Source organism: Benincasa hispida, chromosome 5 (genome assembly GCF_009727055.1).
Source record: "Benincasa hispida cultivar B227 chromosome 5, ASM972705v1, whole genome shotgun sequence".
NCBI classification, from domain to species: domain Eukaryota; kingdom Viridiplantae; phylum Streptophyta; class Magnoliopsida; order Cucurbitales; family Cucurbitaceae; genus Benincasa; species Benincasa hispida.
Window position 1 is genome coordinate 1182247 of NC_052353.1, and position 72089 is coordinate 1254335.

General features: G+C 32.3%; 3 protein-coding genes and 2 non-coding genes across 8 annotated transcripts; 4 read left to right on the forward strand and 1 right to left on the reverse strand.

Moving 5' to 3' along the window:
• The first annotated feature begins 5382 nt into the window (after positions 1-5382).
• Positions 5383-7798, forward strand: LOC120078098 (U-box domain-containing protein 9). The gene is made up of 2 exons (XM_039032313.1): positions 5383-5986; positions 6476-7798. The coding sequence occupies exons 1-2, from the start codon at positions 5699-5701 to the stop codon at positions 7568-7570; spliced, it is 1383 nt and encodes a 460-aa protein (XP_038888241.1). The 5' UTR covers positions 5383-5698; the 3' UTR covers positions 7571-7798.
• Positions 7799-13929: 6131 nt separating this feature from the next.
• LOC120077115 (E3 ubiquitin-protein ligase CHIP) lies at positions 13930-20982 on the reverse strand. Of its 4 annotated transcripts, none has more exons than XM_039031010.1 (8): positions 20635-20982; positions 20402-20406; positions 20192-20255; positions 18826-18897; positions 15653-15786; positions 14668-14821; positions 14451-14561; positions 13930-14372 (listed from the first exon to the last, which is right to left on the reverse strand). In XM_039031010.1, exons 1-8 carry the CDS (start codon positions 20749-20751, stop codon positions 14247-14249), a joined length of 783 nt encoding a protein of 260 aa, XP_038886938.1. In that variant the 5' UTR covers positions 20752-20982; the 3' UTR covers positions 13930-14246. The 4 variants fall into 4 exon arrangements, with proteins under 4 accessions (XP_038886938.1, XP_038886939.1, XP_038886937.1 ...); XM_039031011.1 differs by having other exon boundaries at positions 20398-20406; XM_039031009.1 differs by having other exon boundaries at positions 20402-20469; positions 20635-20981.
• A 4119-nt stretch (positions 20983-25101) lies between these two features.
• TRNAE-CUC lies at positions 25102-25174 on the forward strand. The gene has a single exon. It is a non-coding gene; the product is annotated as a tRNA-Glu (tRNA).
• A 1772-nt stretch (positions 25175-26946) lies between these two features.
• TRNAE-CUC lies at positions 26947-27019 on the forward strand. Its single transcript has one exon. It is a non-coding gene; the product is annotated as a tRNA-Glu (tRNA).
• A 23404-nt stretch (positions 27020-50423) lies between these two features.
• Positions 50424-55828, forward strand: LOC120078372 (ER lumen protein-retaining receptor 1). The gene is made up of 6 exons (XM_039032639.1): positions 50424-50948; positions 52020-52219; positions 53239-53379; positions 53491-53571; positions 54140-54267; positions 55589-55828. The coding sequence occupies exons 1-6, from the start codon at positions 50639-50641 to the stop codon at positions 55620-55622; spliced, it is 894 nt and encodes a 297-aa protein (XP_038888567.1). The 5' UTR covers positions 50424-50638; the 3' UTR covers positions 55623-55828.
• The last annotated feature ends 16261 nt before the right edge of the window (positions 55829-72089 follow it).

Here is a 72089-nt window from a genome sequence, read left to right on the forward strand (position 1 = left end):
CGTTCTTTTGTCATGTGTGGGATGGAAGAAACAACCCTTTGACCATGAGGTCAATTGTATGCTAGTTTGGTTAAGAAATTTTTTTATATAAGTTAGTCACGAAAAAAGATCTTGGGAATATAGTTACAACTTAGGTCATGTTTACTACTTCGTAATCAAAATTGTAGCAATTGGAATGATTTTTTTTTTCATTTTTCATAATTCAAATAATATTGTTAACTAGTTTTATGCGAATGTAATTAAATGGACCCCACTTTTTATATTAGGGTTGATAGGTTACGTTTACGGGGAAGTAAACATGGGAAGTGAACATGGCTTAAAGTTCATAAATATAATTGTAATTTTCACTCATAATGTGTATCACTCTTTTTTATATATACATGTATTAATAAAGGATTTGATTCGAAGTTAAGGTTGACACTTTTCTGTTGTTTATTTGTCTATGGAGTAAATGTCTATGAACGAATATTTGAAATCATATCTAATACATTAGTCCTCGTTTGATAAATATTTGATTTTTATTTTTCTTTTCAATAATTAAATTTAGAAACAATATTTCCACCTATAAGTTTCCATATATTGTCATTTATTTTTTACTCATGTTTTAAAACAAAATTTTGAAAACTAAAAGAAAATAGTTTTAAAAAACTTGTTTTGAATTTTAGAATTTAACCATAAATTCAAATAATTTCTTTAAATAAATAAAAACCAGAATAGATAAATGGAAAGAAAACATGTTTAAATTTTAAAAATTAAAAATTAAAAAATGAGATCGTTATTGAATGGAAATTTTTAGATTTGATGATGATTTTTTTTAATGCAAGGTCTATATTTTGATTTACTCAACTCTTGGAAAACGTTATTCTTACTAAAAGCATTTTGAATAAAATTATATGGCAATAAAGGATTTGATGGTTTGAAACCCTATAAAATGGGTTAAGACAACACAATTAAAAGTTGAAAGACCAAGAAATAAAAAGTTGAAAGTTGAACCAATAACAAAACTATGGGTAAAAAGTTAAAATCATTATTTTTCATTTGTCTCGTTTGACCTTTATTTATTAATATTTTAAAATTTCTATTTTTAAATTTTCGATCTATTTTTTATTTGATTTTTAAGTTTTAAAGTATTACGTTTACAGTAGTTTTGAGTTTAATTTTATTTTACTTCATAAATTTTAAAATGTTACAATGTTATCTTTAGGATATGAGTTGTATTTCAATTTAGTTCCAAGTTTCAAGATTGACACTTATAACTTTGAATTTTTCACTAAACACCCACTTTGAGTTTAACATTAATGTAAATTAATTAATTTAAAATGATTAAAAAGTGAAGTTTTAAACTTCATTTTAATGGTGATTAAAAAATAATTAAACTTAATTAACTATATATATATTTTTAATTCTTTTAAATTAATTAGTTGACATTAATCTTAAAGACTATAAATGAGTATTTAGTGAAAGATCAAGGCTAATAAATGTAAATCTTGATACCTAGGAACTAAATTGAACTCAAGAACTAAAAGTGTAAGATTTTAAAATTTAGAAACTAAATGAAAACTAGCTCGAAAACCTCCTTACCCAAAAAAAGTTATTTTCCCTTAAATCTAGGTCACATTTACAAATCTGTAATAAAAATTAGTATAACTGTAATGAAATTTCATTAATAAATCAATCACGATGGGCCAGAATGTCAAACGTAATTGGATTGCTTAGAAGTATGAATATATCACATTTACTGATATCATGAGTAAATGTGACAGATCCATACTTCTCCTACTGTAACAGTACACTAATAGTAACGGTAACGATAACGTAATTTCGAAACACAAATAGATTGATCACTCTCCGTTTATCTATCAATTTGTGTTTTTTTTTTTTTGTTATAAATTGGGTTGTGGGTCCCATATCAACACAAATACGGAACACATAGTAAATAACAACAAGCATAATTGATTGAATTCGCTTTTTAGATCATCATTCATTGATTTTTTTTCCCCTATATAAACACGACTTTAATGTTTAAAATACGAGTCAATACAAGTTTGAGGATTTGATATATATATATATTTTTTAAAAGCTAGAAACTAAAACCGAAAATAGGGAAAATTACTTAAATTGAATATAAAAGTTGAACCTTTTGCATTTGGGTCAAAGATATTTTTTTCAGTTTATTCATTTAATTTACATGTTTTAATTAATACGGTAATTATGATTCTGTTTAGAAAAAAACGGAATTATTATTTCGTTGCCTTTTATATTTAAGTCACTATTTTAGAGCGTTATATATATATATATATATAAGAAAAATGAACGGTAATAATTTCAGTTGTAAACTTAATAAAAATATTTTAAATATAACAAAATATAATTATTTATAGGTAATAAATAACAAAAGATATTGATAGATGTTTAATAATCTTTATCACTTACAGACAATAATATTTTGTTATATTTAAAAATAAGTTGACGTGTTTTATTACATTTGAAAATTGTCCTTCAATAAATCTTATTCTCACAAAATTTATTAAATGATAATAATAATTTTCATACATCTTTGAAACATAATAATAATTTTCATGCATTAAAATATAATATATAAATATGATGCCAAAATTTACCATAGAAATACTAATAGATAACCAAAAATAAATTAATAGAGACTAAAATTGGACCAATAAAATTATATGAATTAAAATTGAACAACTATTAAAATATAAGAACCCAAATAGTATTTTATAAGAAAATTATTATTTAAAACTTTTATGGCCTATTTAGAATCTCATGATTTCGATTCATAATGAATTTTAATTGAATTTCATTGTTTGGTAATGCATAAAATGGAATGATTTAAAAATCTAAAGTGATTTCAAATCCCATTTTATTTTTTTAAAAAAAACTTTTCTGAATAAAATGTTCGGATTTTGCAAGACTTCATAGGATTTTAAATTAAATTACTTAGGTCCCGTTTGGTTTTTTGTTTTTTGTTTTTAAAAATTAAGTCTATTTCATCCACATTTCTTATAATGATTTGCATATTTCTTAAGTACAATGGTTGAATTCTTAGCTAAATTCAAAAAATAAAAACAACTTTTTGAAAGCTACTCTTTTTAGTTCTCAAAATTTTGTCTTGATTTTTTAAACCATTGGTAAAAAGTAAATAATAAAGGAAGAAATTTAGAGGTAGAGGTGTGTCCATAAACTTAATTTTTAAAAACAAAAACAAAAAATAAAATGGTTATTAAACGAGGCTTAATAAGCTTATCAAATTCTAATTCTCAATCAACACATCATAATTAAAAGTCTATATTAGTAAATTATTAACTTTCTTTTCTTTTCTGATTACTATCTAAATACAAAATTTTAAATATATTTATTTAAAAAACATTCGTTTCTAATAAAATAATTAATTTAAAATCATTTCTCGACTTTCAAATCACAAGATTTAAAATCATTTTTACACTTTCTTAAATCCAACGATAGAGTTGTTGAAAAGAAAGTCATATATAGAATTAATAAATTAATTAATTATTCAATTTCAAATTCATTCTCGAAAATTAAACATTAAATAGACGTTACGCGTGTAAAATTCTTGCCTCTTAATTAGAGAATTCAATGAACATTAATGCAAAGAAAATTCTATGTATAAAAATTAAGGAAATTAAATGTTTAGAAAAAGGAAGGGTTTTTTTTTTCTCTTCAAATTTAGTATTTAATTAATGAGCCAGCTAAATTCCACGTCCCTTTCTTTCCATATTTTATTATCACGCGGTTAAAATAATTATTCCATTCCCATTTTGATCCATGAAATTGAATATTGTTTTATTTTAATATTTATTTCAAAATAAGCATTAAAAAATAACAATATTGTTAAAATGAATTTTCTAAAAAAAATAGTTTTCATTTTAATACGAATTTTAGGAAGACTCTTTTAAATCCAAAAAAGAAAAAAAAATAGAAATGAAGATTTGAACGTTGGAGTCTTCAATATTTAAAAAAATGAGTAGAAAATTAAAATAAATCTCTTTTAAACAAATAAAATAGGTTTAAAAACGCTTCCAGTCCTAAACTTTCAAGAAATTAAAATTTTAACATTTGAACTTTAATTTTATAATAATTTAATCCACATATTTACAATTTATAATGATATAGTTTCTATCGTGAGAAATACTTTAGTTAAGTTTCTTACATATATCAATCGATAAATTAATAATTAATCAAATTTGTTTAGAAATATAAAGATTACGTCATTACATAATAAAAAAAATTGATTGAGATTTATCATGATAAAAACTAAACTCATTAATTTTGATTAAAAATTCTTATATAATAATGTTCAAAAAAAATTAAATTATTACAAACGGGAGAGTACATGAACCAAATCATTATCATTACAAACTAAAATTCATGTACTAATTGCCAATTTTACGAAAGTTTATTAAGTATTTTTTTAATCAAGCAATTAAACTAAATATATTAAAAGTTAAAATACTATTTTGATATTTGTACTTTTGAGTTTATTCAATTTTAGTCTCTTTATTAATGATCTAACTTGAGTTCCCACACTTTCAATAAATCTAAAGTTTACTTTTTAAGTTATTTTTTATCGAAATTGTCTTGATCATAATATAAATTTCATGTGAGAAAATTCAAATGTTACAACAAAAATGTTAGTAGATAACAAAAGGTTTTTTTTTTTTTTTTTTTTTTTTTTAAAAAAAAATCAACAATAGTAACTAAATTTAAAATTTATTGACCGTACATAACAAAAAGATCATCATTTAAAAATATATAGATTGACTAAGGCCACGTTTACTAAATCGTAATAAAAATTGGTGTAATTGGAATGAGATTTCATGAATTGTATTAGGCTCAAATCGCAAAGATAATTAGATTGTTTTTTATTGCGTTTACCTATAATTATAAATATGTCACATTTTACTGTTATCGTTACTATTTGACTCTACCGGTAATGGTAGAGGTAAATGTATTAATAAATGTGGCAGATTCATAATCTTCATATTGTTACAGTAATAACATTTGTAATGATAACAACAAATGTAGTGGGTCCCACTTAATTTTCAACCACAATCACTTGAAGTGGGTCGTATAACTTATTACGTGACACAGTAAACAACAACAAAAATAATCAATTGAGGTTGATTTTTACATTATCATTTATTGATTACTTTTCACCTGAAGTAAACGTGGCCTAGAATCGAATAAACTCCAGAGTATTAAGAGGGTAAAAGGTTGAAGGTGAAAATAATATAGTTTTTTTTTTTAAATGAGAAAAATAATATTAGGGGGAAAAAAGACAAAAAAAAATAATAAAAAGGATAATTGGATTAAAAGAAGCCTTGAGAAAATTAGAGAGAGGAAAGAGAGAGAATTATGTGGTAGCTGTAGATTTTATCAGTTTTTAAAGTTGGAAGAAATTCATTCTTTGAGAATGGAAGGAGCTCAACAAAAACTGATGCTCTCTCTGCTTTTAATGGCGGATTGAGAAACACAAACCCCAATTTCTTCAAACTTATGAGATGGGGGATTAACTTTTTTCCTTTCAAACATGAGATGAGATGACAAGTTTCATATTTAATCTTCATCATCTTCATCTTCATCATTTGTAGCAGTGTTTTTCTGTTCTTCAACTCTCATCAATCACTTCTTCTTCTTCCTCTTCTTGCTTTTCCCTTCCATGGCGAAAACAGGCGTGTTTGATTCTGATCCTACAGTTATGGGGAAAGCCACGGAGTTGAAGAGGGAGTTACAGAGACTTATCGTTGCTATTATTGATGACGATAATTACTCCACCGACACCATTGATAACGCTAAAGAAATTCTTTCTGCACTTAAGGAGTTGAAACTCAGGAAGAGATCGCGTTCTTCTTCTAATCTTTTCGAGAATCTCATTTGTCCTGAAGAATTTCGTTGTCCGCTTTCTAGAGAACTCATGAGAGATCCTGTCATTGTGTCTACTGGCGAGGTCTGTGATTTTTTTTCTTCTTTTTCCCTCTTCTCTTCTAGGTTTTGAAATTAATTCCTAATTCGCGGTTCTAGCTTCTATGTTCTTGAGAACACGAGTGTGAAATTTATTCTTCTTCTTCAATTTTCAGCGCTCTCAAGAAGATTTTCAGGTTTCTGTGGTTTTTAGATTAGAATTTTAAATTTAACTTGCTGTATGTTCATTGACATTGCATCTTTTTTATTTCATTTAGAATTTAGAGGGCGAACGATACAAACCCTTAGGATCTTCGGTTACTGTGTATTCATGTTGTTGACTGTGAATAATATGAATGGTCAACTGGAATTATGTAGAATACAGGAGGAGGAGGAGGAGGAGGAGGAGGAGGAGTTCTTATAGATCTTTTGTTATATGTATGGTTTTGGGGGATTGGATCTTGTTGCCCATTTTGAATCCTTTGTTTTCATTAGGTTTTCTAGTTCTTATTGTTTTGTTTGATCTTATTTACAGACATATGACAAACCCTTCATTCAGAAATGGCTGAAATCAGGGAACAGGACTTGCCCCAGAACTCAGCAAGTTCTTTCACACACCAACCTCACTCCCAATCACTTGATTCGTGAAATGATATCTCAGTGGTGTACAAGTCGGGGAATTGAGTTGCAAGACCGTGTCCGTGTTCATTATCTTGATGATGATGTGATAACAGAGGCTGATCGTGATCGTTTTCTCACGTTAATAGAGAAAATGTCTATGACAATATCTGAACAGAAAGCAGCTGCTAAGGAGCTTCGAATGTTGACGAAGCGAATGCCCTCATTTCGAGCACTTTTTGGTGAGTCCCTTGATGCCATATCTTTGTTGCTTAGTCCACTTTGTGGAGATAAGTCGCAAAGTAGTAGTATTCACACGGATCTGCAAGAAGATGTAATCACAACACTCTTGAATTTGTCGATCCATGACAACAACAAGAAGCTTGTTATCGAAACACCCAATGTAATACCTCTTCTAATGGAAGCGTTAGGATCAGGAACCATGGAAACAAGGAGCAATGCAGCTGCAGCCCTATTTACACTGTCTGCTCTCGACTCAAACAAAGCAATCATTGGGAAAGCTGGTGCGTTGAAACCACTTATCAAGCTTTTAGACGAGGGGCATCCTTTATCAATTAAAGATGCTGCTTCAGCAATATTCAATCTTTGTATAATTCATGAAAACAAAGCAAGAGCTGTGCGAGATGGTGCAGTCCGAGTGCTTCTGAAAAAGATCATGAACCAGATGCATGTTGATGAGTTGTTGGCTATTCTTGCAATGCTATCGTCCCATCAAAAAGCTATCGAAGAAATTGGTGAACTTGGAGCCGTCCCTTTCTTACTCAGAATTATCAGGGAAAGTTCTTGTTCACGTAACAAGGAAAATTGCATTGTGATCATCCATGCAATCTGCTTATACGATCGAACCAAATGGAAGGATATGAGGGAGGAAGAGAAATGCTATCGAACTATCTCCGAACTTGCTCAGAATGGAACTTCTAGGGCCAAGAGAAAGGCCAGTGGCATACTTGAAAGACTAAACAGGGTAGTTAATATGACCCACACTGCCTAATGAAATTCCTCGGCATTAAAAACTTGTAGATTCTGCGTCTAAATCCGGCACTCTCGTCTTTGCTAAGACTCGGTCATCTGTTTGGGTAATCTTCAATCATCTTTTTTCTTTTTGTATATTCTCTTATCCTGTGGAGTCTAATGTCGATTTCACTGCCAAGTTCATCAGTTAGTCAATGTGAATAAATGTGAAGTGAGTTCTGTTGATATTAGTTTTTCTTTTTCTTTTTGTTTCTGTTTTAGTTTTACTTATTCTTATCACTACTGCACTTTGAAAATGCTAGTTTTTCCCCTCTCTGTTTCATTGAACTGATAACTGATAAGTTTAAGAGCCTGTTCAAAAGGAAGTGAGCAAATTTGATTGGAGAGAATAAAAGTAGAGAGAGGATATGATTGTTTCATTGCATATGTTCCGAAGTGGTACCAAATGGATCTTAACATTGGACAAGAAAGAGTCAGTGAAAGGTAACAGGAAAAGTAATGTGCATCATTTTGAATGGTGTATGTGATATCTCTAGTAATGTGGTCCCTTTGAAGATGAAGGGAATAGGAATATTGGATGCCTTACACCTTTTTGTGAAGATATAGTTCACTCTTTTAACCTCCCCTTTTGTTTATATTTCTTCATTCTACTCCACCTTCCCATTTTCATCAGCAAGGAAATTTATTCCATACAAATATGGTCTAAAAATGTGGATACAAGTAGTAACAGGTACTAAGTACTAATCTCTCTCCTAATGAGTGATAAAAGGTTCAATCTCCTCCTCACTAAAGAGTATTCGAAACAATTTCTATGGATTGAATCCATGACCTCTTAGTCTTTTATCAAGGTCGTACCTCTTATTTACCACTAGGCTAATCTATGTTCCATAAAGTCCCCAATTTTTCCATGGGCGAGTTGTTTTTGCCTTTATTATTATTATTAGTATTATCAGTATTATTATTATTATTATTATTATTATTATTATTATTATTATTATTATGTTTGAGTTTTTATAATTTGGTTTTGTTTTTGGCTTTTGGCTTCATAATTTGGTGCAATTGAGGCCAAAATGAAACTTGTTATGACTGCATATAGGTTAGTTCAGTGAAATACTTGAGGCTATTAAAATTTTTAGTTTTCAGTTGTAGCTCTCTCACTCTCTTTGTTTGTTTGTTTCTTTTTGGGAAAATAGTTGTTTTCTTTAAAATATTAAGAGAAATAGTAACATCAAATCAAAGCAGGTTGCTTTCCAGTCCCTTTTTTTTCTGTATTTTATGGGAGAGAAAAATCCCTTCCTGTCCCTGCTAGCTGGATATTTGGATTCTTTTACAAAATATTTTTTATATATAGCTTTCATTTTAACATTTATAATATAATTATAATTAAAACCAATGAAGAAACTTTTTTTTTTTTTACCACAGCAAATATGGAGGTTTGAATCATATCAATTATCGTTGAATTAGCTCATTTTGATCGGTATCTTTGCGATTACGACAATTAATTAGATTTTGGCCCAAACTTTTAAATATTTCATGAGAATACTAATTTTCTTCTTCAATTACTTTTGATGTACCTTAAAAAATTTTTAGGTGAAATTCAATCATTCTTTTTATTTGCATATTGTCCCTCCTTAAGCCTAACGTATTAAATCCAATGGGTCCTTGTTAGGTATTAAAAAATTATTGGGCATTTAAGATTTTATCACGTTTATATTACATCAATTTCATATAACATGGGGTCCAATATGAGATGATATATCTCCACATCTTATATCATCTCAGTGTTTAAGGTCCATTATCCTATCTAATCGATTATAAATGGTTGTGGGTCCATTTTCGGAACATGTTTCGTATCTCATCGTCATTTTCCTTTCGTGTATCGTATATCATCTTAGTGCTTGAACATATTCGATCATACTCGATGAGAACTCCCCACATCCTAAATCATCTTAGCGTCCTAAAGAGTCCATTTATATCATTCATTTTGGTGAACTTGAGAGATAAAAAGGAAAAGAAAAAGAAAAGAAAAAGTTACATTTAAGTAATGAGCCATTGAGTTATTGATAATTGGAGGATTATTTATTCATTCTTCAAGAACTTTATAGTTATAATACATTTTGAATGATGTAAACATGAGTATAACTCAACGAATACAAAATATTAAACTCAATTAGCATAAAATATTAGGTAAATTGTATAAACCATCCCTGAAGTATGATGATAATTGCAATTTCACTTTCAAACTTTTAATTGTTAAATGTGAGCCATTAAACTTATACAAATGTGTTGGACCATCAAACGTGCATGAATGTAGAAATTGGAACTTCAAACATCTAATGATAAAATTGAATCCTATGCAATTGTTAATATTGGATTTCTAAACTTGCAAATTTGTAGAAATCATTTCACCTTTAAACATTTAAAATTAAATTACTTCATTTACAATTGGACAATTTACTTTATTCAATCCAAAGTTTAAAAATAAATGTATAAGGTCCAAATTTCTACAAGTTTGCAAGTTCGTGAGTCCAACCAACTTCAATAATTATATAAGTTTGAGGGTTCAATTTTTATCATTAAATATTTGGTGGTTGAATTTTGCACATCTATGTAAATTTGAGGACTCAATTTTAACGCTTGTAAAAATTTAAGAGCTCACCTTTTACAATAAAAACTTTGAGTGTGTATTTGTAACTACCATTCTACTTCATGAGTGATTTTTGCAATTTGTCCTAAAATATTATGTATCTTAAGTTTTACCAACTAGTGTTTTATAATGTATTTCAATTTTCTTCTTCTTATAAAACATTAGGAAGAGAGAAGCATAAATTCAATAGCTATGGTTAACCATTGAAAAACAAATGATAGAATTTGAAGTTTCTGTATAGTGGAGATTTGAAAGTGTTTGAAATAAGTGAGGTTGTGAGGTCTGGAGAGTTATGAAGTCTTGTGTCCCATAGTGTAAAGAGTTAATAAAACATAAAATTGATGTTTTCTTAATTGTGGGGCCTAAGAACTTTTTAGAATAAACAAGAAGTGAAGCACACAATTCCGCTCATCCTAATCCCAACTCCTTAAGTCGAACACCTAATGGTTATGATTAGAAAATTTAGGTATAAGTTTGAGGAGAAAGAAATCCAAAGAAGAGAAGAGGGGTCTACCATGTGGCATATAATGCAAAGTATGGGGTTTGGCCAATGGGAGCAATATCCAAAGAGCATAGCATTATGTTGATATATTAATCCATCTCAATAGACAACAATGGGGACACCTCTTTCTCTCTTCTGTTTCTCTATTCTCACTCTCTCAAAAGAAGAAAAAAAATCAAGTTCTCTTTTCTTTTCCTTTTTTTTTTTTAAAAAAAAAAAAAACAAAATTAAGCAAAATCAATGTTATGACCATATAAACAAAATCGACAAGCAAATAATAGAGAAGAAGAAGAACGATACATAAATTTACGTGGTTCATCAACATTGTGTTTCCTTACGTCCACGAGCAAAGGAGAAAGAATTTTATATATCTTAAAAAGTTACAAAGTACAGAATATATAAATACCTAGAGTTAAGAAAGTCACAAATAGAAACATAATCTCAATATAAATTAGTTTCCAGGGGCGGTTATATATGACACTTCTCTTAAATCAATAGGTCGAAAAGAAAGGTCTAAAATGAAAACTCCGAACGTAATCTCAATATAACACCCTTAAATTTTCACCAGAGAATTTCGCCCTTAAATCCTATACTTGATCATTCGGAGTATCAGATAACAAATTTAAAGCATCTCAAGAAATCAAAATTGAAATGAATTTTTAAGTATTAAAAAATGTTACCTTCTTGTTAGATAGACTAAAGTTGAAATCATGCATAAGAATTACAAATTTAAAATCGTTTGTTTGAAAAACGATTTTTGGTAATAATATTGATTTGGGGAGAAAAAAGATATTTAAATTTAATCATTGTCGTACAATTGTTTGTCTAATCAATGTGCGGTTGGTGCTAGAAGATACAACTTTCTATTGGTTTTTCTTGTCTACAATAATGTTTCATTTTAATCAAAATTTTATATGCAATGTCTATTCATATGGACAAAGTTTGGATGAACTGTTACATCATTAAAAAAAAAACATCAAATGTGACCCTAAACTCTTCGCACGTTGTATCTATTTAGATTATAAATGGGCTTGGCTCAATATAATTGGACATAACCTTTCTCCTTAGACGTTGGGGGTTCAATCCCGTTCCCCACAATTGTCCTACTAAAAAAAATATCATAGGTTTTAAATTTCATTAATTTTGACCTTAGAAGCACATCAATGATGCAGTTTTAACCCTTACTAAAATAAAATTTTGCACAAGTATAAGTTCTTCCGACACATGAATTAACTATTGAATATCATTCCCAAAATCCATAAATTTCAAAGAAAAACAAAAACTATGATGTTTTTCTATGAAAGAATTTAGGAAAATATTAATTTACAGTTCTAAATTTTGGGATTGTATCAATTTAAACTCAAAACTAATTATATCAATTTACACCCCCTTTCCGTCTTTAGACTTAGTTTAAAAAGTATCATGCAAACATGTAATTTTTTTTATTATTAAACTTCTAAATTGTTAAAAGTGAATCAATTTAGATCATTTATTAAGATTACATTTGAAAATCGTCCATGCATTCAATTTGTACACGTGTAGACTTCTTTAAATGTCGGATTAATAAATTGGACAATTATAATTGATGCATGGACAATTTTTTTTTTAATTAAATTCTAAATTGATTTGATATAAAAGTTTAGGGGTATAACTGATAAAATGTTAAAACTCACATGATGTTTATCCAAACATAACACGATGAAATGTATAAATCTATACACTTATAAAAGTTCAAGATTTAAATTGAAAAAAATATAAGTTCAAGGTTTAGATTGATACATCCCTAATTTCTAAGGATGTAAATTGATATTTCTCCAAAAATTTATTATTTTCAAATTCGATAATTCATTAAATACATAAGAGAATTTCTTGTTTTTTTAATACTTGGAGTAATAACTTATTGGAGGGTTAAAATTACAAACACTTTTTAAAGCATAAGGTTAAAATGGACAAAATTGAAAATTTAAAGTCCAAACATGATAAATTTAGGGCTAAAATTGATTATTACTTTTTTTTTTTTTTTTGTATCACTATTTATCTTTGAATTTTTTTTTCCTTGAAGAAATGGGCACAACTAGAATTATTGTGATCTTAAAAAATAAAAAATAAATAGAAAATTTGTGGAAAACAAAAATGTGGGTTTGTTTTTATTATTATCATTATTTTGGCTTGGCTGTGAGCTTGAATAGAAATGAAAAACCATGTGATATGCAGTCCAATAATTTTGGCCAACAATAATCAATAGTGTTGGTCCATAGAACCATCACAAGACTTTGAGAGATTCAAAAGTCGAATAATCAGGTATATAACAATAATTACACTATCATTTGAAAAAATAGCAAAAAGTAAGATAGTTTTGAATTATAGCAAAACACATGAATGTCACATAAGTCCAATCTTCTTAATCCTAAAATACCCTCATCGTCTATTTTAATTGCAGTGTGATTAATTCGACATCTTTATTAATGAAATTATAATTAATTGCTCAAGTATAGATAATAGAACAAATTAATCATATTACTATACTATTTGCCTCCTATTATAATAATAATAATAATCTTTTATTATTATAAAGTCTTCCATAATATGATATTTTCAAAATTTAAAGATGATTTAAGTCAAAACCTTGACAAAATGTAACGGTTCAAATGTCCTTAATAACAAACGTGAAAATAACTCTGAGAGTTTAGTAATACTTCCTTTTAAAGTTGAAATTCAAATTTGCAACTATACGTTAATTGCACTTGAGAATAATACTTCTTTGTGCTCGATTAGGAACCTGTTAATTGTCTCATTAACACATGAAAGATGCATTAACTTAGAGACCTAACTCGACCGATTAAGGCATACAACCTCGATCAAGAAGTACTGAAAGTCTCCCTGCATGTTGAACTAAAAAAATGGGGTTAAAATAGTATTTATCCTTGTACTTGAGAATTTGTTTAATTTTAATCTTTATATTTTCAAATGTCTTGTTTAGTCCCTATACTCTCAATAAATCCTAGATTCAGTCCCTCAAAATTAATTAAATAATAATAATAAATTTCATGTAAAGAAATATTTTTCAAAATTTATAGTGAAAATACTAATAGATAATAAAAAAAACTTTGAAAAAATTAACAAATAGCCTAGTAGTGGGGGCTGAAAAAATACAAGGAATAAAATTGAAAAACTCCCATTATAGAGGGACCAAAATGGTATTTAAAAAAAGTGAATAGAAAGGAAGAAATACCTGCTGAACAGAGTCCTCAATAACTAAACCATAATCAAAGGTTTAAGTAATAACTGTACAGGAAGATTAACAAGTTCATAGTAACAATCTGCACAAGACCAAATCAGAAGACAGGACCTCACATACTTAATTGACAGTACAGCCTCAGAATGTCATGGAAAGCATGATATATGACAAACCGTAATCGACGATCCATATACAAGAATCGAGGAGATAATCACGACATTAGCGACATGGGATTGAGGTATTTCCATTCGTTCACGACAGGCATAACCATCAACTTGATTGAGTTCCCATTCAAAATACAAGTTTCCTTAAACTGTATTATAAGCCCATCCATGCTTATCTAGAAATGATTGTACTGCTTCCTTGATGGCTAAGTTTGGTACTAGCTGGGACTCGTCAAGCAGCTCCCGTGTTATGGGATCAAAGTTACCAACCTAGATAAGGGAGAAAGTAGTCAGAATTGTAGCTACAAGACATGTAGAAGAAGAATAGCAATGCAGGAAAATGTCAACCTTATGAAAATGGTCAAGAATCACTGCTCTCTCATACGTAACCCCACTCGGAGTAATAACAGGGTCGCGAAGAATATCAAGTGTGATTTTACAACAAAGATAATCAGGTACCTGAAAACAATAAATTAGTACCTCCACATGGTTTAAATTGCAAATGTTAGGCCTAAAAGTTTCTAACGACGAAAAAAACTAAAAAAGTAGTAACCAACATGCTTACCTCTGACGGCGCATCTGCCTCGGCAACTTTTTCAAACACACTTCTTAGCGATTTTAATTGATTCCGATGAGCAATTTCGGCTTCATCTACGAACCCTTCTAGTTCAGACTGGTCAAGAAAGTATTTTTGTTCAAGGGCAGCCTCACAAGCTTCTCTGAGAAACAGTACATGTAGATTGACCAAAATCAAAAAAGGAAACGGAATTGGTGATGAAACCCCATCTTTTTTAATGTCTAATCATTATAATTGACATTTTCAGAATTTCAGGTGGGGAAAAGAAAACTTATTTCAAGGTTTGCAGAAATGTGCTGATCATTGATTTGAATAGTGTACATACGTGCATCCAGCTATGGTGTTAGTGGGTTGAGTTGAAACACTTTTTAGTCCCAACACCTAATTGTTCAGGGTTGTAAGTTTCTTCAACCTAAACAACCCCTATTAAATAATGAACCCAATCCAACTATGAAACATTTTGGTTGGTTGGTTCGGGTTACTCAGGTCATTTATTTAAATTTTTGTTTTAAAAATAAGTAAAAGGTTAATTTGTAGAACTTTTATTTAATTATTTTCATATACTGAATTAAGATTAACAAGTCAATTTCAATTTATATTATGAAAATTTTCTTTCCAAAGTGCTAAAAAATTGTTTTTATGAGTTGGAGAATAAATGATCCAAAAAAATCATAAATTAAAATAAAATTGAAATAAACATATGCATATATAATCGTATCGTAAATAAAAGACATACTTTTAAAAATTAATAATAAATTCAAGTTGGTCCGAGTTGGTTTGAATTATTTTAGATGAACCCATGAATCAATCCAACCCATACAATTTTCATTTATTTTAACCCAATCTAACCCAAATCGTACAAGTTAAATTAGGTAGATCGGGGTTTTTCACGTTATCGACTATTTTGAACACCTCTACATCCAACTCTGAAAAGCGAAAACAAAAAGCCTGAACTCAGGGAAAAACAACTTACTTCAATGTCTGCAATTCCCATGAACGTTCGGTAGACGCTTGTTCCCACTCCCTGTATTTTGCTTTAGCAAGTTCCTGCCATATCTCCTCTACTATATAACTCTTCGGATTTGCACCCCTACCAAGATCCAAAGCCTATAAAAAAATAGGTCGAATTAAATCTGCGTTAGCATAATAAACACGTCATCTCTTCATCATCATCACTGTTTTATTAACAAACCAATTTATGGTTTTATAACAAAGTTATAAGACTATATGCTCACTGCCAAGATGCAATATGCATCCGACTGAAAGTCTATATATTGTAACATTTAAAACCGATGCCTTCTTAAATTCTAGAAACTAGAAAGAACTAATTTAACCAAAGCATTCTCAGAAGAAATATCATTCTGAACTTATGACTAGTTCTTATACTTCCCCTCGAATATATATTCATTTTCATTACAACAATGAGAGGTGGTTTGTAAATTCTAGTAAAAAAGATAACTAAATAAATATGTCAACATCCCAGTCAGAATGCTTTATATTTATTAGTGGAATTAGTTGTGAGTACCAGAGTTGCAAAATTCTTTCTTTCAAATTTGATTGGCTCTGTTTCCTAATGATGCGTAGTTACTTTTATTTATTTTACATTCTTGAAAATTTTAATTTAACTGAAACATTCTCAAAAGAAATGAGTGAAGACCACAATAGTTCTGATCAGACTTCTGTATACGAATTAGTGGTATTAAAGGTATGATTGGGGAAATAACCGATTACTTACTCTTCCGAACTTGATTGTCTGTATTTTCTACTAATGCAGTAGTTAATGGGTATTCATTAAACTTCAGGTCTTTGGAAAAAGTTCTGATTGTGTTACCACTGTGATGGTAAGACTTGTGATAGGACACAAAGTGACAGCCTGACATGACATGCCACTCAGCCAACCTAAATTTTACTTTTAAGGTTTTTCAGCGGTCAGACCCCCAGATTTATATCGATAAGAATTAAGATATTCAATTCAACTCACCAACAGTAACGCGACAACTATCATCCATTCTATTACACATTGCTCTGCCTACCTCCTCTAGCTCAAGCTCTCACCCTAGTGGTTTGTGGGGAAGTTCAATGATAGGTCAACTAATTCTATTAATTAATTATTCCCTCTAATCTAACTTTGCCCACGTTGATTGCTCCTCCATTTACAATCTCTTCCTTCTCTCAATCATGAAGCATCGTCATCTGCAGCACCCTCACCTTAGATTCTTACATCTACCTTGCAATCATAAACTCTGCATCACATTCACATCCAATACAAAAACTCGGGTACTCGTCTCCTTCTGGGGTTGAGGACGAAGGGAGCCCCTGAACCATTGGGAAATTTTATCTTCTAGGCTGACCCCCCATAGGATGCAACATCCTACTGAGGCCACTGACGATTTTCAATACGAACTCTATTGGCTCGCAAAGCATTCAATATTTCAAACTATGGTACTAGAAAACAATAATTTTTTTGTAGTACAACAAGTTTTAGGCATACTGCATATAGTTAAAACTGAACAAGTTTTAAATGTTTCAAATTGACCTAATGATGCATCAGACCCTTGCTTCTCCTATTAGAACGAACACAGTGCATCGCTCCTCCATTCAAAGTCATTGCGACAAATTTCTACTAGATTTGAATGATTAATTAATAAGCAATTCTAAGATCAGATATTCAGAACCCAAAAATCTCAATTTTTTTCCCCTTAATTGTTAAGTTAAATATTTTCCAGAGATGTGTCAAAGCTGTGTCCAAAATTGGAAAAAGAAAATATCTTTTGAGATGCACTTTTTAGCATGTCAGACATGGGCCCAAAGCGTGTCCAGACGTATTTGTGTCTGGTATGTGTCCAACAAGGACACTTTGTCAAAAACAAAATGCCTGTGCTTCATAGTTCATAAGAGTAATCTATCAGAATCCTTTTGTTTTTGACAAAGTGTTGGTGCATAGCCATTTCCACCACCACCACAACCTCCACTTGGAACTGCTAGGGAACTTTTCGAAGTACTTCCCATTGATGATTATCCACATTGTATCCGTCATAATTTCAACATTCCTCACTAATGATCGACTTATCTATTCCCCCATTAGCGTCAAGGATCATTTCTTACATGGAGGGCTCAAATTATACTTTGATTTTTCTTGTTTCTAGCCATTCTTCAGAATCATATTTCTCTTATTTCTTCATGTTCAAAGTCCTCAAAGCATTATTATTGTCGTGTGGAAATATCTAAATACAAGCAAAATGGGAGTAGAGACTCCCTACCATCTCATCAATCACTCTTAAACAAAAAATGCACGTCTGGCTAGTGGCAGTTGCTTTCACATAACAACGACCCCATTTCATTGAACTACTTGCTATAACCATCTCTTCCACCCCGTTACTACAACAAACTATAAGAGACTCCCACTTTTTCCTTGCGGTATTAATGCCTAGTTCCCCCTCCTCTCCTCATGAAAGTTGCATATATCATAGTAGATAATCCAATTCCTAAGGGGGGGAAATTGTCTTTTTCTTTGCTTTTTTTAGTAGAAATTTTTGTCTTCGCCACCAAAAGATTCACATCTTCCTACACACAGTTGGCTAAAAGAAAAGCTGACATAGTAGGAATAGGAATAATATTTTCACATTGACTAAGTTGCATGAGCACTATTTTATTTGTAATGATATGAGCCTCTCAACATGTGCGTCAACTTTTCAAATAGCATTTTCAGAAAAGTTTAGTCAAGGGAAAAAATATACAAACTTCTAAAGTGTACAAGTTTATGATTTGATTGATTTCAAAAATATACATAGCAAAGGGTAATCAAGTGCATGAGCCAAGGGTAGAGTCAAAAGTTTCCGTAGGGAAGGAAAAATTTTTTACATCTAAACTACTTTTTATCTGTAGTCTCTCAATTCTGAAAATTCAGGAGGAAAATAAGAGAGAATATGATTTTTTTTATTTAATTCTTGAATCTAAGACAATTCAAGTGGGGCAATTTCCCCCGCCTTCACATTGCCCTATTGAGGCTGTAAATGCAAGAATTATTTTTGCAATTCACTGTTTTTCAATTGAATCTCCAATCCAATTATATACCAGATGACATTGATTCTTTTCTACCCAAAGAGAAGGGGAAAAAGAGGGAACAATACAAAAATGAACAGTTACCTTCTCTAAATGCTTGATTCCTTCCGGATATTCTTTGTTTTGTATTAATGCTAATCCTAACATGTAATGTGCCTGCACATCAAAAATTGCCAACAAATTAATATTGAAAAAGAGAGAAGGGAGGATTATATATCAAGAATCCAAGATAAGAAAAATGCATAAGAAACTGAAAATAACATGGAGGCAGGGGGAGCTGAATTGAAATCATGCACAATATAACTAGGGAAGCCTACAATACAACAGAAGTGACCCATGGGGGGAGGGGGGATCAAGCTTTTATTGAGATAGATGAAAGAATATGTAAGGGCATACAAAAAACAAACCCAACAAAAAGAGGTGACCCAGCAAACTTACAAAACTTCAAAACTTAACTACGATCATAATTACAAAATAACCTAGTGACCATCTGACCGATGCCCACAAGGAGGCATTAAAACTCACCACCCCCCAAATCTCCTCATGGGACCTATCCAACTCTCTAAAAAAATTTATTGTTTCTCTCGAGCCAAGCTCCCCACAAAATATCAAAGAAAGTAATGTGCCACAAAACTTTAACCTTTTCTCTAAAAGGAAAACTCAGGAGCACCTTCTCAATGTAAGAAGTGCTTATTCAGGAGCACCTCCTTAAAATTACTGATGGTGTCAACTTTTAATGAAAGAAGCACTTCCAAAATCAGATAAAACTTCCAACTTCCAGCCATAAAGCATTGTGACAGCGAATTCTTTTAAACTTTAAGACATTCTATTCATATTGATGGAATATTTTTATATCCACTATTACCCTTATTTGCATCTACTACTTGCTATCTGCATCGTGGATACTTCTTTTGGATTGGAGCTCCATTTATAAAATTAATTCTAAGTTTGGCTCTATATGCTGCTCTATCTTTCTCTTACATCTTGTGTATTCTTTTTAGTGTATCACACACACACATATATAATGAGCACATAAACTTTAGTTTGGTTAATGTGCAATAAAGACTTGACACTCCTACACTTGTTGGACACATGAAAGACGCTACGCTTCAAATTTGTTTTTATATATATAAAGGAAGCAACGCAAACACTTTAGTTTGAGTAACGCACAATAGAGACTCAACACTCCAACACTCGTTCGACATTCAGAATTGTCCATACAAAAAATGTTGGTTATCAACAAATTGTATAAATGTGAATATAAAAATGACATATACTTAAATGAAATGTACATTGATAAACACGTCCGTGCCCTAGATTTAGGAAAATTAGGTCTCATCATATTCATGTCATGTTGTGTTAGTTTCTTTATCAGCATATCAGCACTTCCTTATTGGACTCTAAGAAACAACTAAATTTCCAATGTTTATAGAATACAGCAAAGCAATACCTTGACAGAACTGCTATCAAGCTGAATAGCCCTCCGACAGTCCTCCTCCACCTTCTTCCAATCACTATACACCATTGAAAAAGAACTTATCACAACGATAAATTTTCTCCTCTCCACCATAAGGAATGAAAAGGGGCAAGAACTAAAGAGAAATAATGTAAAAACAACAACAACGAATGGAAAGGAATAAGGATAGGTGCCCGTACATACTTCCGCTTGCGATGACACAAAGCACGGTTCGTCAAATAAACAGGAACATTCGGGCATAGTGTAATCGCCTTAAAATCCAAACACCAAGAATATAAAAAAACTAAACAAGTAAAACTAAAGAACCCCAGAATCAAATAACTCGATCTCGATACAATCCCAAACATTCTATCAACAAATTCTGACGAAACCCAAACAGAAACCAGAAAAAAACGATTCGAGAGATGGAGCGAAACCTCGGTATAAGCTTCAATGGCAGCTCCAATTCGACCCTTTTGAAAATAGTGGTTGCCATCTTTTCTGAGAAGTTCGGCCTGTTTTGCAGCGCCAGACAAGGCCACTCCTGGCCCCATTACCAATCAAGGAAATCAAAGCGACGATGCTGAATGTAACTATGGGGTTTTTCTTTGATTCAGCAAATCTAGAAACAGAGAGAATTTTGCAGAAATGGGATTTTAGAGTGATTGATTAAGAAGAAGAAGAAGAAGAAGAAGAAGAAGAAGCGTTTTCTTGAGAAGAGAGGAGAGGGTTAAGGTTCAGGACATTTCCAGGCAAAAAGATGTGTTGACACCAAATTTCACATCTCCTCCTTTATTTATTTTATTTTATTGAGAAAATTTTCTTTATTTATTTTATATGGATAACATAAAATCACTTTTCTTTATGTATCGGCCTATTTTTCTCCATTAAAAATCCATATTTGAAGGTAAGGTTTTGAGTCTGATTTATAATACAAAACTCATTATATTTTCATCATAATCCAATACTCTTTTCCACCGTTTTTATGTTTTACGATTCTATTTCCATTCCATCCTTGGTATATATCATGCATTTCAATACTCTTCTAATTTTCAGTAATTTTGATTACATCCTAGCTTCCCAAATATCTCTTCCAAATCTTTGTACAGTTAAAAAAACATATAGGCAAAATTGCAAATTTTCAATTGAGTCCTTAAACTTATATCAGTGTTAATATTGGACCCTCAAATTTACTATAGTTATAGAATTTGGACCCTCAAATGATAAAATTTAAACTCTCGAACTTATACAAATGTTAGAATTACTACAATTATGTAAGTTTGAGAGTTTAATTTTAACACTTTATAAGTTTGAGGACTTAATTTTTACAATTGAGACGGTGTTTGGGACGTTGAATTAGTTATTATAGTCTGAAAGTTATAATGATATGTGTTTGAGATACATATTATTTTAGTTTATGTTATAATAGTTTATGTTTGATGTACATACTATTTTAGTTTAGGTAGGAAATAATAAGTATCATAACAAAGATGAAAAGAGATAATTAGTAGAAAATAGTAAACACTGTAACAAAAAGATTTGTTTGAGAAAATTAATACTATAGCTAATTGTATGAAATAATAGTTGGAAATACCAACTATTATAATTAGAACCTCAAACATAGAGTAGGCTATAATAGCTCACTTCATCTAGTTAAATTGATGCCCCAAACACCTTTAAAAGATCGAGCATACAATTACAATTATCATCATACTTTGAGGGCGATTTTTGCAATTTGCCTACAAAAATTTTTTCCTCTGTAAATTGTAGTTGGTAATGATTTTCTGTTTGGTAACCAGTTTTTTTTTTTTTTAAAAAAAAAAAAAATGAAGCTTATTTTTCTCTCAATTTCTTATAATGATTTGCATATTTCTTAATAACAATGGTTGAATTCTTAGTCAAATTTAAAAAACAAAAGCAAGCTTTAAAAAACTACTTTTTTTAGTTTTCAAAATTTGACTTGGTTTTTAAAATTAGTGATAAAAAGTAGATAACAAATAAAAAAATTTGATTTGAAATAAAGTCTATGGGCTTAATTTTAAAAAACAAGAACAAAAAATCAAATAGTTAACAAACGGGAAGTTAGGTTCTAAATTTTAATTTATAACAATTCCGCTTATGTAATTTACAATTTGTAACGATTTAGTCTTTATTGTTAAAAATATTACTTAGGTTTAATTGAATTATATCTTACACATGTAGATTGATAAACTGATATGTAATTAAATTTTTTAGAAACTATAAGATTAAATCGGGACCTAATTATATTCATTTAAATTATGAACTTTCGTAAGAGTACCAACATGCACTCTTATTTAGATTTTGTTTGAAAAATCATGTGAAACTTATAATCGTTTCGATTAAACTAATAAATTATTGTAAGTGAATCAAATTCGAAGATTTATTAAGATGCCTTTGAAAATCACAACACCTCAATTCTTCTACGTGTACGTATGTGGACTTTTTTCAAATGTTAGATTAACAAAATGAATTATTAAAAGTAATGCATCGACGATTTTCAAAAGAGATTCAAAATAAGAGTCAAATTTTACCTTCTTATGAAAGTTTAGAAGTTTAGTTGATAAAATCATGAGTTTTAGACGATGTTATCAAAATAAAATACTATCAAATATGTAAATTGATACAGTTCTGAAACTTCATGATTTAAATTAATATAATAATCAACTCCAAAGTTTAGAAAATATATGTGCTAGACATTTTGAAGGTTGCCATATCTATTAATAAAAATTATACTTAATATATGTTGATAATCCAAATAAATTTTCATTGTAAAATGAAACAATTATTAAAAACTATTTTTTGTTTTTAAAAAATGACTATATTTTAGAATTGTCAACTATATTAACTATTAGTTACACGCTTCTAAGTTTAGTTGAAAATTGTAGTTTGATATTTATCGATATAGATTTCCAAGAATTAGCAACAAATATACGTTGATATTCTAAATAAAATATAATATTATTCAAAATATTTAAGGTCTTTGTAACGCACTTTTAAAAATTAATTTTTATTCTAGAAACAAAGTTTAAAATATTTAAAGTCTTTGTAACTCTCTTTTTTGTGCTTGGCTGACTGTGAGAGATAAGTTGGGTACTCGGTATTGGGTTAGAAGGTGGAATGTCTCGTTCGATGGTACGTGTCTCTTGTGTCTCTTGTGTGTAGGTGGGAGGTGGGTTTGGGAGTCTCGAGATAATTTATTTTTCGAGTGTGTGTTTGGGAGAGAGGTTTAGTCGGGTGTGTTATGTTTGTTGGGGTTGTTCCATTGGGTGGTTGGGTGGGACGTTGAGCTGAATTGGATTTGTCGAGTGGGGGCGGGTAAGGGGGTACGAAGTAAGTTGTTTTTAGTCTTTTGGTGTGTTTCTATTTATTATATATGGCGAGAGAGGAATCGTCGGCTTCATGGAGGTCGTCTAAGGACGACGTAAGCTTTATTCCATCTTATTGTCTCTATGGTTCGTGCTCATACTGTTTCTTGGCGAGTTGATCTTCTTGGTCTTCTCTAGTTTATTATTATTATTATTATTAATGTTCTTTCTTAATTATTGTGTTCAGTCTTTTGTTTTCTTTGGGTGTTGCCCTCGGTTTGTGGGGTTTGTTTTGTTTCGTGATTGGTTCTCTTGGTCGTTTTTTCTGTTTTCTTTTGCTATGACTTTTGATCTCTGGTTCTATTAAGAGCTCGATCTTTATTGTTGCTTTGTTTGTTGTGGTGCCTTGATCCCGGACTGTGGGATCCTCCTGTTGTTGTATAATAATATTACCTATTAAAAAAATGAAACAATATTTAATTATAAACAATAATTAAATTCAAGTTTATCTACAGAAACTAGTTTTGTAAAGTAGCCAATAACATATTTCACTTTAAAAAAAAAAAAGCAAATAAACTATTTGACTTGTTAGGTTAGCGAAATCATGATATCAAAGTGAGATGAGATAATTAAACTACATATATTTTACTACCATGTGTGCGATGCAATTAAAAAAAAAACATTTGAGTACAATAAATAAAACTTGGGCGACTTCGTATATCTTCAACTTCAAATCTAATTGTCAAAGCGAGCATAGCTCAACCGATATACGATATGTGTTAGTGATCATGAAATTTATGGTTCAAATCTCCTCACCCTGAGTATACTAAAAAACCCCTTCAATTCTTAGTTCATACACTAATTATCCGCATGAATTAATTTTAATATTAATTTAATTAAAATGATTGTTACCTCTAAAGTTGGCTTAGTCAATCTTTCACCTTCACAATTGTTGAATTAGGGTACAAAATAACTCATTCAAAACCCATTTAAACGGTGTATAGAAATTTAGATAAAGGGACATGGGGATCAATCCAAACACAATTTAGTAGATAAGACATTAATTACAATCTCAAATATCAATAATTCGATCTTTCACCTCTACCATTATTGAATCGGACAAAGGGATAGAGGGGGAAAACGAGAAATCAAAAGTTTATCTCTCAAACCTATTTTAGATGATATAAACATAGATAGATTATGCCTTTATGTTACATTTTAGTATATACACTTGTTAATTTTCAAGACTATATTTGATATTAATTTTTAAATTTTTAATTCAATCATAATTTCAAATATGGTTCTAAAAGGTCCATTAACATTGATAATGTCTCATAGAATGTAGATTGCATACTAAACTTACTCCCATACATAAAAGATATTCACACTTTAGTATTTAAACATAATATAAACAATTTTATGTCATTATTTTTATTTTAAGATTAAAATAAAATAAATATCAATATTTATGGCCTAAAATAAATTAAAAGCTTTTTTTAAAAAAAAAAAAAAAAAAGAAAAAAAAAGTTGTACTCAAAACGGAGGAAAATAACGTAGCATGCCGTTAAACTTGCAACTTCCGTTGTAGTCTAGTTGGTTAGGATACGCGGCTCTCACCCGAGAGACCCGGGTTCAAATCCCGGCAACGGAATTTTCTTATTTTTATTTTTGTTTGCAACGCTCTCTATATATTTGTAATTTGTTTGTATAAATTACTAGGTTTTTCCATGTAATTATTTTAAACTAAAATATCGTTAATATATATTATAAATATTATGATAATAGATGTCCATTAGATGCTTATCTTTAACGTCTATTAATCATGTGTCATGTTCTAATTTCTCAAAATATTCTTCATATGTCTCAACATTATACATTAGACAAAATCCATGAAATTTGGAGAAAATAGAGAATTTAAAGAATTTTCTTATTTTATATTTTGCTCATTTATTTTATTTTGTTTATTTATATACTATGTTTAATTTATTTTAATATTTATTTATTTTCTTGTTATATCATGTTATATTTATTTTAATATTATATTTTATTGGTATATGTGTTCCCGTTATGCTCCTCAAGTTCACAATATGCTATCAACACGAGCTCTTATCGCTTTCTTCGCTAAAGGTAGATTATAAAGATATGTCGATTTTTTTTTCCTCTTCGGTATAATTAATAAATTTAATGTTATTTTTCATATTTAATATCTATTAAATTTCTAATATCAATACAATATTTTATAATAGTGTTACTATGAAAAATATTATAAAATTAGAATTTGTAGCATTTGATATCAATGGTAATAATTATTTGTCATTAGTATTATTTTATTATTATATGTGCTTAATGACAAATATTATCAAATTATTTGTCATTTGATACCAATACAAATAAACTATTTGACTTGTTAGGTTAACCAAATCATAAAAGTGAGATGAGATAATTAAACTACATATGTTTTACTGCCATATGTGTGATACATGAAAAAATAAAAATAAAATAAAAACATTTGAGTGCAATAAATAAAACTTGTGAATTTGTGTATCTTCAACTTCAAATCTAATTGTCAAAGTGAGCATAGGTCAACTGACATACGATATATGTGAGTGACCATGCAATCTATGGTTCAAATCTCCTCATCCTGGTTATATTAAAAAAAAAAATCAAATATTAGTTCATACACTAATTATCCACATGAATTAGTTTTTATATTAATTTAATTAAAATGATTGTTACCTTCAAAGTTGATTTGATCGATCTTTCACCTTCACAATTGTTGAATTAGAGTAAAAACGATTCCCTCAAACCCCATTTAGACAGTGTATAAAAAAATAGAAATTTAGTATATAAGACATTAATTACAATCTCAAATATCAACAATTCAATTTACCACCTCTACAATCATTTAACTAGACAAAGGAGTGGAGGGAAAAACCATAAATCAAAAGTTTATCTCTCAAACCTATTTTAGATTATGTAAATATAGATAGATCATAATGCCTTTATGTTACATTTTAGTATATACACTTGTTAATTTTCAAGACTTTGTTTGATATTAATTTTTAAATTTTTAATTCAATCATATTTTCAAGTATGATTCTAAAAGGTCTATTGACTTTGATAATGTCTTGTAGAATGTAGATGGCATATTAAACTTACTCTCATACATAAAGATATTCACATTTTAGTATTTAAACCTAATATAAACAATTTTACGTCATTATTTTTATTTTATTTTGAGATTAAAATAAAATAAAATAAAATATAAATATAAATATTTATGCCCTAAAATAATTTTTTTTTTTTTTTTTTTAATGTTGAACTTAAAACAGAGAAAAAAAAAAAAGTAGCACAAATGTAACATTTCTTATAATTTTATTTGTTTTAATATAGATATTTACTAATGCCGCTTAATTTGCAACTTCCGTTGTAGTCTAGTTGGTCAGGATACTCGGCTCTCACCCGAGAGACCCGGGTTCAAGTCCCGGCAACGGAATTTTATTATTTTTATTTTTGTTTGTAACTCTCTCTATATATTTGTAATTTTTTTGTATTTATTACTTGTTTTTTCCATGTAATTATTTTAATCTAAAATATAAAGTTGTTCATATTATAAATATTATGATAATAGATGTCCATTAGATTCTCATGTTTAGTGTCTATTTGTCACGTATCATGTTCTAATTTCTCAAAATATTGTCCATATATCTCAACATTACACATTGCGCAAAATCTATGAAATTAGGAGAAAATGGATAATTTAGAGAATTTTCTTATTTTATATTTTGCTATTTTATTTATTTATATATTATGTTTAATTTATTTTAATATTTATTTATCTTATTATTATATCATATTATATTAATTTTGTTGATATCCGTGTTCCCGTTATGCTCCTCAAGTTCACAACGTGCTATCAACACAAACTCTTATCATTTTTCCCACTAAACGTAGGTCATAAAGATATGTCGATTTTTTTTCTCTTCGTTATAATTAATAAATTTAATGTTATTGGCATATTTAACATCTATTAAATTTCTAATATCAATTCAACATTTTGTAATAATGTTACTAAGAAAAATATCATAAAATTAGAATTTGTAGCATTTGATATTAATGGTAATAATTTGTCATTAATACTTGATGCCACAATACACCTGGATGCTGTAAAAATGTGATCATCAGAAAATATTTTTTTTTCCCCTAAAACTCGTCGTAAATGGATGCATTTGAGTCTCCAAAATTTTAAATCAATATGTTAGAGAAAATATTTTTCTACATTTCGGATATGCTTTTGCAGTAGCAGTATCGAGAGAAAGGTTTTAAACAGTATTCTGAACTAATTTCATGTATTCTTGTGGCTAAATAAAATAACGAGTTATTGATGAAAAATCATGAATCTCGCCCAATTGGAACAACATCATTCCTTGAAGTGAATGTTGTGAATGTTAATAATCGGGGTCGAGGTCGCGGTCGCGGTTGTGTGACTATGGCAGAGGAATAAATAATAATTATTTTTGTGTTAGTTGTTCTAATCATTGAAATTTTAAAAGAACCACACAAAATGATAATCACAAAGGAAAAGCTCTACATGATAATAGTTCAAAAAGTGTTGAAAATAAATGCTTTCGATGTGGAATGACTGAGCATTGGTCACGTACCTGTTGTACATCAAAACACTTAATTGATCTCTATCAAGCATCACTGAAGAAAAAAGGAAAAAATATGGAAACAAATTTTGCATACTAGGATAATGGGATATTTTATCCGTTTAATATAACATATTTTTATGTGGCACATTTTTCCAAAACTTCTGAAGAGAAAATTGGCACAATTGAGGGCATGATAAACGTTTCTTTTGATTTTGATAATATTTAGTATTAATTAGGGGTGGACAGCAAAACTGCTCAAACCAAACCAAATTGCAAAACTGAATCGATTTTTAAGCAAAACCGAATTTTTCGGTTCGATGCAGTTCGTGTGGGTGTTGAAACCGAATTTAAACGGTTTGGAAGCTTGAAAACCGATATATATATATATATATATATATATATATATATTAAATTTAAAACTAAAAGCAAGAAAAAGACCGCACGCAGGGCAGTATGCACAACGCAACGCTTTTGATTTCGATTTCAAAAGAAGTTATAGGGTTTTTTTTCTCCACCACCGTTGTTCTTCTTTCATCGACCAGAGGAAAGGCGACCGCATGCAGTATGCACAAGCACAACGCAATGCTTTTGATTTCGATTTCAAAAAGAAGTTTTAGGGCTTTTTTTGCCACCGCCGCCGCCGCCGTTCTTTTTGTCGACCAGAGGAAAGTTTCGCTCGCCTTTCTTCTTTTGTGAACTAGAGGACGTCATGACTTTCGCCGTTCTTCTTTCGTGAACCAGAGGAAAGACTTTCGTCATTCTTTTTTCGTGAACCAAGAGGCGCAGGAAAGACCAGTAGACCACCGTTCATTGAAACACGATTCATGGAAACAAAAACCGAATTGAATAGAACCGGTTTGGTTCTGTTCAGTTTCATATATAAATAAAAGCGGTTCGGTTCGGTTTGGCCATCAAACTGAACCAAACAGGCCAAACCGAACCGAACTGAACCGATTCCACCCCTCGTATAATGTTGTCATTTTTTTTTCATGTTTTTTCTCCTTGGTTAATGTTAAATTTTGTATATTTCAAGTGTTGTTTTTCTTATTGTAATTATTATTTTTTAATGAAGAAACATGGATCATTTTCGTATGTTGAGTGACTAAAAATTGAGTAAAGAAGATCTATGTTTGGCAGACAGTGCAACTACACGTACAATACTTGCAAGTAGAAAATATTTTTTTAAACTGACAAGGCTGGAAGCAAAACATATTCCCTTATTGTCGATATACAATACCATGAGATAATCAATTTATCTGATTGTATATGAAAAGTTTAATATACATCTTATGGATGCAATCGTACCACATTTATATGAATCTCTTAATAATGATATTTATTTATGAAAATTTCTAAAGAATTAAAGGTATCATAATCTTATAATTCGAATATTAGAGAATCATATATATATCATAGAGATTCTTATATAATATTCCTGACGAATTGATATAATCATCTTATTCAATATTTGTTGGTATGAGAGTACAAAAATAACCCTATTTGTCCATATTCTTTTATTAAGTAATTACAACCTAAGATTTATTATTTATTGATGATTTGAGCAGAAACTCCCGAAGAGATTTCAAAAACAATAGAATTTCTAGATAAAGAAATTGAGATGATAAATTTTGCCTTAGCTTGTAAATAAAGCATAGCAGAAACTCCTGAAGAGATTTAAAAAATAATAGAATTTCTAAAGAAAGAAATTGAGATGATAAATTTTGCCTTAGCTTGCAAATAAAGCATAGACCAAATAGAATTGCATCAATTTATACATTAATGATCTTTTGTGGATTATGTACATCATTGAATACTCTTATGGTGGTGTTGGGGTTGATGCCCAAAAGTCTCGTGTCCTGTAGTTTGTAACAGTATGTACGAACGCTTGTGTTGTTAATATATGATATTTACTTCACATTTTATATTTTGTTCATTTTCTTGTTTTATTTGCTTTACCACAAACTAATAAACATAAAATCTTTGGTTATCTGTATGTGACTCAAGCATGTATGTGGTGACATACAAATGGATCGTGTCTTGAGTGATAACCAAAATGGTCTGTAGTATATGGATATAGGAGGGAAACCTTATCTTGATAACGCTACGGATGCGACCCACTTTGTGGAATGGTCACAAGTATTGTGACTTGTCACAGATGTTTTGATCCTGATCATTCGTGTTGGGGGACATGCGAGCGGGGGCGTCCTATACAAAAAGTTTCTATAAAACCTGACTACGAAGTGTTAACGTTTCGTTATATAACACCGTTCATGACAGAGACTTCACTTCACTAGGATGACCATAGGTAACATGACCTCAATCCTGTGTGAGATGGGAACTCTTGCCATAGAGGGTGGTCCTTTGATTTGTATGGGTGCGAGTGGCCAGTTCGCCGATTCAAACCTACCATTTTGGGGATTTGTCTGATTTAGGAGTTGGGAACTCAGCTACACAAGATGGAATTCACTCATTCCTCGAGGCAGGGGTAAGTAGATAGATAGCTCCCTTAAGGGTTGATTTCGGGTCTTGAACGATGTGGCGCCACACACCTTCTCTTGGCCTGAGAGGTGTTCACACATAGTTGGACTATGTTGTATTGTTCATTAGAGGAATTAGTGGTACTTAAGGAGCGAGATGTAACTACAGGGGCAAAACGATAAATTGGCCCCGCTGTACTTACGAGCATCTGTGAAGGGTCATCGTACTCATGATTGGTTATATCCGATGGACACATAAATATATATGTGGTAAAAAGAGTTCAACTGTTGGTCTTTAGTGGAATGCTTGATAGTTAACGGGCGGTGGATTTCGTGGCTAAAGAGTTTAGTCAGCTATTCACATACCGTTGGAGCTTCGAGCCAATTATCCATTAGGTCCCCTAGGTAGCTTGGATAAAAATCGAGAACCAGTATTTGGGTTAATTTAAAATGTTCAAATTGACAAGAGGAAGTTCGATTATATATAATATAATTGGCAAATGTATGAGATACATTATTTTGGAGGAAATTAGATATAAATATAATTTATATCAAGTAGAGGAAAAAAATACTATAGTAGATATGTGATATCAAACTATAGGATATAAATATAATATGATTATATTTATTTATTTATTAATTGATTAATTATATGATAATTAATCATTTTTCCATGTTCGGATATGGGTAGTGGGCAACGTTGGTTATGGTAACCGATGGGTTAAAAATGAAAAAAGTTTTCATTTTGAATCGTACAATCGATATTCATTCTTTCGCCCAAAAAGATTTCATGAAACGATAGCTCGAGAGCTTATACGATAGTTGCTTCTCCGCCTAGACAATCGTCCACATCGCGATTTAACTAAACGTTTGTATAGTGTGCCGATTTAGCTAAACGCTCGTATACCTTTTCCTAAACGACTGTTCACCAAAGCCCACCCTTTGGGTTTTCACTCCGAGAATACCTGGGACTTATTAGTGGTGGTGTCGTCCCTGTTGCTGCGTTTGTATTCACGTTGATCGTATTGTTGCAATCGACGTTCTCGCTGGGTGTTGGTAGATCTGTTGGAGGGATCCGCTGCGTTGGGGTTCCGAAGTTCGAAGATAGTATTCAACTGGTATGGAAATATTTCCCTTATGATTTTATTGTTAGTAGCATGTCATTAATTAGTCTTTGTTTGCATAACTGTTTGTATTGAATGTATATTGTTTTTATTTCGGTCACGGTGAGATCGGAGTGATCTGAATCCGCTCATGGAACTCTCGGTATGAGATCCTTCAGGTGGTTCATTCAGATATATCATATGATCTGAGAAATATGATGAAGAATGTTAGGTCCTGAAGAACCATAAATTTTGATAAATAAGTACACTTATATAGCTTGACTAGTTTATACACTGCATCTGTAGTATTTTTTAGTGATTTTGTTACATATATATGATATTCCTCCAAAATGAGGATCTTGGAGTAGAGTTAAACATATGATACGTTTTATTTAAGAATTAGTTTACATTGATTTATTTTATTCTAATAAATCTAATTATGATCTAGTTGGTTGTAAAGATGTAGGTTAGTTACCTAACCCATACAAGTTAGATCTTAAACAAATTACTTAGTATATGGAGAAGAATTTTTATATCATGACCATCAGTGAAACAGACCATAATGACCACTTCCTCAAATCATGCTGAAATTCTTACAATTCACAAGGCTAGTCGAGAATGTGTATGGCTAAGATTAATGACTCAGCACATTTGTGGAACATGTGGTTTGTCTTCTATTAAAAATCTTCCAACGATATTATACGAAGACAACACAGTATGCATATCCTAAATCAAAGGAGAATATATTAAAAAAAATATAGAACAAAGCATATTTCCCCAAAGATTTTCTACACTCACAATCTTGAAGAAAATGACGACATCACTGTACAACAAATTTGTTTGAAAGATAACTTGACAGACTTATTTGCAAATGCATTACCTACCACAATCTTTGAAAATCCGGTGCACAATATTGGATTACGGTGACTCAAAGATCTCAAAGTGATGTTTACATGAGGGGAGTAAATATACTTTTAGGAGTAATTATATGAAATATGTGCTTTTTTCCTTTCACTAGGATTTTTTTCCATTAGGTTTTTTTCTAGTATGGTTTTAACGAGACATATTTCATATATATAATGGGCATCTAAGAGGAGTATTATGAATATTATGATAATAAATGCCCATTAGATACTCATGCTTACTGTCCATTGACCATGTGTCATGCTCCCATTTCCCAAATTGTTGTCCATGTGTCATGCTCCCATTTCCCAAATTGTTATCCATGTGTCTCAATATTACACAATGTATCCATGTAATTCAACTCTTACTTGCCAAATTGCCTATAAATATTGGCATTTGGTGGGTTTTGGAACACACATTGGGTAAAATTCATAAAGATTGGAGAAAGTGGAGAAATTCATTCTTTTTATTTTATTTATTTTTATTATTTATTTATTTCATATATTTATATATTATGTTTAATTTATTTTAATATTTATTTATTTTATTATTATATTATGTTATATTTATTTTAATATTATATTTTATTGTATCCATCTTCTTATTGTGCTCTTCATGTTCACACCAGTTCGTTGTATCCCATTAATACGAAATATGATCAGAAAAATATTATAATGTGTTTAAAGGGGAAAAATAGATAATTAATTTTTCACCTGTTATTTGGGTTTTTTTTTTATAAATAAAAAGAGTTGGTTCATACAAATAAATAAGAGATTCACTCTTTATACACATTGATGAAGATATCTTTTTCGAAAAGTGTATCCATTACTTTTTAGATTAGGTTATATTAAGAGTGTGCTTATTCTTTTTTCTTATAATAAAATAAAAAATGATCACCAACCAACTATTTGAATACAAATACCATTAAAAAGGTATATTCTCCCTCTATTTTCTTTCTTTTTTTCGTTTTATTTTTGGGTAAAATCACCTACTATTGTGGAGAATTTATTACTTGAAAAAATTAAAGTAAAATAAAAATAAGTTAGGAAAAATTAGGAGGGTAAAAACTCGATCGAACCTTTGAATTGGATTAGTTCTTAACAAAATAAACCAGAACCCTCTACTCTCTCTCAAAATGAAGAATGGGGAGGATAAGGAGAATGAGAAAGAGGAGAAGACGATGTAGGAGTAGAAGAAGTAAAATCAGAAGGAGAAGAAGAAGGGGTTTACCATTTTGATATTTTTTGTGATCTTTCGCATAATTTGATCATGAGACTGTGCCGAAGAGTTCCTTGTTAATTTAAGTTCTCCATTTTTTTTTTTTTTTTTTTCAGAATATAAGATACACACAAAAAGCATAAGTGACCCAACTCACTTTTAGACATGACCCAAAGTGAATCAGATTGGGTTTTGTCCGTACGAAACCAAATTGGGTCGAGTCGATTTTTTTAAGGAAAATCAACCCGACTCGACCCACTTACACCCAATCTAGACAAATATCATTTCATACTCAAACTTTTAAAGTTGTATAAATTTAAATCATGAACTAAAAAATGTAACATTTAAATCAAGAAGTTTTGTAAGTCTATCAATGTATACCCTCCCTTACCTTTTGTTTGGAAAAATCTCGTGTGAAACTTATAATCGTATCAATTAAATTCCTAAACTTTTATAAATAAATCAATTTTGACTCTAGTTAGATTTTTTTTTTAGAATCATTTATGCATTTACTTTAATCATCCATTTTGTAAAATCAACATTGGAAGAAATCTACACATGCTCGAGAATATCAATTTATACCCTTAAACTTTATTTCAATTTTAGCTAATTTGCCCACAAATTTTAATCTAAAATAGTGTAAGAATCTTCGTAAACTCACAGATTTCGATAAATAAAGTGTTACAAGAAAATAAGTTTGACCAATGCACATATTAACCATCAAATAACTTTATAAAAATTCACACATATTTTTTAGTTATTCTAATATTGTTTTTCTCTACAATTTTATCAATTTTGTATCATAAAAATATGGATAATTATTTTAAATGATAAAACTGTTGAAAATATTTACAAATAATAGCAAAATATCACATTATATCTGCGATAGACCACAATAGACTACTAGCTGTGTCTATCATGACATAGATAGATACTGACACAAATAGATACCGATAGTAGTTTATCATGGTTTATCAGAGATAGAGAATGAAATTTTGCTAGAGAATATGTTTTTAGCGATATTGAGAGAAAAAACTTATTAGAGAATTAAAATTAAAAAACTTTCTAGGTTTAGAATGCAATTTGACGAATCTAAAAGTTTAGGATCAAAATTTAAAAAAAAATCTACAATTTTATTGGAATATATTGTTTAATAAAATTTGCACTATATTATTGAAAATATAAAAATGATATTCATTATTTCTCATGTAACTCATGATTCATGAAATATTTAGAACAAGCATGTTCAACCAAAAAGTCCCGTCACCTACCTAACGACCATAGAAAAAGCCACTCCCAAATGTCTATATGGTCAATGAGAAATGCTGCGAATAATGTGGTAGAATTTTTGTGAAAGCTATAGATGAATTTTATCACATTTGACATTTTATTTCAACCATACAATTTTGCTTGTAAGTTCTATTAAATGAGTTTGTTGTATCACCCAGGTAAAATTTATCTATCATGACATTTATACTATAAAATTTACGATTATAAATTCAACTCCCTATCCTTCAAATTTAAATATATTGTTTTGATTGGGAAAAAAAGACATTAAACTAATCATATTATTGGGATTGATGCACTAAATCTCTTGGTTCTTATAATTTATAATTTGTATATGAATTATTTATTTAATAAAATAATGAGTTGTTTTATTCGACATTTAGATTGCATTAACTTAATCCAATAAACCAAGATCCAAGGTTATTTTATGTAACTTAAACATTTACGTGGTTGACATACAAGTGGATCATGTTTAAGTAATAACATAAATGGTCTGTAGTATACAAATAAAAGTGGGTGTCTTATTTTGGTGTCACTACGAATATGACCCACTTTGTAATTGTTATAAGAGTTGTAAAGTGTTACAAACTATTTAATCCTAATTGATCATGTGGAGACATGCGTGTAGAGATATCATACACAAAAAGTTTGTATAAGACTGAACCACGAAATAATTAATCTCTCTTTATTACACCGTTAATTGAAGAGATTAACATTTCATAGGATGATCATAGTGTTGGGGTTTGTGCCCTAAAGTCTTGTGTTCTATAATTTGTAAACAACTTTGTACAAACATTTCTGATGTATAACATATATGGTATTTACTTCACTTCTTGACTTTGCACATTTAGATGTTTTCTATTTTACCACAAGCCAATAAACTTAATATCCCTGGTTGTCTTTATGTAACTTAAGCATGTATGTAGTGACATACAAGTGGATCATGTCTTAAGTGACAACCAAAATAGTCTGTAGTATATGGATATAGGAGGGAAACCTTATCCTGGTAACACTACGGACGCGGCCCACTTTGTGGAATTGTTACAAATATTGTGACTTGTCATAGATGGTCTGATCCTGATCATTCGTGTAGTGGACATGCGAGGGGGGGCGTCCTATACAAAGAGTTTGTATAAGACCTGACCTCGAAGTGTTAATGTCTTGTCATATAACTCCGTTCATGACTGAGATTTCACTTCATTAGGATGACTATAAGTAACATGACCTCAATCCTGAGTGAGTTGGGAACTCCTGCCATTGAGGTCGGTCTTTTGATTTACATGGGTGCGAGTGGCCAGAGCGCCGACTCAAACCTACCATTTTGGGGATTCGTCTGATTTGGGAGCTAGGAACTCAGCTTTATAAGATGAAGTTCACTCATTCTCCAAAGTAGGGGTAAGTAGATAGATTACTCTCTTAAAGGTTGATCCCGGGGCTTGAACGATGTACACGCTACACACTTCTCATAGGCCCCGAGAGGTATTCACACATAGCTAGGATATGTTGTATTGTTCCTTAGAGGACTAGTGTACTTAAGGAGGAAGATGTAATTCACAGGGCAAAATCGTAAATTGACCTAATTGTAATTACGAGCATCTATGAAGGGTCATCGTACTGATGATTGGTTATATCCAATAGACATAGAAATATATCTATGGCAAGAAGAGTTCAATGTCGGTCTTAGTGGATGCCTGGCAGTTAACAGATGGTGGATATCGTGACTAAAGGAGTTTGTAAGCTATTCACGTATGTTTGGAGCTTTGAGCCATAGGTTCATAAGGTTCCCTTGGTAGCTTGGATACAAGTTGAGAGTAAGTTTTTGGGTCAGTTTAAAACTGTTTCAAATTGACAAGAGGGGGTTCGATTATATATGATATAATTGAACGAGTTAATTAAATATGATATAATTAATTTTATGTATGAGATACATTAATTTGGAGGAAATTGGATATAAATATGATTTATATCTAGTAGAGAAAAATATTATAATTAATATATGATACTAATTTATATGTTATGAATATGATGAGATCACATTCATTGGACGGTTATAAAAGAAATGAGACGACGTCTCTTCTGTTCTAAATAACGGATGAGTGTATTAAAAGATCACTTTGAGAGAATAAATAGCTGACGTTGTGTTGAGAATGTAGGCGCGGACATTGTGTTAAAGAGAGTGTCATCGCTTAGAAAATCAGTGCCTATACGATAGTGCCTGCACGATCGCTTACATATACGATATTGCTAAGCGATCGTTTACTGACTACACCTTCGCGTGCTATTAACTAAACGATCGTTTACCTTTTCCTAAGCAGTCGTTTAGTTCCTGATATTTATTAAACGATCGTATAGATGATCGCTTAGTTTTTTCTACACGATCGTTTAGACGATCGCTCACCCTTTTCCTATACGACCGTTTAGACGATCACTTACCCTTTCCTACACGATCATTTAGACGATCGCTTACTTTTTCCTACACGATCGTATACTTCACTTAAACGATCAAGCATTTTGTCTATGCGATAGACAACTTTATCTCCCACTTGCTTGATCGTTGTGTACGGTCTCTCTTCCTCCTCCCCTCTAGTAAATCCGAACAAATCCCACACTTTAGATTCTCACTCAAAGAATACTGAGGGCTCTGAGTGGTGGTGTCATCTCCATTTTCTTCTGTTTGAGTGGTGATTGTTCGAGGTAGACAGTTGGGTTTTAGACTCGCTGTGAAGAAGAAATCTTCATCTGGTATGATATATTGATCTCTTTAGCATTATGAATGCACATTAGTATATTTTGAATGTATATGTGATAATTCTGTCACAATGAATTGGAAAGATCTGCTTCCGCTCGTAGGTACTCTTGAATAAAAGTTCCTTTAATTGGTATCAGAGCACCAGGTTTTTGATATTCCAATTTCATTGTTGAACGAATGACATATACGTTCTTGGTGGGTGCATGTCTACTATGTTTAAATTCGTTAAATTGTTGTGGATGTGCGGATTAATGGATGTTTTCGTGGATGGTAGCATCGTTTTGATTTAATTCTTTTACATTTGCGGTTGTTAATAAAGGCCCTTACGTTTTTTAGCTTTGATAATCGTTATCGAGTCTGTAATTCAAAGTCTGTTTGAGTTTTGAGTCGTTCGTGAAGAAGATCGGAGCAAGCATTGCGATGCTTCGAGGATGGATACGATCAAGGGTTGATTGCATCGTGTAGACGATGGGGTATGCGATCAAGGGTTGATCGCATCGTGTAGACGATGGGGTACGCGATCAAGGGTTGATCGCATCGTGTCGATGATCGGGTACGCGATCAAGGGTTGATCGCATCGTGTCGACGATCAGGTAGACGATCGTTGAGTATCGGATGCTCGGTTGATTGTTTAACGGCGTGCGCACTAGACGAATCGTATTTTTATAAATCATTTGTAGATTCATAGATTCTTATAGATCAAGCAGAGCGCTCATCGGCTTAAGGTTACTGGACGATACGATCCACGGAAGTCAATTGCATGGTCTAAAATTCGACGATTCTCGTCGGCGTCCCTAGTCAGCACCCCGTCCAAGGATTCCTAAGCAATCGTCTCTAGTTACTGCATCTGATAACACTGAAAGACCTACAAACATCATCTACTATGAGTCATGCTCGATCTAGCCGTCTGATATGCGATCACGCGAAGCTATGTTCGCGCCAGTGTCAGTCCTCTCCGATGCGCTAGCCTCGTAGCGATCCAGTCAAGTCATCAATCCTCCGCATTGTACTTGTACTCAGATGTGGCTCCGAACTGGCTAAAGCTTCTCGAATGGGCATCACACACGCTCCGTGATAGCCTTAACCTTGATCCGCTCCGAGCATGATCATCTCAGCATTCTTATATTAGTGCTTTCCGCTGCTATCAATCGTTATCAGCCTCATGGAGACAGTTCTATATATACGGCCAATCTGTCTGAACAGGAGCCTCTCGATGCGAAGAACTCCATTTACCTACGTAATAGCCATAGATCTCCAACGGGCGGGGGTCTCGACAATCCAAACTCGTCATATTTGACCGAGGCGACGGCGCTAACACGAGTGCTATCGATACGCCGGTAGCTCTAAGTTCGTTCCCCAAGTGACATCCCGGTATGTACGCTCATGGTCCTAATGTGCAACCAGGCTTAGCATTCGCCAGCACGTCCCTGTGCAGCATATATTGTTGACAATTAGTCTGTCTGCTCTCATATCCGGGTTTTGTTTTGGTCGATGTTCTATCCCGAGTTCACCAGTCACAACGTTCCCGCAATTGGTAGTTCGAGCATAATAAAGCCTACTATTCATCATTCGCTCAATGACTACTAAACCGACCAAATACCTCACCTACATTGAATTGAATTCCAGAATGTCTCGCTAGACACGCAAGAGCACTACTTAATAGCGTCGTAGTACTCAATTATGCACGACACCGAAGTTATCTCCGAGATACTCGGATCTTACTACAAATAACACTACTGGCGATATAAGCGCACAGCACCACATATATATAAAACACTCTAACTTAGCGCATACTCATCCAGACCCGCCGCCTAGTAGTTCATCTATGTATTAGATATGATTTAATCGTCATAGTTAGCTGTCCCCGACTGCACTTCTCATTACAACGTTAACAGTATACTCATTATCAGGCGGTTAATTAAGGATAATATAATAGTTAGTCATATGGTATGCACATATAGATAAATCTCACCTTAGGTCATGCATACTCTCTTTATTATAAGTGTTATGATTTAGTGAATAATAATTTAATTTACATGAGTGCATGCTCATGCATCATATAATATAAGATTTATATTTATGTATATTGTATTATTTAACGTTATATTTATAAGCGTTATAAATGCTTCGTTATGTGCCATGAGTGTTTTAGTTGTTTATTTTATAAATGGTTATAAAATGAAATTATAACTAAAATAATTAGTAAAAGATTAATATGTAGAAAATCTATCTATAATAGACCTTTTGTCGAAGGCGGGTTCTGTCTAGGCTGCGGTATTTAAGATGACGGCAACAGAACACCCCTACCTGGAAACCTACCTGGAAAGGTAATTTAGATAGATTTGATGCATGCATGCAAATTAAGGCCAATCCATTAAAGAGTTTAATGTGACTACTTGTATTTGTTTTTTGTTTTTTTGTTTTTGTTTTTAATTTTAAAGATAAAAGTTATTTTTTAGCAAACTTAATAAATTATTTAGATCATTATCAGTAGCTGGATAGTCTAGGTTAATAAACCCTTAGGTAGAACATTCAGTGGGAGGTTCTTGGGGCATTTGATGCTTCATTTTCACCTCTCGCATTTCTCCCTCATAGTCCACACTGTAAGATCTACTCTCGGCATCGAGGCACCTTTGGCGTGTCCCCCTCGGATGGTGTTTATGTAGGTCAATATCAAAGTGGATGGAGAGAGTGTTCATAGTAAGTAGGAGTGGGAAGTGTGACAACATATCTTTTGGTCTCCCTCATTGGATTGAATAAAGTTTCTGCGCATTGCCTCGTGGCACCCTGGGTGTGTCCCCCTATAGGATGGCTATTTTGCGCGTTTCTTTATTTGATCTCTTGTAAGAGGATAATGTTACTTAGTCTCTTTTTCTAATCTACTTTTTTTCCTACAGTGGACGCATTAGGGCGGGACTCTGGGGCCGAAAACGAGGGGTTACACTTACGCAGGATTGTTAAGAGTTAACTATTCTAGACCGAACAAATTGTGGCTATTAGGTTTAGTTCCAAGAGTTGGTTCTGCCTGATGGTTGAGAATGTCTCATCCCAGTGAAGGGGACATCTGATCACCCTACTGGTGACGTTTCTCCTGCCTCGCTGGGGCATCATTGTAAAGTAGAAGTCTTTTCACTTAGGGTACTTGGAATCTGTTTTCCTAAAATTAATTGGTTAAAAAATGTGGTTTTTGCAAAGTCTTATAAAAGGTTATTCGTTTTTTTCAGCAACGATTTTTAATGGCATCAACCACTATCAATTTATTTAGCGCAGAAAAACTGAATGGCCAAAGCTATTCAAGTTGGAAACATATGCTCACGATGATACTCATCATTGAGGATCTGAAGTTTGTCCTTAAGGAGGAATGTTCTTCACATTAAGCTACCAATAACTCTAGAATATTCTAGAGGAGACACACCTTCATCATTTTTTTCTCTTCAACTTACAATTTGGATAAAATGAAATAACAATTGGCTTACTCTTAAAATGATCAAATTTTCTCAACACTTTCTCTACATAGTGAGACGAGAAAGTATGTGTCCATTTGGATTTCTTATTATTTGAATTCCAAGGATAACATCAATAAGACCAAGGTCTTTCATATCAAAGTTTGATTTCAACATCCTTTTAGTGGAATCAATAACACTTCTATTTGTGTCCATTATTAACATATCATCCACATATAAGCAAACAATGGCATACTTTTGATCTACGGTTTTAACATAGACACATTTATCACACTCGTTTATCTTAAATCCATTTGATAATATAGTGTGACAAAACTTTTCATGTCATTGTTTGGGTGCTTGTTTCAACTCATAAAGAGACTTGACAAGTTTATAAACTTTGTTTTCAAGTCCTTTAACAACAGATCTTTTCAGTTGTTCCATATAAATTTCTTCATCTAAATCTCCATTTAAAAATGCAGTTTTTACATCTAATTGGTGGATTTCCAAATTTCATAAAGCTGATATTGCAATTAACATCCGTATATATGTAATCCTCGTCACTAGAGAATATGTATTGAAGAAATCTAGCCCTTCAATTTGGAAAAAGTCTTTAGCTACCAACCGAGCTTTGTATTTATCAATCGTGCAACCTTTAGTTTTCTCTTAAAAATCCATTTACTCCTAATTGGTTTACTTCCAAGAGGTAAATCAACCAATACCCATGTATTGTTCTATAAAATAAATTCCAGCTCACTATTGATAGCTTCTTTCCAATAAGGTGCATCAGGAGATGATACAACTTCTTGAAAAGTCTAAGGCTCACCTTCTATCATATAAGTTATGAAATCAGGTCTAAACGAAGTAGCTTTCTTAGCTCTTTTGCTTCGTTTGGGTTCAGACTCAGTATTCTGATTGTTTTGACCTTTCAAAGAGCTAACCTCATTAATGAAGGAACTCTTATTCAAAAGTACCTACGAGCGGAAGCGGATCTTTCCAATTCATTGTGACAAAATTACCGCATATATATTCAAACATACTTTCATAATGCTAAAGGGATCAAGGGATCAAGAAATCATACCAGATGAAGATTTCTCGAGTATGAAGCCCAATCGTCTACCTCGAACAATCATCACTCAAACAGAAGGAATTGGAGAAGACGACATCACTTAGAGCCCTCAGTATTCTTAGATTGAGAATCCAAAGTGTAGGCTTTGTTCGGATTTGGTAGAGGGAAGGAGGAAGAGCAACTGTACACAACGATCAAGCAAGTGGGAGATGCGGTCATCTATCGCATATACAATATGCTTGATCGTTTAGATAAAGTGTATGATCGTGTAGTAAAAGTAAACGATCGTCTGTACGATCGTGTAGGAAAATGTAAACGATCGTGTAGGAAAAGGGTGAGCGATCGTCCAAAACGATCGCGTAGGAAAAACTAAGCGATCGTCTATACAATCGTTTAGTAAATATTGGGAGCTAAACGATCGCTTAGAAAAAGGTAAACGATCGTTTAGGTAATAGCGCACGACGGTATAATCAGTATACGATCGTTTAACAATATCATATATGTAAGCGATCGTACAGTCCCTATCGTATAGGCACTGATTTTCTAAACGATGACACTATCTTTTTCACAATACCCACGCACACCGAGATCAACACACCGTCTGCTATTTATAATGCACTCATACGTTATTTTAAAAGAAGAGTGCCTTCCTATTTCCTTTATAACTGTCCAATGAATGTAATCTTATCACATTCATAACTTATCAATTAATATCAAATATTAATTATAATATTTTTTCTCTACTAGATATAAATCATATTTATATCCAATTTCCTCCAAATTAATGTATCTCATACATAAAGTTAATTATATCATATTTAATTAACTCGTTCAATTATATCATATATAATCAAACTCCCTCTTGTCAATTTGAAATGTTCAAATTGACCCAAAAACTGACTCTCAACTTGTATCCAAGCTATCAAAGGGACCTTATGAACCTAAGGCTCGAAGCTCCAATGGTACGTGAATAGCTGACTAAACTCTTTAGTCACGATATCCACTATCCGTTAACTACCAGACATTCCACTAAAGATTGACAATTGAACTCTTCTTGCCATAGATATATTTCTATGTCCATTGGATATAACCAATCATCAGTATGATGACCCTTCACAGATGCTCGTAATTATAGTAGGCCAATTTACGGTTTTGCCCCTGTAATTACATCTTCCTCTTTAAGTACCACTGATCCCTCTAATGAACAATACAACATAGTCCTACTATGTGTGAACACCTCTCGAGCCAAGAGAAGGTGTGTGGCGCCATATCATTCAAGCCTTGGAATCAGCCTTTAAGGGAGCTATCTATCTACTTGCCCCTGCTTCGGGGAAGGAGTGAATTCCATTTTGTGTAGCTGAGTTCCCAGCTCCCAAATCAGACGAATCTCCAAAATGGTAGGTTTGAGTCGGCGTTCTGGCTACTCGCACCCATGCAAATCAAAGGACCACCCTCAATGGTAGGAGTTTCCAATTCATTCAGGATTGAGATCATGTTACCTATGGTCATCCTAGTGATGTGAAGTCTCAGTTATGAACGGTGTTATATAACGAGACGTTAACACTTTGTAGTCAGGTCTTATACAAACGCTTTGTATAAGACGCCCCCGCTCGCATGTCCCCTACACGAACGATCAAGATCAGACCATCTGTGACAAGTCACAACACTTGTGACCATTCCACAAAACGGGCCGCATCCGTAGAGTTACCAGGGTAAGGTTTCCTTCCTATATCCATATACTACAGACCATTTTGGTTATCACTCAAGACATAATCCACTTGTATGTCACCACATACATGCTTGAGTCACATACAGATAATAAGATATTTTATGTTTATTGGTTTGTGGTAAAATGAAAAACATCTAAATGTGCAAAGTCAAGTAGTGAAGTAAATATCATTTATATTATACATCACAAGTGTTCGTACAAAGTTGTTTATAAACTACTGGACACGAGACTTTAGGGCACAAACCCTAACAATTAATTCTTTTGACACTAATAATTTTATGTCCTTCCTCCTTTGAAGGAAAAATATCCTCAAAGAATTCAGTTTGAATAGATTCCATTATGGTGTTATTATTGATTCAGATATTTCTAATTTAATCTCCATGAATCTATAAGCAACATTATGCATTGCATAGCCTATAAACATATAATTAATTATCTTAGGCCCAATTTTGGTCCTTTTTGGTAAAGGAACTTGTATCTTTACCAAACAACCCCACACTTTCAGCATTTTATATGAGGTTAACTTTCCATTCGATACTTCATAAGGCGACTTATTAGTTTTCTTATGTGGAATTCTATTTAGTATAAAATTTATTGTCAGCAAAGCTTCCCCCCACAAATTGTGAGGTAAACCTGAACTATTTAACATGTAATTAACCATGTCCTTTAAAGTCCAGTTCTTTCTTTCAACTACACCATTTTGTTGTGATATATAAGGTATCGTAGTTTGATGGATTATACCATTAACTTCACAGAATCCATAAAATGATGATTCATATTCATCACCTTTATATGATCTGAGCACCTTTACTTTCTTCTCAAATTAATTTTCAACTTCTGCCTTATATATTTTTTAAAAATTAAAGGTTTTATCTTTACTGTGTAATAAATATACATAATAATATTTACTACAATCATCAATGAATGTGATAAAATATCTCATACCACCTCTTGTGGGAATACTTTTCATGTCACATACATCACTGTGGATTAAATCAAATAATTCATTACTTATTTCCACAAATGAAAATGACTTTTCTAGAAAACTTTGATTCAACACAAACTTCGCATTTGTATCTATTATCAATGTTAAAATTCGACAATAGTCTTAAGCTTACCATTCTATTTAAAGAATAATAATTGACATGCCTCAATCTAGAATACCAAACATCATACAAGCCAACAATATAAATAGAAGAGTCGATATTATTATTTTTCTTTGGCATTTTTGTCAGTACATTCAGTTTCAACATGTCATCACTTAGATATCCTTTTCCACATACGTACCTCCCTTTGTCAAAATAATTTATCTGATTCAAATATTTTGAATCTATTTTTGTTAAGTAGGGTTCATGACACTAGATTCTTTCGAATCTCTGGCTCATGTCACACATCATTAAGGGTAAGTATCTTTCTAAAAATTTATTTCAGTAGGATCTTCCCTTTGCCTTCCATAGAGGTGATTGAAGCATTTCTCATGACAACTTATCGTTGCCATCTAGCTTCTCATATGTAACGTACAGGTACTTTTACAAATATGTCTAGTAGCACCAATATCAATCCACCAATGTTTGGTGTCTGAAGTCATATTTACCTAAAAAATGACGGCAACCAGATCATCATTTTTCACAACGTTGACTTGATTGTTGGAATTTTGTCCTTTCTTGTGTCTGCACATTACAGCAATATAACCACTCTTGCCACAAACCCAACAATTTCCTCGCATGCAGTTGCTAAGATCATTCTTTTGCCCATGATGCTTCTTGAAATTTTGCATCTTGGGTTTATGTTTTGAAGCTTCAACAACATGAGTCTTGGCTTCAATTTCCAGTGGATTTTTACCTCTCTTTTTGTTATCCTCTTCTATACAGAGTTTCACTGCAAAGTTCTCCATGGATAACTCTTTTCGCTTGTGCTTGAGATAACATTTGAAGTCCTTCCAGCAAGGAGGTAGCTTCTCAATTACAACAGCAACTTGGAATGGCTCACTAATTTCCAATCCTTTACTTTGCAAATCACTTATGATAATTTGCAATTCTTCCATTTGATTGACCACCAACTTGGTATCAATCATCTTGTAATTTAAGAACTTTTTCACGAGAAGTTTCTTAGCATCAACATCTTTGAGCTTGTACTTCTTGTTTAATGCCTCCCACAATAGTTTTGATGTATTATAGGCATTACAATAGACATCATACAAAGTGTCTGAAGACCACTAAGTATATAGTTATGGCATATGAAGTCTGAATGCATCCATGCTTGCTTCGCAACTTTCGTTTTAGGAGTTACAGCTTTTGGTGTGGTAATTGGGAAATCTTCCTTCAAAATATGAACAAGATACAACATGCTGAGGTAGAAGATCATCTTCTGTTGCCATCTCTTAAAGTTGTCTTCCTTAAACTTCTTTGTTTTTAGCATGAGGTTTGACAATGAGCGATCCCATCGTGGTAGAAATAGCGACATTGGTGGAGGATTTTGCAGCCATCAATTTAGATATATTAATTGTTTTCAGATTGTTAAGAGAAAATGGTATATATAGAACTGAATACACTAGCAAACTGATTACATCTCAATTACGAGAAACAATACACTCAATGTATAATATTCAAACTCAAATGAAATATTGATGGTGTGACAATGCTTAGATATGAAATAACAAAAAAATTAAAAGAACCTCAAAACCTTTAGAGACTTCATAACATAGTCGAGCCACGCTTCTGTTAAGCGTTGTCCTGAAGACAATTATTAGCTCTGCAAAGGTTGCAATCAGACTACAACGATCGTCTCAAAAGGATACAACAATTAACTACAATAGAACTGTAACCTTGAACTACTCAGATCTGGCAAAACTCTTGGATACTTACTTTCAACTCAACTCAAGAACGAAAGAAAGAAAGAAAGAAGAGAACTCTTCGCTTTGGAATGAGATGCTACAAATGAATAACCAAGTTTCTATTATGGGCTAGCTACTTAGTAACTCTCCGAACTCTCCAAAGTACAAAATGAAATCAAATAAATACAAAAATTGAAATATTTGTCAATTCTAACTCAATTGAGTTGTTACTTGACAAAAATCAAACATAACTCATTCAAATTGAATAAACTACAAATTTAACTTTGATACATGTTAAATTTGTACATGAAACATCATTTTAATTTAAAGTTTCAATCCAATTTGAAAGTTTCTAAACAATGAATTTAATCTACACAATTAAATCCCATTTTATGCTTCAATATTCAATTGTTTCACTTTCTTTCACTATATATATATATATCCAACACAAATAAAAATGGACCTACTTTTTTAAAACCTAAATTATATAAACTTTTTCGCTAGCTTGATATAAAATTGTCCCATTGTATTCGTGTGTTGATATCATTACTCATATTTTAAATTTCTTTGTTGAAATTTTCTCGAGTTGCCTTCATTTAGTATCGAATAATGAGAATTAAAAAAAAATAAAAATGACATAAATGAATCATAAAAAGAGAAAAAGAAGATTAAAAAAAAAAGAAAAAGCAAGGTAGCAAGATCACACATAAGTAACAAGTTAATCTTATAGTTTTACTTTGTGATGACGTAAACAAAATATGCATACATACATGTATATGCCTCTCTGCCTGAAGTCAGTACACAAACAAAATATCATCAAATTAATAAGGAAACAAACAATGACAACAACCCACCAAACATAAGATATAAAGCACACAAGGAGACTAACCATTTTTGTCCATTTATCAGGTAAGGGTTGTTGAAGTTAATGTCCTAAATCGAGTGTATCTTGTAGTTTGTAAAGACAAATTATATATCTAATAACATAAGAGATATTTTATTAATGTTTATACTACATTAAATCAATCCAATACACTAAGATCTAAGGTTATTTTATGAAACTTAAACATGTATGTGGAGACATACAAGTGGATCATGTTTAAGTGATAACCTAAACAGTTTGTAGTAGATGGATAAGGCTTGGTACCTTATCATGGTGACACTACGAATACGGTCTGCTTTGTAGATGTTACAATTGTTGTAAAGTACTACAAATGTGGAGACATGTGAGCAAGGGTATTCTATATAAATAGAATAACCTTAATCCTGAGTGAGTTGTGAACTCTTATCTATGAGGGCAATCCTTTGATTTGTATGAATGGGAGCAGCCTTGTTAGTCGACTCAACAAGCGTACCATTTTGGGGACTTGTTCGAGTAGGGAGCTAGGAACACAACTACAAGATGGAATTCACTCCTTTCTCGACCTTAGGAAAAGTAGACAAATTGCTCTCTTAATAGCTGATTCTGGGTCTTGAACATTGAGGTCACAACCTCTCACTCGCCCGAGAGATGTTAGTTTACAATTTGACTATAAACTGTTTGTTCATTAGAGAGATCAATGATATTTAAAGAGTTAGATGTAACTATAGGGGTAAAACAGTATTTTGACTCGTTATAAGTAATTTGTGAAGGGTCAACTTATTGTTGATTTGTTATATTTGTGGATACAAAAATAAATCTATAATGCGAAGAGTGCAACTATCGATCTTTAGTGGTGTGACCGATAGTTAATGAAATTTAATTAAAGAGTTTAATTAATTAATCTGGTATCATTGAAGTATCTAATAGGTCCCCATAAGGTCCCATTGTTAGCTCACTAAAGGATATATAAGAAGAATGGTTTGAATTGTATAAATCAATTGCATATTAATGAGATTAATATAATACAGTTAATTATAGATGTGATCTATAATCAAGAGAGAAAAATATTTGAATAAGATTCAATATAAAGAGATGTATACATATAAATATGTGATAATTATATGTTGATTACTTCTATATTAAATATGATTTAATATAGTCGTTTAATTGATTAATTCTATATTAAATATGAAGAGATGTTCTGGAGAAGACGTAGAGGGAATCGTGAAGAAATTTGGGAATCCACAAAGGTAAGTTTTAGCTCTTCCCTCTTTTCTTCTCCTAAAGGCATGCTAATCTGATTGTTTTATCCATTATGTTATTATTTTTATACCTTATTTTGTTTATGTAAAATCAAAAATCGAATTGCAAGGCGATAACACACTTCAGTTTGAGATTCGATCCTTTCAAGGTTATTATTGAAATTTTAAAATATTAGGTGTACTTTTGAAACAAAGTACTTACAATTTCCATCTAATACTAACTGAAAGAATAACTTTTAATTTTTCTTTCGAAAGTTTAAGAGTACTATTTTGCAAAATATTTGAGGGTATGTGGTGATGTTACCCATAACCTTCTCTAGGCAGCAATTGTTAAGGAGGATTTTGTGTACTCTTTTGTGAAGATTTCTTCATCTAGTTTGGAAGAAGTTGTTATTGGGAAGGCTTCTTGTTTGCCTAATTGGGTTTCTTTTGAAGTTCTAGAGGATGTCCTTGTTATGGATTTGGTTGATTTTGAATGAATTTCTTCTTAAAAAACAAACAAATTTCAGAAAATAATCTTATAGACTATCCATATTTTACCAGCTTCAAATGAAAACCAACCTTTTTTAAAACCTAAATTCCATAACCTTTTCGCTCGCTTGATACAAAATTGTCCCATTGTATTCGTGTATTGATACTCTTTACTCATATTTTATTTTTCCTTTGCTGACATTTTTCAAGTTTCCTTCCTTTCATATTGAATAATGAGAATTAAAAACAAAAAACAAAAATGACATGAATGAATCACAAAAAGAGAAAAGGAAGATTAAAAAGAAGAATAAGTCAGATATTGAAAATTGACAACGAGATCACATATATGTAACGATTTAATCCTGTAGTTTTACTTTGTGATGACATAAACAAAATATACATACATACGTATACCTCTGATCTACTTAAAGTCAATACACAAACAAAATATTATCAAATTAATACGGAAACGAACAATCACAACAACCTACCAAACACATAAAGCACACAAAACTCAAAGAAAACGATCATTTTAGATCCGTGCACATGTAAACAATAAAACTTTTTATGTTTTTAACAAATATGACTTATTAAAAAAAAAAAAAAAAACTCTAACTTCAATTTCAAGATTTTCCAAATTTATGTTTTTTTTCTTTCCTTCCTCATTTGATTCTATAATAAACAAAATAATTAAATAAGCATATCCAACGAGGTTTGGTGCTGTCAAAAACTATACCCTAAATTTGTCAATTAATTTACTTCCTACTCCAATTTTAGAATTAATTTTTTGTAATTAAAATTATTACTATTTCCAAATTTATACTTTTTTCTCATTATTTATGTAATTTCTAAAACAAAATCGGATGAGTTCATTTCACCATATCTCTTACAAATTTCAATTCATTGATTCCTTCCTCCATAAATGCTTTTTTCTGCATAAATGGCAACCGTTTCAATCCATTTCCCCCAATTTCCCCCCTCTCAATAACGCCTCTCTCTCTCTCTCTCTTTCAATTCATCCTTTAATTTCAATTCATTTCTCTGTTTCTCTCTGTAGATGGATTCCCTAGGTTCGTATCCGATCAATTTCGGTTCCGGTAGGGTTCCGATCTCCAGCGACAGCGATGAATTGAAGAAAAACCGCCCGATTTGGAGGAGAAGGATGAGCCAAGCGGCGGCGGAATGGCTGAACCGACGATCCTTCGCGGCGAAAATTGGTATTATTGTGGCCGTGACGGTGCTTGCGTTGGTGATTTTGAAGCATACTGTTAAGAATCATAATTACTTCTTCATGGCCGGAGAATCCATTCACGCCGCCGGGCTTCTCGTCCTCGCTTATAAGCTCACCACTCATAAAACCTGCTCCGGCGAGTTCTTTTTCTCTCTCTATCTCTTAAACGCTTCAATTTATTGTTATTATTATTATTATTTTTAATTTTTGGGATTTCTGTTTGAAAATGCCGCCAAGAATTGGGATTTTTAGGGGTTGATAGGTAAAAAATATCTAAATATGAGGACTTGGGTGGATATTAAAAGTTTTACATGTTTTTTTTTCCTTCTCGATTTTGGGTTTAGTTTTGATTTGAATTTTAGCTTTCGTTTTAAGTTTTACCCATGAATTTCTAATTTAATTTTTATTTGGTCGGTAATTTTAACAGTGCTATATTATTTGATTTTGAATTTTGTTTTTTCTTATTTTAAAACTTTAAAATTTATGATTTTGATTTTTTTACTAAATATTCACTTTCAATTTATACTATTCTAATCATTAATGTAAAGTAACTAAGTTAAAATAGTTGAGTTAATTATAATTAAATTAGACTCTTAAAATTTAAGAGCATTTTTTAAATATAAAAGATATTTAAAAATATTTACATTTTATACCAAAAAGTTCTAAAAGTACAAAACACTTTTGAAACTTTTTGCTATGAAATGTAAATAGTATTTGGATGTTTCTATTTATAAAAATTTTTCTTAAAAAAATTAATTAAAAAAAAATCACATTAGGATTGTTTTAAATCGAAGGTAAAAGTCTAAAATTTTGAAATTAGTTACCAAATGGAAACTAAACTCACAAGGGTAAAAATGTAACATTTTGAAATTTATGGACTCAATGAAAACTAAACTCAAGGCTCAGAGACCAAAATGGTATTTAAAAAAAAACATTACATTTGTGTAATGTCTATCTTTATGGAGTTCATGAGTTTTTTTTTTTTTTTTTTTTTTTAAGTGAAAGTTGATTTAGATTGACCAAATACTAATTACCTCCTTGTTAGAGTCGATTTTTCTAAAAGTACAACTACTACTAATAATAATTTTAAAAATTACGAGAATTCTAAGTTAAGCTTTAGTCAAAATTTCGAAACAAAAAGGAATTTAATTTAGAACAAAATGGTAACTAGTTGTTTCTTACAAGGATATTTTGGTAATGTAAACAGGTATATCTTCAAAAAGTCAAGAACTCACAGCTCTGTTTCTTGTTGTAAGATTGGTGTGTGGGTCAATCATGGAAATTGATATTTACACACTTTTTGACTTAATTACCTTCCTCTCCACTCTTTGGGTCATCTACATGATTCGCTTCAAGTTGAAAAATACCTATACAAAATCCCTTGACAACTTCCCTTTGTATTATGTGGTAATAATCTTTCGCCTTCTCTTCCTTCTATTCGCATCTCGAGAAAATATTTATATAACTAAATTTATCATAATCTATCGACTTAACTTTTTTATTTTTTCTAAATAAATGATTTGATATATGTGATATTTAACGAGGCTGTGACTTTGAATGAAGATATTGACTAGTAATTATATCATTTTAAGTCCTGAACTTTTTTAAATGTATCAATTTACACTCTTTTTCAAATTTCATCAGAAAAATATTGTGTCGGACTTATAATTGTTTCTATTAAACTCTTAAATTACCATAAATGAATCGATGTAGACCTATTATTAAGATTACTTTTGAAAATCGTAGATGTGTCAATTCTTACATGTTTCTTCACTTGTCATATTTACAAAATTGACAATTAGAATTGATGCATGCACAATTTTCAAAGAAAATCCTAATTGAGAGTTTAAATTGATTCGTTTATAAACGTTTAGTGGTTTAATTCACAAAATTATGTCTCACACTATAATAATCCAGACAGAATGTAATGAAGGGTATAAATTGATATATTTACGAAAGTTTATTGTTTAAATTGATATAATTATTAATTTAGAGTTTTAATTGATATAATTTTCAAAGTTTAAGAGTATAAATTAATATTTCTCACTTCTACATTTAAAAAATGACTATTTAACTCCTATTTACCATATTTTAACATGGTTAATTTTATACCCAGCGAAAACGTTTTAATTGCAACATATGGCTACATCTTAAGATATTTAGTGAATAAGAAGTGTTTCATGCAAAAATTTCAATCCAAACGAATGAGATATAAATGACAATGAAGGAGTCAAAATATTCATTTTTTAAAAGTATAAAATCAAAATAGACATTTTAATATTGTATACATCAAAATGAACCAAAATCCAAAGTATAGGAATTAAAATAGTATTTAAATCTAATTAAATTTATCGTAAATCACCCGTTAAGTATAACCTTTTAAACGTTATTTTGACAATGATTTATTATCTTATTGTCTCAAATAGGTGGTGCCTTCTCTAATTCTTTCTTTCTTCATCTTTCCCTATACACACCATAATCATTTGGTTCGTGTGACATGGGCATTTGGTGTTTACTTAGAATCCTTTTCAGTGTTGCCTCAACTTAGGCTTATGCAAAATGCTAAGGTAAATTTAGCCTTAATTTCTTTCAATTTTTCTTTTGATTCATCAAAATACTTCAATTTATATATTGCTTCATTTTTATTATATATTTGTTGTTTTTTTTTTGTTTGGCAGATGATAGAGCCTTTCACAGCCCATTATGTGTTTGCTTTGGGAATTTCTAGATTCTTGGCTTTTGCTCATTGGGTTATTCAGGTTTGATGATTTGATAACGGTTTTGTTTTTTGTTTTTTGAATGACTTTTTGTTTATTAAAGACTCCCTTTGATAATTATTTAGGTTTCGTTTGATTGCATCTTCTGAATTTTTAGTTAATTTTTTTTAAAAAAAACAAAATCTTAAAAGTTACCTTTAAAACATGGGTAAAAAGTAGATAAGAAAATAAGAAATGCAGAGATGATAGGGATGTTTGTAGGCTTAATTTTAAAAAACTTGAAACCAAAAACCAAATGGTTACTAAAGAGGACTTTAGTTTTTGGTTTTTGATTTTACAAAATTAAGCCTATAAATATCACTATTTTATTTTCTACATTTTATGAATGTTTTCAAAATCAAGGAAAAAAGTTGTAATTCTCAAAAACTCATTTTTGTTTTTGAAAACGGGCTTAAGAATTAAAAAAATTTCATATGAAAAATACGAGAAAACAAATACAAATTTTAAAAATCAAATTGTTATCCAACATGATGTAAGTATTGTATTTAATTACATTGATTATGTAAGTTTATTAGGTTTTTTTTTTTAATTGTAACAAAATTTGTTTTAGGTTTACGAAACTCGTGGAGAATATTTGCTATTGGTTGGCAATGGTTACTTTTGGTTCATGGCGGCTTTCCTTGCAGAAATGATTCAATCCTTTATTTTGGCTGACTTTTGTTATTACTATATAAAAAGGTAAACTATTCCTTCTTTTAAAGTTTATTTTTTTTAAAAAAAAAATAAATCCGGAACAATCGCTAAAGTACGGTGTAATTGTAATATATCCTCAAACTTTTCATTCTAAAAATGGATCGCCCTTAAATTTATACAAATGTTAACATTTGACCCTCAAACATACATACTCGTAGAAACTGTTTTGAGGATTCAATTTTTTTACGACTATTGTAAATTGCAAGGCTCAAGAGGTGTGTGATCGACTAAAAAATTCTCCGCGGGGCGGGGAATCCCCGGTTTGACTGCGTGGATGGGTCAAAATCGGGAAACTTTTTCGGGGCCCCGTCCGAGGACGGGGCGGGGACGGGGATGGTATCCCCGCCCCAACCCCGACCCCGATTTTATATAGTTATATTTTTAATATTTTATAAATATATATTTATAATATATTAAATAACTTATTTATATGTATGTTTATAATGTATACTATAGACTTATAGTGTTGTAAGCCCAATATTGAATATATAAATTCTAAATTTAAGTCCAAAAGTCAAGCCCAACTTAAAAAATTTAAAAGAAAAAAATGGGAAATCCCGTGGGATCGGATTCCCCGTAGGGAATTAATAGGAGAATCCTTGTGGGGAAACGAGGAATGGGGTCCCGCGGTGATCCATTTCCCCAACGAGGAATCCCAGTCCCCGTCCCCGCCTTCAAATGGCGGGGGCGGAGGCGGGATGGGGGGAATTTCTGGCCGGGGACGGGGGACCCTCCCCCGCCCCGCCCCGACCCCGTTGCCAACCCTAATTGGGTTGGATTGAACGTCTTTTTTGGACCAACCATTAGAAACTCAAGTTTGTTGAATTGGCAACCCAAACGTCCAAATAAGGATCTCCAACCTAACTCAATCCACCCCGAATTCATTAACCCAAAGTAGTCAAATTTTAAACAAAGAAAATGTATATGTATATATATATGTGTATAATTTGGGTTAGGTTGATTCAACCCTAGCCAATCCTAGACCGAACCTAACCCAACAAAAATATAAAAAGTTCAACTCAATCCAACTCAACCAAATCTAACCCAATCTTTATAATTTAGGTTGGGTTTTCGAATTTTTTTAACACCCCTAGGCTCAATTTTAACATGGGTAGAAACTTGAGGGTCTAAATTTTAGAAGTGAAAATTTTGAGGATATAATTGCAACTATCACCATACTTCGGGGTGGTTTTTGTAATTTGCTATTCTTTTTAAATTATGTGTGTGTGTGTGTTTTTTTTTTTTTTTTTTAAGGTTATCTAGATTATATATGTTTCTAATTTTGTTTTATTATTTTGAATTGCAGTGTGATGCAAGGCAAATTGAGGATGCCTGTTTAAAGTCTTATTGCTCTCCAAGTAAATTGAAAATTCAACATTTTAGAGGTTTCAAATTTGACATACTAATTTAAACCTTTTGTTGCTACACTTGCTAGCTTGTGGAAATTTAATAATGTACCCTTTTTTCCTTCATTACTAATAATTCCCATTATTTTGGCCTTTTTTTTTTTTTTTTTTAGTAAATATCAATTTATATCCCAAAACATTGAGGTTGTATCAATTTAAATCCTACACCAGGAATTGTATCAATTTAAACATTAAACTTTGAGGGTTGCGTCAATTTAAACCTCAAACTTTAGGGTTGTATTAATTTAAACCCAGAATTTGGGATATTTATCAATTTAAATCCCAAATTAATAATTATATTAATCTAAATCCTAAACTTTCATAAGAGTATCAATTTAAACTCTGAGCTTTCATAAATATATCAATTTAAACACTAAATATTCATATGTGTGTCCAATAAAACACAATAGAGGATTTAAGTTGATACAATTATAAAAGTTTAGGTTTGAATTGACACTTGTAAAAGTTTAGGGTTTAAATTAATATAATTATTAGTTTGAGGTTTAAATTGATATAATTACCAAAATTTATGGTTTAAATTGATACAATTATTAGTTTAAGGTTTAAATTATATAAGATCGAAAGCTTTTTTTTTATATTTGCCTATCATTTATATATAGAAGTATTATATTGGTTTTTGTTTCATATCTAAACACTAAAATTTACACACATAAAAGTAAGAGAGAGAGAGAAATTCACGTCATATTTAATGAAAATTTAATTATATTACTAATTAAGATAAAGAATTTAGGCTGAAATACATATCCGATAGAATTTGAACTTATATTCCAATTAGTTACTAATTAAAGTTGTAATTTGATTTACTAGTTTGATGTTGTAATTGAAATAACTCCCAAATTCACTAGTATCAATTATTAGTTTAAATTAAACAATTATTAGTTTGATGTTGTAATTGAAATAACTCCCAAATTCACTAGCATCAATTATTAGTTTAAATTAAACCATTATTAGTTTGATGTAGTAATTGAAATAACTCCCAAATTCACTAGTATCAATTAGACTTTTTTTTCAATATTTTTTTTTTAAATTTAAAATTGAATTATTTCAAAAGGTTGTGAAATTGAGGAACACAACGGATATGGAGAAAATATAATATAATAGTATATAAATATAATATAATATAATAACTAAAATTATGAAAATTTAGTGAAAATTTGGATTGGATTTCTCACCAATGTGTGTGATTTTTATCATCCACCAGATGTCACTATTTATAGGCAAAGTAACAAGTAGGATGTGGTTTTGTATATACACCAAGTATGAATAAGTACAAGACACATAGACAAAATGAAGATTAACACGTGACTTTTAAAACACTAAGCAATGGACATCTATTTATTTTTATAATATTTATAATATATTTATAACACTTCTTCTTAGATGTCAATATATATATAAAATATGTCTTGTTAAAACCTTACTAGGAAAAATTCAATGGAAAAAAAACTCTAATGAAGGAAAAAAAAAATACATATTTCATATGATATATACTCCTAAAAGAATACAATATATTTACACCTCTTCATGAAAACATCACTTAAAATCTTTGAGTCACCGCATTCCAATGTTGTGCACCAATTTTTCAAAAGTTGCGGTTGAAAATGCCTTTGTAAATAAGTCTACTAGATTATCCTTACAACAAATTTGTTGTATAGTGATGTCGTCATTTTCTTCAAGATTATGAGTGTAGAAAAACTTCAGTGAGATATACTTTGTTCTACCTCCTTTAATATATCATCTTTTGAGTTGGGTTATGCAAGCTATGTTGTCTTCGTATAATATTGTTGGAAGATTTTTATTAGAAGACAAGCCATATGTTTCACGAATGTGTTGAGTCATTAATCTTAGTCATACACATTCTCGACTAGCCTCATGAATTGCAAGAATTTCAGCATGATTTGAGGAAGTAGTTGTTATGGTCTGTCCCATCGATTGCCATGATATAGGAATTCCTCCACATGTGAACAGATAACTTGTTTGAGATCTAGCTTTGTGTGGATCAGATAAATATCCAGAATCTGCGTAACTAGGTAAAAATTTGATTTATTTGAATAAAACAAACTCATATCGATTGTTCCTCGGAGATAACGAAGTATATGCTTAATTATGTTCTAATATTTTTGGTAGAAGAAGAACTATATCTAGCTAATAAATTTACTGAAAATGCAATATATGGTCTTGTATTATTAGCTAATAAATATTTCCTCATGACCATAAATTAATTGTAATGGTGAGTATTTATGATAAACTACTGGCCTAATGCGTAAAACTGATGTTGTATGCAAAATAGCACATCCCCATACAAATAAAGGAAGCTTAGCTCTCATAAGTAATGGTCTTGCAATTAATTGCAAACATCTTATAAATGATTTTGCTAAACTATATTGTATATGAACATGAGCTACAGAATGTTCAACACTTATCCCAATTGACATATAATAATTATCAAAAGCTTGAGATGTAAATTCACTAGCATTATCAAGATGAATGGTCTTAACTTATAATCAGGAAATTGTGCTCTTAACTTAATTATTTGAGCAAGTAATCTTGCAAATGTAAGATTTCGACTTGATAATAAGCACATGTACGACTATTTACTTGATACATTTATTAATACCATAAAATATCTAAATGGTCCACTTTGTGGGTTAATAGATCCACATATATCATCATGAATTCGTTTTAAAAATGAAAGTGATTCAGTTCCCACTTTAGTTGGTGATCGTTTAATTATTAATTTTCCTTGAGAGCAAGCATCACATAATAATTCATTAGGTTGAAGAATCTTCTTGCTCTTCAATAGGTGTCCACTTGAATTCTCAATAATTCTTCTCATCATTATGGATCCTGGTTGACCCAATCATCATGTCAAATAGAAAATATATCTGGATTCATGAACTTCAGGTTCATTGTTGTATATGTTTCAATTACTCGTATATAAATATAATACAATCTAGAAGAAAAAGCATGAATTTTTCTTTTAAACGTTTTTCATTTGAGACAGTAGAGGTAATATATAGATATTTCACATTATTCTTACTACCAGTCTCAATATTGAAGGAACTTTTGACGAAGAGCATCCATGAGCGCATTCAGGTCTTTCCGATTTCACCATTACCAAAATACAATAAATACATTCGAACATACAATTATGCAAATGTACAGTAATTAACGGCATGCTTCAAACAATAAAATACAAGGGAAGAGTTTTCATACCAATTGAAGACGCTCTTCAAGCTTTGGAACTCAAACGTAGCGGAAGACCTCTACGCGATCTACTATCGCCCAACAAATGCGTCAGCTGCATCAACACGATCAATAACGAACAAATGAATGCAGTAGGGACGAAAACACTAAAAATGAGCCCTTGGTATTCTCAGAGTGAGAACTCAAAATGTGGTCTTCGGTGAGTTTGGTAAAGGTTAGAGAATGAACTAATTGTGTAGACGATAAGCAAGTGGGAGAGAAAAGGAAGCTATCGTATAGCTAAGTGCTTATCGTTTAGAAGAAGCTACACGATCGTGTAGGTTTTACTAAGCGATCGTTTAGTAAAAGGTGGACGATCGTTTAGAAAACACGGCACACTATGCGATCGTTTAGGAAAGCTAAGCGGTCGTCTGGGAACTAGCGTGCGATCGTTTAGGTGCGAGGTGTGTGATCGTTTAGGCGCTGAGCGAATATCGTATAGGCTCTCGACTTATGCGATCATTTACGTTTCCACACCGATGCTAAATTTTTTTTTTCGAACCCTTGAAAAATGAAACTAATTTTAATTTTATCCTTTGGTTACCATAACCGAATCGGTTGCTCCCACTAACGTACGTCCGAGAGAAATTTTAGGCCAATTATCATATAATTAACCAATTCAATAATTAATAAATATAATCATATTATATTCTTACCATATAGTTTGATATCACATATCTACTATAGTAATTTCTTCTCTACTTGATATAAATCATATTTATATCTAATTTCTCCAAAATAATGTATCTCATACATTTAGTTAATTATATCATATATAATTAACCAGTTCAATTATATCATATATAATCGAACTTCTTCTTGTCAATTTGAACGATTCAAATTAACCCAAATACTGATTCTTGACTTTATCCAAACTACCCAGGGGACCTAATGGATCTGTGACTCGAAGCTCTAACGATACGTGAATAGCTGACTAAACTCTTTAGCCACGAGATCTACCATTTGTTAACTGTCAGGCATTCCACTAAAGACCAACAACTGAACTCTTCTTACCACAGATATATTTCTGTGTCCATCGAATATAACCAATCATAAGTACGATGACCCTTCACAGATGCTCGTAAGTACAATTGGTCTAAATTACCATTTTGCCCCTATAGTTACATCTCACTCCTTAAGTACCACTGATTCCTCTAATGAACAATACAACATAGTCCAACTATGTGTAAACACCTCTCGGGTTAAGAGAAGGTGTGTGGCGCAATATCGTTCAAGCCCTGGAATCAACCCTTAAGGGAGCTATCTATCTACTTACCCCTACTTCAGGGAAGGAGTGAATTCCATCTTGTGTAGCTGAGTTCCCAGCTCCCAAATCAGACGAATTCCCAAAATGGTAGGTTTGAATCAACGACTTGACCACTCGAACCCATACATATCAAAGGACCGCCCTCAATGGCAGGAGTTCCCAACTTACTCAGGATTGAGGTCATGTTACCTATGGTCATCTTAGTGAAGTGAAGTCTCTGTCATGAACGGTGTTATATAAAAAGACGTTAACATTTCGTGGTCAGGTCTTATACAAACTCTTTGTATTAGGACACCCCCGCTCGCATGTCCCCAACATGAATAATTAGGATCAGACCATCTGTGACAAGTCACAACACTTATGACCATTTCACAAAGCGAGCCATATCCGTAGCGTTACCAGGATAAGGTTTCCCTCCTATATCCATATACTACAGACCATTTTGGTAACCACTCAAGACATAATCCACTTGTATGTCACTAAATACATGCTTAAGTTACATACAAATAACCAGGGATTTTATGTTTATTGGTTTGTGGTAAAGCTAATAAAACATGCAATTGAGTAAAAATACAAGATGTGAAGTAAATATCATATACTATACAACACAAGCGTTCGTACAAACTGTTACTCAGATGTGAAGTAAATATCATATACTATACAACACATGCGTTCGTACAAACTGTTTACAAACTACAGGACACGAGACTTTAGGGCATTAACCCCAACAAATATGATAACCACTTCGACGTATATCTTTAAAACTTAGAATATTTCTCTTTGATTGACTAAAGAACAATGCATTGTCAATTGTAAGTTTTGTTCCTCTAGGAAAAGTAATATTTGTTTTTCCAAAACCTTCGATCAAGTTTTCAAAACCTGATATTGTATTTACTTTTGCTTTCAGCATTGTCATTTTGGAAAAGTATTTTCTATTTGTAAGTATTGTGTGTGTAGTTGCACTGCCTGCTAGACATAGATACTCTTTGCTCATTTTTTAATCACCCAACAAATGAAAATGATTCATGTTTCTTCATTAAAAGAAAATAATTATAATAAGAAAAACAATACTTAAAACATACAAAAGTTACTAAAAAAAAACTATGAAGTTAGATAAAAGAAAAATAAAACATTAAGTCTAGATATTCTCAAAGTCAAAAGAAACACTTGAAGTTCCATCAATTGTGCCAATCTTCTCTTCGGGAGATTCAAAGAAGTTTTCCAAATCCAAATTTATCATATGGGATGAGCCAGATATGTCATTATTCTGGTATGCAAAATTTGCATCCACATTTTCTCTTTTTCCTTTAAAAAGGCTTGATAGAGGTAAACTAAGTTTGCATGATAGGTACGTGACCAATGCCCAGTCATTCTACATCGAAAGAATTTATTTTCAATACTCTTTGACTCTTATCTTGTGGAGTTTTTCCTTTGTGATCATCTTTTTGTGTGGTTCTTTTGAAATTTGAATGATTAAAACGACTACCATGAAAATAATAATCATTTCTTCCTCTGCCATAACCTCGACCTCGACCATGATTATTAACATTGATAGCATTCATTTCAGAAAATGGTGTTGTTTCAGTTGGTAGAGATTCGTGGTTCTTCATGAATAAATCGTTATTTTTTTCGGCCACGAGAAGTCATAATTTTAGTTTAGAATATTGTTTAAAACCTTTCTCTCGGTATTGTTGCTGCAAGAGCATATTCGAGACATGAAATGTGTCTTCTCTAACAAATCAACATGAGTAATTTTCTCTTTGCATAACAACAATTTTGAACTGATTTTAAATAATCCGAAATTGTAATCACTTGCTGATTTAAAATCTTGTAGCCTTAATTTCATCAACTCATAATGAGCTTTAGGAAGAATAATTTTTTTTTAATGATCATACTGTTGAATTAAAAATTTTGGACCAATCACAAACTACCATGTCATTTACTAAATTAATGATGAAATTCCAAAATATTAAATTTGGGACCAATTAGGAATTGACATACGTCTCGAATTGATGTTGAAGACAAATTCCATGACGCCATGTAGTTTCATCATGATCGTTGAATCGGATTAGATTAATTTGGTCCAATTTGATATAATTATTTGGGTTAAAGTTCAGTTGAGCCCAAAAATGGGCTTAATTTGGCCCAAAATCCAAAGTAGGTTTAAGCCCAACTAATTGGGCCCAGGGCTAGGCCCGTGGACCAACCAAGCCCAAGCCCATGAAGCCCATTAGAGAACTCTATAAATAGAGGAGAAAACCCAGAGAGAAGGGGAAACAATTGGAAGACTCCTAGACTCCTGAAGCTGCACACTCATTGAAGATACAAGTCTTCTGAAGATACAAAGACTTTTCCAAGACTTCGACTTGAAGAACGTTATGCACTCTGCTTCTTTAAGTCAAGCACACACATTCAACTAAGAGAGAATTAGGGGATCAAGTACTAGAGATCAAACCATATCGCATCTCAACATCAACACCAACTCAAGTTCGCTCTATGAAATAAGTTTCTCTGGAAACCTCGTGCGTACAAATTGGCACGTCCAACGGGACCTCTCTACCTCTCATCTCTCTCTCAACATCCAAACAAATCAATGACATTAAAGGAAGATGCATCTAAGGTAACTGCTGCAGGTGACTCCTACACGAGACCTGTCACCCGTAGTCGTTCAAAGGAGGTGATGCAGAAGCAAAAGTAAGACTCCATCATCGTGCACAACATCTTGAGGTAGATGTTAGAATCTTCTAAAGGCGGGATTTTCATCAAGGAGAATCCCCTATTTGATGCCTCTACTTCTACCCCCAACAAATCAAAAAAGGAATCATACCCAGATGTGATTTCTGTCATGATGGCGGACGTAACAGCTGAAGCTGCCATGACAGAATGGAAAGAAAGATAAGTTTTCTAATGAAGACGGTTGAGGAGCGAGATCATGAGATCGCTTCCTTGAGAGAATAGATGTAGTCTCGAGAAGCTATTGAATCAAGTCAAGCTCCTATTGTCAAAGCAAATGATAAAGGGAAGATTGTGTTACAAGAGAATCAACCGCAACAATCAGCTTCTGTTGCTTCTCTGTTAGTCCAACAGCTGCAGGACATGATCATGACCTTCATAAGGGCTCAATATAGAGGCCTGTCTCAGACCTCTTTTATGTATTCCAAGTTGTACACCCATAGAATCGATAGCTTGCAAATTCCTGTTGGATATCAACCCCCAAAGTTGTTGGGATTGGTATCCTAAATCTCCTTATAATCTCGTAGTTTGTAAACTTTGTATAAACATATTGTTGTTAATAAAATAAGTGTTATTTTATAAGCTTATACTCAAGTGGATCTTGTTTACATAATAACTTAAACGGATGTAGTAGATGGATAATGATGGGTATCTTATCCTGGTGACACTACAGATATGACCCGCTTTGTAGGTGTTACAAGTGTTGTAAAGTACTACAAATGATCTGATCTTGATCATTATGTAAAGACATGTGAGCGAGAGTATCCTATACAAAGAGTTTGTATAAGACCGAACCATGAAATGATTAATCTCTTTATATAACGTCGTTAATAATAGAGACTTACATTTCACTAGGATGACCATAGGTGACATGACCTGAATCCTGAGTAAGTGGCTCTTTGATTTGTATGGGTGATAATGACCAGATTGCCAATTCAATAAGCCTACAATTTTGGGGATTCGTCTGACTGGGGTGCTGGGAACATAGCTACACGAGATGGAATTCACTCATTCCTCGATGCATGGGCAAGTAGATGAATTGCTCTCTTAAGGGTTGATTTTGGAGCTTGAACATAGTGGCCACACCCTCTCCTGGCCCGAGAGGGACTTGGTCATAGTTGGACTATGACTTATTGTTCATTAGAGGGATCAATGGTACTTAAGGAGTTAGATGTAACTACAGAATCAAAATGATAATTTTGGCCCAACTGTACATACGAGCAATTTGTGAAGGGTCATCGCATTGTTGGTTGGTTATATCCAATGGACAAAAATTTATCTATAGTGCGAAAAGTGCAGCTGTCGATCTTAAGTGGAATGACCGACAATCAATGGATGTTGGGTAATTTAATTAAAGAGTTTAATTAATTATCCAAGTACTGTTGGAGCTTCAATCTACAGATCCATAAGATCCCCTCTGTAGCTCAATAGGGATTTAATTGAAAATTAATTTTGGATTTAAAGTGTTCAAATTAATTGAGGGAATTAATTATATATGATATAATCAATTAAATTAATTATATATGATATAATCAATTAAATTAATTATATATGATATAATCAATTAAATTAATTATATATGTGATATAATTAATGTAATGTATTTGATGCATTATAATATAAGGTAATATGAGAGGAATTTGAATATGATTCAAATACTAATTATATGAATGAGCTTCATATAATTAAATTTAATATAAATATGATTTATATTAAATACCATAAATAAGTTGAAATAAATTAAATATTTGGACATGATCCAAATATCAATTATATGAATGATATTCATATAAGTGAGTTTACTATAAATATGATTTATATTAAATGCCATGTATGGTTGAGAGAAAATACATCTATAGGTTCTATTGTATTTGATATAATATGTAACTAAAGATTTATGTGTTATATGGGACATAACATATAATTTATATACATATAATAAGGTTGTTATTATATGTATAATTATTATAAATGTAATTTTATTAAATTAATATTAATTAATTAATAATTCCCTCCCCTTAATTTCTCTCAGTCAAATACGTGACGAGAGGGGTCAGAGAGAGAATGATGGTGATAATTCATCTTCCTTCATGAAACAATGTGAGAAGAGTTCTCTCTAGAACAAATGAAAAGAGAAGAAAAGTTCTTTTCCTATCTTTCCTCCTCCCCATCTCATTCTCTCTCAAAATCCTAAGGCAGAGCCCGCACCTCTTGCCATTCTCAATCCTTAAGGAGAATACATGAGGCTCCGTTTGGTGTTGTCTCTTTTGGAGAAGAAGATCCGTTTGTGACTTGTTCGAGGGATTCTTGAAGAATAGTCTTCAAAGGTAGGGGTTTCTGAAACCTTAAGTTTTCCTTTATTAATGCATGCTATAATTTATGTAAACGCATATCTTATTCTTGATTTACTGTAAAACTTACATTCAATGAAAAATGGATTTGGGACGATCTTGTTTTCGCTCAAGGTTCTCTCCTCAATAGAGTTCCTTCAGAAGTTCCAGCAATTTGACGGAAGTGCAACCCAAAATAACACATTGCCCACTTTGTGGAAACATGCGAGAACGTAGAAATAAGGGGAGACCTGCTAGTTAAGCAGTTTGTTAGAACCCTCAAAGGAAACACTTTCGACTGGTACATTGACTTGGAGCCTGAGACGATTAACAGCTGGGAGCAATTTGAAAGGGAATTCCTGAACCACTTCTACAACACTAGACACACTGTCAGTATGATGAAGTTGACGAATGCCAAGCAACGGAAAGGGGATCCAGTCATCAACTATACCAATCGATGGAGAGCTCTGAGTCTGGATTGCAAAGACCGACTCACCGAACTATCTGCTATAGAAATTTGCACCCAAAGTATACACTGGGAACTTCTTTATATTATGCAGGGAATAAAGCCCCGTACTTTTAAAGAATTGACGACACATGCCCATGACATGGAATTGAGCATCGCTAATAGGGGAACAGAGGATTTCTGGATCTCTATGGTGAAGAAGGATAAGAAAGAGATAAAGAGCGTTGAAAAGTTTGTGAAAGGCGCCACAAAGGAATCAATGGTTATTAATGCAATCCCGCTAAAGTTTTCCTCAAAAGAGATGGAGAAAAATATTGAAAAGAAAGATGATGAAGGCGAAAGATGTTTATCCATTTTGACTGTGATGTTGCGGATATGCTTGAGCAACTGCTGGAAAAGCAGCTTATCCAGCTACTGGAATGTAAACGACTGGAATAAGCAGGGAAGGTAGATGATCCTAATTACTCAATATCACAGGGTCGTTAGCTACCTCGTCGAAAATGGTTCGTGTTAAAAGAGTTGATCCTAAGGTTGGCTTGGGAAAGAAGATTGAGCTAGACCTAGACGAGGTGCTTAAACAAATCATGCCATAGTGGCAGTAGCTTCGAGCGCTCTGACATTGATTATACGTTATGATGAAAGAGAGTTTCGTCCAGTTTTGGACCCTTGAGCCTGTGGTTGTACGATTTCGCTAGAGGTCAGAATCGTAGATTTTTCAAAATAGAGAAGAACGCGTTAATAGTGACAACCATGAAGGTTGGATTCTTGTAAAGCGTCAAAGAAGAGAAAGCCGAGTCCTATTAAAAAGAGTCGCATCCTATTAGCGTTATAAAAGAGGGAGCAAAACTCAGAAAAGGAAAGAAAAAAAAAGGCCCAAGGCCCAAGCTTGTTAAGGAGGAAGATGAGGACCTCTTGACCCAGGCGATAGGTGATGTTAGCAGATTTCCTTCTGGAGAACTTCTATGGCCGAATTCAAGGAAAGCGCCAGAGGTTGTCACATGTCACATTGTCAGCATGACAGAAGAAGAAGATACTCCTCTAAGTTCATCAAAAACTAAGGAAGAATCAGAAGACTTACTATCGTTTAACATGAATGACCTATTGTCACTTACTCAAGCTGTCACACCCCCTCCAGATCACCCTCTTAGCCTAGAGAAGGGTGTGACTGCAGCAGTTATCAACCCTTAGCTGACACTTACTGTCTAAAAACTCTTGCGAATAACTCTGATACCAAATACAAGTTATATGCAACGGATGGCTGTAGGCCACAATTTATTTAACCTAGAAACTTAATATGTTTAGAGTATTTACAAAATTAGATTTACAAGTCTCAAACCCACAAACCCTAGTCCCTATATGAACAATAGTAACATGTGTACAATATTAATGTAACCACGCAGCGAACTGTTACAAGTCTTTGGTCTTTTAGTGGGCAGAGAGTACTGAGCTATCTTCAGAGGATTTGACCACTACCTTGGGGGGGGGGGGATACAAAAATATTTGAAAACGGGGTGAGCTTACGCCCAGTGAGTGACCGAGAAAACATAGTAAATTCTCATGCATAATTTCAGAAGATAGTTTTATCTAAAATATAATTTAATGCAGCATAAACAATTTCCAAGCGTAATGTAAATAAAACTGTTTTAAACATAAAACAGTAAAATCATTTCTCAAATCAAAGTACTGTATAACTGGTAAAATAATCCCAACACCAACTACTAGTCCAGAGAGAACCTTCTGACTTTATTCACCTATGGCCACATTAGGTACTACTCCTCAGATACCTTCTCCTTGTACTTCAGTATCGAGCTACTAGGATACCTTCTCCAACGTACTTCAGTATCCCGTTGGCTTGGTACCTTCTCAAACGTACTTCAGTACCAATAGATACCTTCTCCTTGTACTTCAATATCTAGTTGGGTGGATGCCTTCTCCTTGTATTTCGGCATTGCATTTTACCAAAACTATTTATAAACAACTTTTCACTTTAAAGAATGTACAGTATAACACATATACAACATGGCTTTAAAGATGGTAACACATGCTGGATAAAATCAATACATATGTAAATAGTTTTTCAACAATATGCATGCGTTCAAATCACAATTCAAACTTGTTTGGAAATCACTTTATAAAACTAGTAGGCATGAGAATTATTTTCGCAAACATGCTTTTTTAAAACGTTTGTAATCAAAAGAGTTTAAAAACGGTTTTAGTTCGAAAACATTTTAGCCACTCACCTCGAACTCTTAGGAACTTTTCACTCTAGTAGCTCCTCAGGTCCCTTTTTCACTCCTAGAATCCAGATTCAAATTACAACTTAGATTACTCATAGTTCCAAACCTTATTTGGAAATACTTCCTTCTACAAACTTATTCTAAAATGTCTTAGGAATCTTAACCTAAACTTTTAGCTCAGAATTCCTCGTGGTTTGGCCGAATCTAAAAATCTTCAAGACTGGCTCAGACTGATTCGACAGTCTGACCCTTCTGCTTTCTTCTCAACCTCCAGCCCAGTTCCTTTGAGCCTTTTCCTCCAGAGGCCCTACTATAAAATCTAGACTTTCAGAGCTTTCAGATGGATTTGGAATCACTCCAAACGCACGAGTAGATTGGAAGATCTTCTCGTCCAAAGTTGACACATTCCTCTGAACCCTCACTGCCCTCTACTTTCTCTACGAAATTTATGATTTTTATGTGATTTGAAAATGAAATCCCAACTCTCTATTTATAAGTGTTCAAATTGCTCGTGGAATTGACAACACCTTTTTAACTGCATGGCCAAATGTTTAATCCTCCCTTTATCAACGTAAGCTGACTTCACCTTGGTTCAATGTGTTCTTCCCAAACGCATCCAACACAATTTCTTAGGGTTTAAGAATTTCTTTTAATCGGACACCTAAATTTTAATTGACGTTTGCCTTTACATCTTTAAGCTTTGTTTGTATTCAAATTAGGATTTTTAAATGCATAATCCACCCCAACGCGTTCAAATACATCGCCCAAAAGCTTGCTCGACCGTTCAATGCATAGGCGAGGCGTGGGCGTGACGTTCGAATCGGACAAATCAAGGCTAACGCATAGGCGCTCTCACTCTCCACTCTCGGCAGTGTCGCTCTCTGCAGTTTTCTCTCCCACTTTTCTCTCCACTTTCGCTCTCTCCAGCTTTTTCTCCAACTTTTCTCTCCACTCTCGCTCTTTCCAGCTTTCTCGCTCTCTCCACTCTCGTTCTCTCCAACTTTCTCGCTGGTCTTGCTCTCTCCAATCTCGCTCTCTCCAGCTTTCTTTCCAATCTCGCTCTTTTCCACTTTCTTGCTCTCTCCAATCTCGCTTTCAATGATCTCGCTAGTCTCAGTCTCAATGTTCTTGCTCTCAACGATCTCGCTGATCTCACTCTCAACGATCTCACTCTTAGCTACTGTGAACATTGTTTGTCTCCGTGCAATTTCTACACGTTTTTTTTTTCCAGATTTTCCCCAAAATAATTTTCCATATTTTTTTTGGTTCTTCAATCCATAATGCATTTCACATAACTTCTCCATACTTAGCCGAAATTCCCCAAACTCAATTTTCATATTTTTCTTTTTCAAATCCCCATTCCACACTAGCTGTTTCATCATCCTACTTATTATACAAATTTCATCATTAAAGCTCAACTTAATTTATTCAAAGAAAAATCTACTTAACACTTAGAAATTTCCCTCCCCTTAACTTAGGATTTAACTTTCACTTAGTTAATTCCTTTATCACTTGCTTATGTAAGAAAAATAGAAATCCGGGTTTCACATTTACTTCCCCCTTAAGAAAATTTCATCCTCGAAATTTACTCGAACCAACTCTGGTTTAAGGTTTCACAACAACCACTGTTGTAACCTCCTATAACCTTGTCTATTACCACGCTTCCAGTGCGTTACTCTGATATCGATTCCTTAGTTCATCCAATGATACTTCACCTAGCTATCTCTAAGCTAGATGTTGAACCAAACTATCTACCACATAACAATTCTATCTCAAACTTTAAATGAGAATAACTCAAATTCATACTTGCCTCCCTTGGTGGATCTTTAGGTATGCATAATCTACCTTTCTTTAGTAGCATTTGGTTAGCTCTTAATTGGTAATGCGTCCTTAACCCTTTACCTACCTCTTCAGCTAACTTCTGAAGATCAGAATCCTTTAATTGCTCATGTAGAATATTTTCTACAAGAGTAGGACGCACTTAAAATAAAGTTAGTAATCCTCCTTTTTGACCGATTGATAATGCTGCCCTAGCATTATACAACTCATGAATCAGTGTACCCTTCACTAAATTGATACTAGCTCTAGTTGATCTAGTTTTTCGACTTAAGGCATCAGCTACCACATTTGTTTTACCTGGGTGATAGTCAATTGTACAGTCATAGTCTTTGATCAACTCGAGCCATCTTCTTTGTCTCAAGTTTAGTTCCTTCTGATCAAAGATATGCTTTAGGTTCTTATGATCCGTAAATATATGACAACACTCACCAACTAGGTAACGTCTCTATAACTTTAGAGCTAACACAACTGCTGCTAACTCTAAATCGTGTGTAGGGTAGTTACATTTATGCTTCTTTAACTGTCGCGAAGCATAGGCTACTACTTTTCCTTCTTGCATCAACACACATCCTAACCCTTGTCGGGATGCATCACAATAGACCTCAAACCCCTTACCTGGTGTAGGTAGAGTTAATACTGGTGCTGATACTAACCTTTGTTTCAGCACTTGGAAACTATGCTCGCATTCTGGCGACCATTCAAACTTCGCATCTTTTCTGGTCAGGTTTGTCAATGGAAGGGCTATCTTAGAGAAACCCTCTACGAATCTCCTATAATAACCTGCTAAACCCAGAAAACTGTGTACTTCGGTTACATTCAGGGGTCGTTTCCAATTAACTACTGCTTCTATTTTTTTTTGGAATCAACACTAATTCCGTCAGCTGAAAGCTACTAGTGGGACATCCTTGGATTCATGGAAATGGTGTGATAACGTTGACGCTGCATCAATGTTTCAAGATCTATCAAGATGGGATTAAGAACGTTAAAGCAGACTCTAATCCATTTTCAGAGGCTGAATCTCACTTCGCAGATACGAAGTTTTATTTGAAGAGTGAGAATGTTGGTGAGGCAATGCCCATAGAGACCTCGCTAATAAAGAAAGCGGGTGAATCCCGATTAAAGTCACAAGTAAATACAGGGAAAGAAACGGGCGACAAGGCACGAGCCTCAAACTCAAAAGGAAATGAGACATCCACCAGCATTGAAGAGACACCTATTTTCAAGGATGAAAAGAATCCAAGTCCTCCGATTTTAAGCTATGTCCCTTTATCGAGACGCAAGAAGGGTGAGTCACCTTTTATGGAATCCTCAAAAGGTTTGTAGATTGGCGATATTAAAATCTTAAAGGAGAATTTCGTTACACCACTGACGCTGATAATTAAACCGGAAATCCACAAACTAAGGGGGGACTTGAAAAAGCTGAATATGCCCGAAAAGTGAACAGAAGATGGATTCAAACTTAAAGATTACAAACTGCTGGCAAAGGCGGGTTATGACTTCACAACTCATACTAAGTTTAAGAGATTAAAGATTTATAAGTGACTCGAGCTTTCTTCGACCCAGAATAAGCTTTTGCAAAAGAGGCACGCCATACCCGCGTCGAGGAAAGAGCTTAGATATAAATCGTTAGAGCTATTTCACATAACTAAAAGGGTGAAGGAAAATGTGGTCAACAGCAACCATATAACTGCAGAAGAAGCCGATGATGCAGGAGAAAAGGATGGCAAAAATAAAAGAAACTCAACTTTCAATCGTATCAGACTATTTTCCGCATACGCGTTGGTTTTTGAGAGATTGAGCATGATGGAAGAAGAGAGATTGAGTCTATGCACAATCCCCAGATCTACCCGACGCTCAGCCTTTCGAAGGTTGAACATGCCTGAAAAAGAAGAAGAGGGGATTGTTCGTCAGTCTCCGATGGTGGCCCGGCCATCAATCTTCAAGAGATTGGTGCGGTTTCAAAGAAAACCAAAGGAAAACCCCGCGCACCCATTTTTATCACCTTAAACGTGAAGGTGTTGAGGATCACTTCAGCAGACATGTCTCTAGTGAGATAAAGGGTAAAGGAGAAGCTCGCAATGACATCCCTAATATAGCCATAAGAAAGAGGGAGTGATACCTCGCGCGTCAATCTGGCGACAATGTAGCCATCAGAATAGTGAAAGGTCATCAGACAAGAAATAATCTTGTGAGGCTGGAAGCGACAGAGACATCGTGCCTTCACGAATGAAGAGAAAGACCTTCGTCATTATAAACACAAGT

Bases quoted from the DNA above. Each gene is read 5' to 3' on its own strand.
- LOC120077115 (XM_039031009.1), bottom strand. From the start codon at position 20,751: ATGGGGCCAGGAGTGGCCTTGTCTGGCGCTGCAAAACAGGCCGAACTT. The intron at 20,470-20,634 runs GTTTCGCTCCAT...TTGGATTTTAAG, and splicing joins CCATTGAAGCTTATACCGAG to GCGATTACACTATGCCCGAA. The intron at 20,256-20,401 runs GTATGTACGGGC...AATGGTGTATAG, and splicing joins TTGTGTCATCGCAAGCGGAA to TGATTGGAAGAAGGTGGAGG.
- LOC120078372 (XM_039032639.1), top strand. From the start codon at position 50,639: ATGGATTCCCTAGGTTCGTATCCGATCAATTTCGGTTCCGGTAGGGTT. The intron at 50,949-52,019 runs GCGAGTTCTTTT...TAATGTAAACAG, and splicing joins CACTCATAAAACCTGCTCCG to GTATATCTTCAAAAAGTCAA. The intron at 53,380-53,490 runs GTAAATTTAGCC...TTTGTTTGGCAG, and splicing joins GGCTTATGCAAAATGCTAAG to ATGATAGAGCCTTTCACAGC.
- LOC120078098 (XM_039032313.1), top strand. From the start codon at position 5,699: ATGGCGAAAACAGGCGTGTTTGATTCTGATCCTACAGTTATGGGGAAA. The intron at 5,987-6,475 runs GTCTGTGATTTT...TCTTATTTACAG, and splicing joins TCATTGTGTCTACTGGCGAG to ACATATGACAAACCCTTCAT.